This window comes from Gekko japonicus, unplaced genomic scaffold (genome assembly GCF_001447785.1).
Source record: "Gekko japonicus isolate JY-2015 unplaced genomic scaffold, Gekko_japonicus_V1.1 scaffold16, whole genome shotgun sequence".
NCBI classification, from domain to species: domain Eukaryota; kingdom Metazoa; phylum Chordata; class Lepidosauria; order Squamata; family Gekkonidae; genus Gekko; species Gekko japonicus.
Window position 1 is genome coordinate 1,892,887 of NW_015169777.1, and position 58,159 is coordinate 1,951,045.

Sequence of the window (58,159 nt, forward strand, 5' to 3'; positions counted from 1 at the left end):
CTCTTGTGCTGTTGAAGGAAAGCAGCAACCACTGCCAGCACTTTGTGAAGACCCGTGGTGCCGTCGAGAGACCAAAAGGGTGTACTCAGTATTGGTAATGGTTGGCTTGCTTAGTGGCCGGTGGAGAATCAGCCTCCGTCTCTCTCCCCCTTTTGGAGCTTCATTCCCAGTTGACTCAAGGTAAGTTTGTTGCTATATTGTCATATAAGCCGGGCAGCAGAAGACCAGAAAAGACCAGAAAATTGCAATAAGAGCTCACAATTCATAAAATATGCTGTAGTAATTGCACTCAAAGAACAGAAACACCTGGCACACACAAAGGGTTGAAGACTTTCAAAGAAAAGCTTCCCAAGGCTAGGACTTCTCCATGCATCCTTCAACTTATCACTGATACTGGGACTGACCTGTGAGGTAAGGGTCTCATCCGTGGAGGCATGGAACAGGCCTTCCCCATCAAAAGGTAGATCTTCGGGGGTGTGGTGATGCTACGAAACATAGTGCTCACCTAAACTTCTCCCTCACTCACCACACAACATAGCAGCCAACAGAAAAGAGATTCAACTAATGGGAACATCAGGCGGAACAAAAGCACAATCCCCAAAGGGTAAAAATAAGACAATTCAACACTATTTTACAGCCGAAAATAATAAAACATGAAAAGACCCAGAGGCTTTAACGGAAAACAAAATGGCGACTGGAGCTCTTCCTGCACCTAATGAAGTGTCCTTAAATGACCCAGTGAATAAAACTGTACAAGCTTTCCTACAAGCATCCTTCCAATCGATGGAAATAACTATTTAAAACTCTTTAACTGAAAAAATGGCAGGAAAGCCTAACACGTTAAATGATAAGCTAACAGAAATAGTGGAAATGCTGACACAGACAGGGGAAAAAACTGAAATAGCATTCACACTAGCACAGACAGTTCAAGAGGAAACTCACATGCTTCAAGGAGAGACCCAGACACTAAGAGATCGTGTTACTTACCTTGAAATGTCCCAGCGCCAAAATAACCTCAAATTTCGTGGTCTCCCAAAAGGAATTGAAGAGAATACCGACCTCATATGCTTTATGGGAAACCTGATCACTGGGAGCTGAGGAAGGAGTCTTTCCTGTAATTTCAAAAACCTTCAGAAGGGGGGCTTCCAAATGTCCCTAATAGGAAATTCCCCAGAGACATTGTAATAACCTTGGCAGATCTTCGTGTGCATAAAACGATCTTAAACCATGCTAAACAAAAGGGTCACCTCACATTTAGGGAAATCAACGTATCAGTCCTGCTTGATATACCACCAGAGGCTCTTCAACTCAGAAAAATTTTAAAACCAGTCACCTCAAGACTACAAGATGCTGGGTATAAATACAAGTGGACTGCACAAGGAAAGCTCTTAGTGATACATCATGGACACCAATTTATAGCTCAAGATGAAGATAGTTGCCAATTTCTGCTGCAAGCACTACACCTAGATGATCCCATGGACTTGGAAATGAAATCATACAAGATAAAATTCTCACCGGCTGAATCTCTTGAAAAACTGATAAAGATCCCAACATGTTAAAGTCTTTGTTTGTTAACAGGAAGATAAGATCTCTAATCTCATGCCAAGATTGTTCCACAGTTAAAACTAAATCTTAATTATATGGTTGTACCCCATTACATAATATTTAAATCTGACAATAGTAATGTATGGCTGCATTTCCTAAACTATTATTTTAATTCATTAAGGGGGAGAGTGGAGGGGAGGGAATGATAAGGTTTGAAGCTCCTTAATTAATAGAGTGATTGATTGATTGATTGGTTGATTGTGATTAATTGTACTATTAACCATATTATTAATTGTTAAATTAATTTAAATTGAACCAATATGAATAAATTCAATTTTAATCCCTTACCTTTACAGGAAAATAGCATTTAATATCCAGTAGTCTAACAAAATAATGGACTGCCTTTACAGGAAAATAGCATTTAATATCCAGTAGTCTAACAAAATAATAGACTGCTACCTACAAGATAATTTTGCTCTTAAATCAACAGTGAAAAGTGTATAATCCTGATAATTTGATAGACTAGCAAACGACAGTTGACAGTGTAATTTTTGTTTGTGCTATTATTACTAAGTTTTCCTTTGTTCACACACACACACACACACAAAAACAAAACAAAAATGCTTCCGGTTTATGGCAGCGCGTTAGCAGACTCACCTCCCGGACCTCCCAGAGGTGAAGCTGCGCTCCGGCTGAAGGAGGGGGTGCATAGGCTCGTCATCCCCCAGGGACCCGGCTGAAGGGGCTCTGGCCAGGGGACTTATGAGAGGTCGCCTCTTCGCCGGCGGAATGTCGGGGAATTGAGGTGCCTCTCTGTCCCGAAGGTTCTTTATGCTGCGAGCAAGCGTAGGTCAAACGGCAGAAATGACTTTTAAAAAAGGGGTCTGAGGACCAACTATGAACATGAGTCTAAAGTAAGCGGCGGTTAAAGAGAAAAGAAAGCTCCCTACCCCATTCTGTAAAACGGAAAGTGAGGCGGGCGGGGGAGGGACGCCTCCCAACCGCATGAACTTTTGAGTGAATCGAGGGGGGGAGCAGAAGAGAAAGCATGCAGAACTGTTAGGAAATACTCACCAAGGTGAGTTTAAGCGTTTGGGCGCATATTCAGAGACTTTCAAAATATTTGTCCAAGTAAACAATTGAGAAAGATGGCGGGGAAGAGGACGGAGAAAGAGAAACCTTTGAAACCAAAACTAATAGAGAGCCCCAAACCGGAAGGAACCAACGAGCTGGCAAAGATTTTGGCAGAATCCATGCACCCCCTACTGGACCAGATGAATAATCTCAAGGAGCCGATGTCGAAAATGACTCAGTGTATCACCACGCACCAAACACAGATAAGCAAGACACTTAAAATGATGAATGAAACAGCTGAGAAGGTGAAAGAAGTGGACGCTGTAAAAGAAGCAAGTTTCTACAGAAGATCAGCTGCTACAATTACAAATGGAAAAGGCTAATATGATTCTTCGCTTCCAGGGCTTGCCAGAGACTAAGGGAGAGAATCTGAAGGAACTAATGAGTGAATTATTGGCCCCAATGACAGATATGAAGGCGGAATTCCTGTTAAACCAATCCTGAAAGCAGTATCTGGAGCACCCCTGAAAGTGGGGGAGAATACCATCAGAACATTGAACGACATTCCATTTGAGATAAGACAAAGGAGAAAAAGATATAAAGAACTAATTCTTTTTCTACAGACAAATGTAATTGGATATAGATGGTTAACTCCAGAAGGCCTAACCTTCAAAATCAAGGATAAAAAAAGAAAAGATTGACTCTGTTCAGAAAGCACGGGAATTTTTAAGAGTCCAGTTGGGTGAGCCAGGGGAAGAAGGAAAAAAAGGGATGGACAGTAAGTCCGATGGCGAGCTGGACTCGGAATCTTCCGGGGAGGACTCTCTTTCAGAGAAAGGTGCGGCAGCCCCTAAAAGTCCTTATAAGCTTCGGAAGGCAAGGAGAAGTAAAGGCTGAAGGACTCTGAATTGTGCCTTTTAAAAAATGTTGAAATGAGATGCTTTGGGGTGTTTCTGTTTGACAGTTAAACTTTACATTTAAGACTTTAAAAAGTGAATGCTAAATTTGACTCAGTTGATAGCAAGATTAACGGGAGTAAGACTAAATGTATGTCTAAGATGGTGAGATGACCTCCCCTCTTGGGTTTTTAGTCAGTAGTGGGTATCTTTCTTTATCCCTTAAATGTAGTTCCCTTCCTTATTTTCTGTTGTAGTTTGTAGTGTTAAAAAATGCAATAAAAAAATCCCCTCCGGGGGTTTAAAAAAACAAAAACAAAAAAGCAACATAAAAACACCACAGAACGATACTGAAAGGTCTCTATTTAGCCACCTACATTAGTGTTCAATAGGACAGGAAATCTTTTTAGGAAAAGCTGATCAGTGATGAAAGTTTTAAAATTGCTAAATAATTAGATATTTAGGTGACATAGAACTCTTTAGATTAAATAATCTTAGATTTGAAAGTGCAGTTTAGTACATAGATTCTTTAGGTTAATAGGTCTTTAAGGAAAACAATTCTCATATAGATAATTCAATTCAAGAATTATAACAGTCTCTAAACTAACTTTACACTGATATTCACATTTTCAAAAACCAAAAACTTGCCAAATTGAGTCATACCACAGTAGACTCTCTTTTGACATAATAAATAAGAGTTACATTTTTAAACAACATGACTCCCATCAAAGTTATGTCATTCAATGTACGTGGTCTGAATAACAAAATCAAACAAAAATGAATCAAAACACAAATTCAAAAAACCAAACCAGAAATACTACATATTCAAGAAACACATATAAACTCACCAGACCTTCCACTCTGAAATTCATCCTGGTACAATAAACAGTACTGTGCACCTGGAAATTCAAAATCACGTGGAGTGGCTATTCTTCTGGCAAAATCTTTAAGATTTGAACATATAGACAATTTGCAGGACACCCACGAAAGATATATTTTCATAAAAGGAAAACTAGATGGACACGTGGTCACATTCGGATCTATATATGCTCCCAATTTAACTCAAATACAATCCCTGAAAAAATATTTGCAAGAATTGCAAACTTTTAAATCTGGTAAAATCATCCTGGGTGGTGACTTAAATTACATACTAAATAAATACATGGATAAATCGCACAGTAAGCCAATTAAATGAAATGCTTCTTCTTCTGACACAGAATTACATCAGTTACTCAGAAGCAATGGTCTTCATGATGTATGGAGGTCGCTGAATCAAAACACTCGTGATTACACTTATTACTCTCCAAGATTCAAATCATATTCAAGAATAGATTATATTATACTTTCTTAAGACTTATTATCACATGCAACTGAGGCTTTTATTGGGATAAAAATATGGTCGGACCATGCCACTGTCCACTGCACCTTTAAAAGACTTGAACAAACACCAATTGAAAAAAGATGGACATTTAATTCTGCTTTATTATTAAAGGAATGCCAAAAAGAAAAGATTCTTCAAGAAATTTAAAATTTCTTTATTAAAGATAATGGAAATTGTGATGTACCATCAACAATAAAATGGGATGCTCTAAAAGCAACGATCAGAGGCCAAATGATCTCTCTTGCTACATATTTAAAAAGAGACTAAAAACAAAAAAAGAAAATAGTATTGACTAACATAAAACACTTAGAGGAATTACACAAAAGTTCTGGTAGTCCCTGTGTTTACAAGAGACTACAAGCAGAACAAAAGATCTTAGAGGCAACTGAAACTACGGCTATAAAACTGAACCTACTATACCTAAAACAACAATTTTGTAAGAAATCAACCAAATCCTTAAAGCTTTTAGCCTGGAGAATATGAGAGAAAAAAACATCTAGACATATCAATAACCTAAAAGACTCCACCGGACAAATGCAGGAAGACTCTAAACCAGTACCAGAAACTATGGAACCGGGACTGTGAAAACAAAATAAAAGAAGACTGGGAATGCATATGGGCCTCACCAAATCTTTCCTCAGCAATTTTTAATATCTGTTTTCAGACTATCAAGACCCTTTTGAGATAGTATAAACCTCCAGCTTCTTTACACCATATGAAAAATGACATAGATCCACTTTGCAACAAAAAATGTGGCCAAAAAGCAGATTATATTCACTGCTGGTGGACATGCCCCTACATACAATCCTTCTGGTCACAAATCGGATATCACATACAATTAATAATACAGATAAACTTACCTTTTTCACCAGATATATTATTCTTGAAGAACTGGTCAAACCCATATGGAAACAAAAGTCAGACTAGCCTAATTCACACCCTATTAGCCATAGCACAAACCACAATAGCAGCAAAATGGATTGACAAATCCTCACCCACGATAGAAGCCTGGCAAAATCGTATATGGGATCATTTTATCATGGGAAATATTTCATTCCACACCTCAAACATACTCTCACACAAGTCAGAAAACAAGTTCATTGAGACATGGTACCCACTCATTGCTTATATGGCAGAAGCTGAAGTGATAAAAAAAAATCCTCTGTATAGACCCCTGATCTATTTTTGATCCTAATCTGAACAACAGTACATTTTGTTACTTTGACATGGGTAATATATTCATCAAAACAATGTTTAAGACTGCCTATTTAACAACATTTAGAAACTAAAGAACTAGACCTTAGACAAATTTGGTATTGTTATATGGTTTAAGACTCATTTTTCTGTCCTATATAAATTACTTTATGTTACATGCTCAAAATATGTTAACTCCAGAATAGTGAACTAAACTGCAGTTATATATTAACAAAATACTTATATGTATGTGATATAAATGTAAAAACTTTGATTGCTATGTAACTATTCAACTTTTTGACAATAAAAAATTATTATTTTTTTTAAAAAAGGTATTTTCCTCTTTAAATTTTATGTCAGGTTGCAGGGTGGTAGAGCGTAGCCAGACGTGTCTTCTAAGGGTAATTGAAGTAGCCCTGGCCTTTGATGAACAAGATACTTCATGCCGGACAGTATTAATTTGTTGTTTTGCTAATTTGGACAACTCATTGAGTAGAGTAGTTGCAGTCTTCTGGGAGGCCTTGAGTAGCTCTACAACCAAAGTGAAAAGTTGGTTTATCAGATGAAAGGAATAGGCCAAAAAGTATGCTAGGTAGTTGTGGATCTTGGCTGTGGTGGTAGTAACTGAGTACATTTTTCATCCTAGGGTATCTAATTTCCAGCCTTAACAATCTGGCGGCGCAGGATGTTGTGCTTGTTTGGACTTTGAGGCCAAGAGTACTATGACCGAATTTGCAGCTGGATGAGAAAAGAGGAATTTCAAGTCCAATGGCTGGACTCGGTAGAGAGAGTCAAAACACTTCAATGTTGGTGGGATAGAAGCGGGTTTGTCCCATGCCTCCCGAAGAACATCGAGGTGAACTGGGAGCATGGGGAATAAGGATGTTGTTGGAATGTCCAACAGTACTAGCTTGTGAACTAAATCCATAACCGTTGGAGCATCACTGGTGAGCTGAATGTTCAATATGATAGCCATGCGAGTCACCAGTTCGAGGTAAGCCTTGGACCCCTGATGGTGATAAAGAGCCCAGGCGAACTATGTCTGAATCTGAGGAGGTGTGAAGGGAATCATCTGCTTCTGAATCTGACCTCTTGGACCCGACATCTGATGGTTCCAAAGCAGAGGCCTGAAAACCGAGGTTGTCCAGTGGTGCGGCAGATGTCAGCATTGGTTGGGTGACCGGTGTGTTAACCAAGGGTCTGGGGGAGCAGCAATGGTAGATGTGAGAGGAGCTGCAGGTGACTTTATGATGATAGGAGCATCCAGTGAGCTGAACACCAGGGGTTACTGATCCCAAGAAAGGCGCACTAGTAGGTCTTCCGATAAAAAAAAATTCCGATCGGTGTGGTGAATAGGGGCATGAGTATCAGTCCTGATCTTGGTATGACGAGTGGGATGGAGATCTGTAATGCTCCCAATAAGATCGGGAAAAATGTTCCTGTGGGGAGGGAGATCGTGACTCCAATGAGTACCTTGGGTATCCCTCATAGGGAACTGCATAGGAGGCCAGAACATAGTGGAAATGGTGCTTGCTTTGGGATTGAGACTGACTTTGAGGGAATCGGCGCTGAGGGGACAGGTGTGGTAATTCGACAGGTTGTGAAGGAGGTCTATCCTAACGGGCAGGATAGGCTTCAAGGAAATCCAATGGCAGGTAGCTGCAGATGGACAGCGATCAAGATGGAACATGCACCACCTGTGTGAGGGGGGCAGCCACCATGGATGGGGTTGACGACAGTGTGAGTGCAGGGGGGGAGTCCTGCATGCCCATGGTTGCGGTTTCCGGAGGTTGCACCAAGGCCAGGACAGATTTCAGAACCGTTGTGGGTGTCGGTAGCGACCGGTCCTTTGATTTGTGCGATTTCTTTGGTTTCAGTGCATCCGAAGATGAGGCCAAGAGTCCTTTGGACTGTTTGTCAGTCTTACGCTTCAATGCCATCGAGGCCAAAGAGGTTGCCGACTTAGATGAATCTCCCCTTTGAGCTGGGGGAGGTGGCAAGGCTCTAGAGCTCAAGGACTAGGACATCACCGGGTGCAAGGAGGCCTCCAGGAGGTGGCTCTTCAGTCTCACAGCTCTATTCTTTCGAGCCTGTTTTGTGAAGTTGCTGCAATGGGCTCAGGAATCAGGTTTGTGAGTCTCGCCCAGGCAGAAAAGGCACAGTTAATGTCCATCGGTGGTAGGGATCTTCTCCTCACTATTTCAACAATGTTTGAAACAAGTCTTCCCTTCCATGTGCCACTAAGAAAGCCAAGGAGGGGGGGAGATGATGATGAGGAGAAACTCATGGGGAAATCCCTTTTTTTTTTTGTAGAAACAATGTTGAAGGAGATGAAAAAGCAACAACGAAGACAGTGAGAAGAATGGAGAAGAAGGCCTATGAGGCAGCTCAGTAGGAGGAACACAGCAAGGTAGGTCTGACCAGAGCGGCAGTTGAGAAGAAATTGAGTGCAATGGCATTTCCTTCCTTGCTCCCGGCATGCACAGTCGATGTCTGCTCCCCAGAGTGCGGGAAGAAAGCGTGCCAAAGCCAGAGGCTAGCTCTTGTAGTTCTCTGAGGTCGGGTTCGAGGGCAGGCATAAAACCCAGGTGAGGGACTGTACAGAGACCACAAAGAAGATCCTAAATTAATCAGAAGATGAAGAAGGGAGGAGGAGCAGATTGGATTTATACCTTGCCCTTCACTTGGAATATCAGAGCGGCTTACAAACTCCTTTCCCTTCCCCTCTCCACAACAGACACTCTGTGAGGTATGTGGGGCTGAGAGAGCTCTTTCAAGAACTCCTTTTTCAAGAACAGCTCTGACAGAAAAACAGGTTGCTTACCTGTAACTGGTGATCTTCGAGTGGTCATCTGTGCATTCACACCCATGGGATACAGTGTGCCTGCGCTGGATCGATCGGCATTGTAGCAAGCTCTTAACGGATTTTCGCGCCCAGACCTCAGGCATGCGCAGGAACCCCACCACGCATGCCCAGAGGGGTGGGCGCAGACATCCCGCCAGTTCCTTTAAACTACCACAAATCAACCCGTATGAAAAATGTAGAAGCTGACAGCAGCAGGGAAGGAGGGCGGGTGGTGTGAATGCACAGATGACCACTCGAAGATCACCAGTTACAGGTAAGCAACCTGTATCTTCGACGGACATATAGGGCATAGTGCCTTATGAACGTATTAGGCGTAGCCCACGTAGCGGCTCTGCAAATGTCCATTAAGGGAACTCCCTGGAGGAAGGCAGTTGAGGCTGCAACAGCCCGGGTTGAATGAGCCCTGATTGGGCCAGGCAATGGCTGCTTAGCGATAAGGTAGCAGAGGCGGATGAGACCTACAATCCACCTTGATAAACACTGAGCCGTGATGCACGTTCCTAGCCTTGCTGGTGCATAGGAGATTAACAGTTGACAGTCACGTCTCGTTGGGCGGGTTCTGTTTAGGTAGAACAGAAGCACGCATTTTGTGTCCAAAGTGTGTAACAGCCTCTCCTCTGGGGATGTCAGAGCAGGGAAGAAATCCGGGAGGAAAACCTCTGCCTGTAGGTGAAATTCAGACACTACCTTTGGCAGGAACGAGATGTCAGGTACAAGGCAGATGCCGTCTGGCAAAAATGACAAGTAAGGAGTGTCATGTCTGAAAGCCAGTATTTCTCCAACTCGCCTTGCTGAACTGACAGCCACCAGAAAGGCTGTTTTCCAGGACAGGAATTTCATGTCGCAAGTTGCGAGCGGCTCAAAGGGTTACCTGGTGAGTTCGCGAAGGACCAGGGGAAGATCCCAGGGGACGACAGAACTTTTGATGGGAGGGTAAAGGTGTAACAGTCCCTTCAAAAAACGCTTAGAAAGAGGATGCGAGAACAGTGTGCATCCTTCAACTTGCCCATGGTAGGCCGAAAGTGCGGCCAAATAAACCTTTAACGAGGAATGTGACAGTCCCGAGTCAGCGAGAGACAGGAGGAATTCGAAAACCTTCTCGAGACCTGCGGAGGTGGCTCGAGGGGCATCCACACCCAAGGAGGAGCAAAATCGTAGCCACTTGTAATGATACGACTTCCACGTAGTGGGCTTTCTGGAATTTAGCAAGACATTTGCTATGCGGGAGGAAAAGCTGTTGATGCCACTGTCCAGGCTGTCAACTTCATTCGTGGCACATCGTGGTATAGGAGAGGGGACTTGGTTAGGAACAGGAGGTCTTGTGCCTAAGGAAATTGGTGGTAGACCCCCGCTGACAGATCGAGGATGGTTGAAAACCATGGTTGCCTCGGCCACCACGGGGTTATGAGGACACAGTCCACTCTGTCGCTAATGATTTTGCGGACCACTCTCAGAAGCAGATGCAGTGGAGGGAAGAGATAGAGAAATCCTCTGGACCACGGGTAGAGGAGACGTCCCCTAGAGACTGTGGGTCCATGCCCCCTTGGCTACAGAACAGAGGGCACTTTTTGTTCGCCCTGGTGGCGAAAACATCTATCTGGGGGAACCCCCACTTGTGGAAGAGTGGAAGAAGGTAAGTTGGATTCATTTCCCACTCGTGCAGACTGAGTCCTGCCCGACTCAGGTGGTCCGCCTGCACATTCATGTGCCCTGGGATGTGCGTGGTGACTATGAAGACGTTGCGGGTGATACAGAGATCCCATAACCGGAGGGCGAGGTCGCAGAGGTGTTGGGAGACGGTGCTCCCCTGCTTGTTCACATAGCTGAGGGCAGTAGTATTGTCTGTGAGGACCGTGAGAGAGGCATCGGTAGTCAGGGTAATTTGGGGTGATGGAAGATGGAAGGGTGCTCCCTGGAAAAGGTTGGAAGGGGTGGTCCACCAAAGTAAAGAGTCCCGTACTTTGAGAGGCGGGGATAGGTGGGTTGAGTGTGTGTCTCGCTCTGGATTGAAATTGCAGATAAACCAGTTTGCAGGTGGCACATTATCAACTTGGCAAAAACCAGGACTGATGTAGTAGTGGCCATGAGGCCGAGTAGCCTTTGTATTTGGAAGGCCGTTACTGAAGGCCGGGTATGCATGGCAGTGGCTGTGCAAGTTGTGGAGTCCAGTAGCGCACCGATGTAGTGTATTTTCTGGACTGGTTGAAGTTGAGACTTTTCCAGATTTACTTGCAGACCCAGGTTTCCCAGGAGGGCTAGCGTCTCGATGTTTGAGACTAGGGCGTCCCTGGAAGTCGCCACCAAGAGCCAATTGTCGATGTATGGGTAGCTGGAGATACCCTTGAGACGGAGGAAGGCCGCGACCACCACCATCGTCTTTGTGAAGACTCTCGGTGCACTTGAAAGCCCGAATGGCAGGGATGCAAATTGGTAGTGATGTTGACCAATTGCGAAGCGTAGGTATTGGCGGTGGGACAGGTGGATGGTGAGGTGGAAGTACGCGTCTTGGAGGTCGAGGGCGGCCATCCAGACGTTCTTCTGGAGAAGTGGCAGAATCTGGACCAAGGACACCATGTGGAAGCGGTGGTAGCTCACAAAGCAGCTTAGCGCCCGTAGATCTAAGATTGGTCGAACGCCTCCATCCCGCTTTGGAACGGTGAGATAGTGGGAATAGAATCCCCTGCCCTGTAGATGCAGTGGCACCGGCTCAATGGCTCCCTGCTGCAGAAGGACGGACACTTCTTCCAGAAGGACTGGAGAAGGGTGTGTGGAGACGAAGACGGGTGTAACGGGGTTCTGAATGAATTCTATACGGTAATCCTGGGTCAAGTTGGACAGCACCCATTTGTCTGTGGTGATGAAGTGCCAAGTTTGGAGGAAAGGAGTTAGACAGGATGGATGTGACTGGAAGACATGGAAGTCAAAAACCCTGCTTGGTGGACTTTGCCTGCTTACTGTGGGAAGACTGTTGTCCCGATCCAAATCTAGGTTTCTGAAATGTGGGCTTCTGGCCTCCAGAGGATGTACATGGCCTCCATTGCCGGTCAGGAGATTGATGGTTTGGGGTGCGTTTTTGCCAGGGTCTAGACCAGGGACAAGGTCGGTATTGCTGCCTCGTGGATGAAGAAATGCCCAGAGCACGAGAAGCTTTTATGCTTTTATTCATATCTTGTAATATGGTGTCTGTAGTACTATTACAGACCAAGGCCATCAAAGGAGAGGTCCTCTACGTATGACCTAGTATCTGGCTGTAGATTGGTGTTACGTAGCCAGGAATGTCTTCGGAGAGCTATGGCTGAAGCCATTGTCCTTGAGCAGGTGTCTAGGGCATGTTTGAAGATATTAATTTGTCAGCGCCATGCCCTCCTTTTGGATGATGCGGGCTGCCTGACGCTTGTCTTCTGGAAGGTTTGCCAGAAGCTCTCCCACAAAGTGTATTGGTATCTACTCATACACGCTAAGTAGTTGGTGGTCTTCACCCCTAGCACTCCCGTAGAGTAGAAACGTCGTCCGAATGCATCTAACTTTCTGCTCTCCTTGTCTGAAGATGCAGAATGGGTTCTCTTCGAATTGGATGAGGAAGTGACTACCATGGAGTTTGGTTGAGGATGGGCAAATAAGAATTTCGCTCCTGTTTCCTGGACTCTATACATATGGTCCAAGCGACGTGTGGACACCAATGTTCCCTCTAAGCTGTGGAGTCTTGTGAGCAAAAATTCTACTTTCTGAGCAACTGGCATTAAAGTTGTGAGCGAGCGATTGGGCTGCTGCACAAATTAGTTTGCTCTGGAGCCCTCCTTCCTGAGCTAAAACAAAAATGTGTGAGCCGGAAGCTAAAAAACTGTGAGCTGGCTCACACTAACTCAGCTTAGAGGGAACAGTGGTGGACACTGGAGCCGATGATGGTTTATCCCATGGAGCTTTAGCTGCCTGTAACAGGACCGTAGACATGTGCTATAGCTATCGATGTATCAAGTTGTACCACATCGAACACGACATCTGTAACCTGTGGTTGTGCTTGTACGACTGAAAGGCCAAGGGAGTGGGCCATTCTTTTTACAAGGTCTCTGTAGGAAGTTAAATTGTCAGATGGAGATATAGGTTGGTCATTGGCTACTGCCTGGTTAGGAGATGGCTGGTCAGGGGAGTTGTGCACATTTGAAGCCTCTGTATCAGAATCCTCATCTACAGAGTCAGAGGAATCGGGCTCTGGTAATTGTACCGGAGTGGTTTTGATCTGACTGGTTGGATCCGTTGACGGTGGGATAGGGGGACTGGGAGGATGATATTGATCCGGTCGATGTCGAGGAGGGCCATCAGATGGATGATCCGGAGGACGGGAGAGAGATGCTGAGGGCCTCAATCTATGGGGTGACCATGATCTGTGGGTAGAGTAACAATCCCAATCAGAGTAACCTGCAGGAGTCAACCATGGCATGGATGCGGGTGGATAAGCCCCATAGAGATAACGCAGTTGGCAGTGATCCCAGGAGAGAGCAGGAGGTGGTGGGGGCAGGAAGACGCGTGGGGATCTACTCCTAGAGCGGGAGTGTCTGGGAGACAGTGTAGCATCTCGTCTCTGTGAGCGGCCCCTATTAGCCCGATCATTGGTATTGAAAGGTCGATCATCAGCAAACAGAGGGTGAGGATGACGTTGAGTGCTTTTAGGGATCTGTCAATGCCGACCCGCATCGATATCGGAATGGAACCCTGAGACTGTCAATGTCGATGACTGAGCAGAGGGAGAGCAATTTGTGCCCAGGGGACGGCTGAAGATCTCAACATTATCGATGTCGGAGAAAGGATGCATATCGACCAGCATGTAATGTTCTAGTTGGTGTATCGGAGAGTCCATTAGCTGGATGGTCAGTATTTTGGACTAGTCACATACTTTCAGCCTAACCAACCTCACAGGGTTGCTGTGCAGATAAAAAGGAGGAGGGAATAATGTAAGCTGCTTTGGTCCCCACTGTGGAGAAAGACTGTAATTTTCCTAGGTAGAGGCTGTGGAGTGGAGGGTAGATGTCAGACTTTTGAACAGACGTACTCTCAACAACACTCTTTCAAGAACTGATCTTTCAAGAACAGCTCTGACAGAACTATGGTAGGGGGAGAGGGGAATTACTGCTCATCTCGAGATTACAGAAATGTAAATATTATTTTTTTTAAAAAAAAAAGCTTAGCTAGTACCTGCAGCACCCAACTTCAGTATCCTCTTTGCCCATTTCCTGTTGCTGTTCTTGAGTAGGTTCTGATGGATTTTCCATTTGCATCTCCTTGAGATCCCTTTTACATCCTTCTAAAAAGTCTCTCGCCTTTTGAACTGGGTTCAATCTAAACCTCTGTTTCTTAAATGTAAGGATCACACCCTCCAGAGGATTTCCCATTTGCATCTCCTTGAGATCCTTATACCTTTCTAAAAAGTCTCTCGCCTTTTGAACTGAGTTCAATATAAATCTTAAATGTAAGGATCATATCCTCCAGAGTCAGTCAGGAAGTCATAATCTTTTCTCTTACATAAGATTCTAATAGGGATTTCTTTCAGAACAATTATATCTATATTGTCAGTTTTTAATCTTGTAGTAAAATGTTGTTGAAGGACTTGGTCCCATCTTCTTTCTCACAAAGTGGACCAGAATATCTCTCAGGACATTTCTTGCTTTGGCAAACCTAGAATTTATTCTATAAACTGTCAGTTTGTGTCTCCATGTCTTCCTCTTCCCGTGCTAAAAAATTTGCCACCAATGAAATGAAATGATCCTTTCCAGGGCTTTATTTGTAGAAAAAGACCAGCAGGAAATCTTTAGCATAATAGGCCACACCCAACAGCAGGAACTCATTAGCATATCAGGCCACACCCCCAACAGCACAGCTCATTAGCATATTAGGCAGCACCCCCATGTTATCAGAAGTGTGGCCGTCCAGCCACACCGACCTTTTGCTTATTGTGTTTACCTTGTTTGTTGTCAAAACCCAGGGCTTTTTTGTAGCAGGAACTCCTTTGCATATTAGGCCATACACCCCTAATGTAGCCAATCCTAATGAGTCTCTGCTGTTGGGTGTGGCCTATTATGCTAATGAGTTCCTGCTGGGCGTGGCAAACTTGGGAGCCAGCCGGAACTCCGTTCCAGCCCAAAAATAGCCCTGATCCTTTCTCTTGTATCTTCATCAGGAACTTCTGGTATAGCTCTCAGTCTCAAACAAAATTCTTCCTCTCTCAATTCCACTGAAGCCAGATTGTCTAGATGTCTCTCCAATTGTCTGTCTGTAGCTTTTTTTATTCTCTAAAATGACAGTCTTGTCACTGATTTGTTTCACCTCTTCAGATGTTTGCCCTATAGATCTAATTTTTAACTTCCTCTTTCATTTCATCTTTAACCTTATCAAGTCTTTCATCTATTTTGTTGCCAAGACTTTCCATTTTACTTCCCATTTGTTCAAATAGTTTTTGAATCAAATCTGATATAACTGTTTTCTCCACAGGTAGGTCTACTGAACCTTTCCTGTCTAGATTTTTTCTTTGAAACCCCCAAGAGGGTAATTTTATTATTTTTTCATAAGACTACATAACTACAATGGAAAGTAAAGGGAGGGACTACAACTAGGGATAAAGAAAAGATACCCACACTACCTAAAAAACCCAAGAGTAGGAGATCACATCCGTGTTAAACTATATGTAAGTAATATACGTGTTAGTATAACAATATACTTGTAAGTTCTTTTTTACTACTGCTTCAGTGTTAGTGAGTTAGTTATTTTGAGAACACTTCTTGAGCATCTTCTTTACTTCAAAGGGCTATTTCTAGAGTCCTTCTGCCCTTACTTCGGTTTTCTCTCTCTAAAAAGTTTTGCTTGCTCCCGCACCCGCTTCACCCACAGAGTCCTCATCCTGTCTGGATTTTTTCTAGTACCCATTGTAAAATAAAATCCAAAAAATAAGCAAATCTTACGAACTTAAGAGTCTTTATAAGTCAAGGACTTTCACTTTGACTCTTGACAGCTTTGTATCACATCACCATAGTAACTGGGGTTGCAATCTGCATTGTAAGCTTATCCTGTTATATAAAAACCCTCCAACTGCACAGAGTCTTTTAGAATTAACAATAAATCAGGCACTTTCACTTCTCACATCTTCATAGCAATGGAGGCTACCTTCTGAGTGATAAGTTTATCTTCTGTTTTGTAAAATTCTCCAATTGCACAGTCTTTTAGAGTAAAAAGGAAATCTCACAGCAGTCTGATCTCCTTAATTTTTTTTATCACATATGCATTTTTGTCAAAAAATAGTTAAAAATAAGGAATAAGAGAAAAATTAATTATCCCCTTGCCTTTCAAATTTCCTCTTTTTGTGAGAAAGTCCACAAATCCTTTAGATAATTTTATAATCTCCCCCCCCCCCAAAAGGTTATCTCACTGCAAAGCACTGTGCCTGTCTTCAAGAAAATCTTTCTCAGTTGTGATAGACCAGGTAGTGAGGTCTACCAAGGTACTGGGGCCTCATATTAACAGTACTAATACCATGACATGCTACACATTAGAAATTACAGTTTATGCTAGCTGTTGACTGAAATTGCTAACTGACCATGGTATCTCAAGCTATTTGCAGGTTTTCTACACAGCAAGTGTATGAAGAAATCAGGATATGCTAACCACAAGCTGCAACAAGGCTTGTGAGCTTGTAGCAAACCACAAGTCTGGTACCAACAATACAGATGCTTACTTAGAAGAAAAGATTTTGGGCACTGGAAATTTCTGAGAAGTGAAAGGTCAAAAGTGCATATATGCTTGCCATTGCATTTTCTTAGCAAAGGTAAATTTATAATTTGGTATAAAGGAAATCAAATTACTAATGATGTAATGGGACATCTGCACATGCCCAAGAACTAACTGTTCTTTAAGAACTAACTGTTAATACAAAGCAATAGACTCTTTGGGTCCTTTTGTACCCAGGGGGTCTCACTTCATTGCAATAAAGGTTTTGGTCTGCTTTTGGAAATCCGGACTGACTGTGTTCATTATTGGGCTTTGGCACACCAGGCGAAGGACCTATTTGGGTAACAGTTGGGCTTAATGTCCACATGAAGGCCTCATAAAAGCTTTTGCAACAACAAATTTCTTAGTTGTTAAGGTTACAAAAGATTTTTGTTGTTCTGGCTGTAACAGATGAACACAGCTGTTACCCAAATAGGCAGTTTCCTAATTAGTTGGGGTAATTAGCTTTAAGAAGACAGAGTGAGAGTGGTAACTGGGACTTTCCACCTACGTATACAAGTATTTTTCCTTCAGAGAACTCTCAAATAAACCAGGCAGATGTTCAGTTCAACTGGAAAGGTTTTTATTAAAAAGAGAAAGAATAAAACAAAATGCACAGAAACAACACACATACAGGAGTTAACTAATAGAAACACAGGGAGAAGAGGGGGACAGTGATTTTAGGGGAGGGTGATAATTACCAATCTTGAAAAGGTCAGCAGAAGCAGCAAAACAACCAGTGTTTTGAGAGAGAAGAAAGACCAACAAAGTGGGTATGTATGTGCAAGATCCAAGACACACATGCACACTGCTGGGAAGCAGGGTGCTCCAGATATAGGGCAAAACATACCCTCAAGCGGGTGACATGATGCCCGAAAAATAACTTAATGGGCTTTTCTGAGGTGGACAATAGTGTTGGAGAGATTTGATGACCCTGCAAATACCAGGCAAGAAGGGCTAATGGGTTAGGTGAATAGAATTAAGTGCTGATCACATTGCTGCTTAATCAAGGTAAACAGGTACAGCAGAAGTAAGGTTGGGTGTTGATGGGATCAGTACAAAAGTTTTGGGAGACCCATTGTCCTAAATTATGCATCTCTCCAAAGCATGGAGGGGGCAGTAGACAGTCAGCTGCTCTTACACTTCTAAACTACTTGCCTTGGCTTGTTCCTGACTTGCATCCATTTTGTTCATTTTGGGCCAGACAGTGTCATGCACTTATGAATTTTGGGGTGATATTTTAAGAAGGATGTTTACTGTTATTCTAGCTATAAACTGCCCCTCTGCAAGAGGAGGGGTCTGACTGCTAACACAACTAGAACTCTGTTCAATCGTCATAATAGATTAAGACATTACATATAAATGCAGTTACCATTCAGGTCCAAATTTAGCCATTTCCATGATTATGCATTACATTCTGAGTGTGGCCCAAACGATAAAACGTTCTCAGTGGTTTGAGAGCTGTTTCCCCATGCTGTAGTCCCATTCATAGAATACCAGAAAAACCAGGGGGGCTGTTTTGTGGGTCCTTCCCTACCATCACCAAGCAGTGCAATGAACTGGTGGGAGGTGCAAATTGGCTCCACCCATATGATTCTGGTACATACCTGCCCCCACACATAAGAATGGGAGCCTTTTATTGATGATACAGTCTCAAAGGGAAGAGAGATCTTGCCACCAAAAGTAATTCTAACATGAAAGAATATAAGAATGTTTACAAACACACACACTACCTAGAAGGGCAGATAAATCCTCCTAAGGTAGGCAGAATGTAAGTTACAGGGCAACAGTGACTTGATTCACACAGTGGGAAGGAACACTGAAGTGATATCCTATTGGTTCTTTATTATGGGGGTGGTTATTAGGAAATATGTACTAGAGACCTTTGCCTTTTTCATACGCAGCAAAGACTATGTTTAATACATAAAGGGGGCAAATGCCACAGAAGACTATTTTGCATAAAGCAAGAGAAACCTTGCGGGGTCTTCCTTGTAGCTCTCTTGCTGTCTTCAATAAACCTCTCCCTGCCTGCTTCTAGGCCTCGTGTTACCTCACACAGCTCTCCGTATGGCTGCTTTCTGTCCTGGCAATTGCCTCTTTACACTCTCTTCTGTTTATGTAGCATGTCCCTCTTTCTCCCAGGAGAGGACAGGCAAAGCTGTTTATAAGGAAGGACAGAACTTCTGCTCTCTATTGAAGCCCCTCCCCTGCAAGTACCGGGCCTGCCTGCAAGTGATCAAAATGCTGTTTCTCTTCCACATCTGAGGGGAATTCTGATGTTTTGAGGGGGATGGAGATAAATTGATTCCAGGTTGTCCTGTTATGAAATAAGTCAGAAAAAGGTTTTAAAATGTTACTAAAAATTTAGTTTAAGTTAGTGTTGAACTGAAACACTTCCCTAGTACCATATACAGTACTTTAAAAGCCATTTTCTAAAGCATATTGAACAGTGAGAAATGTGCAACATAAAAAATGTACCCAGAGAGATTTTACTGGGCACCAATTTTCCTAGTGTTTTGGTTTTTTGTTTTTGTTTTTTTAAAAACACCTTTGTTTTGATACTATGACACTTTTTGTGGAAACACTCTACTGGTTTTACGTACATGGGGAGGACGCAATTCTCTGTGATCATTAGTTTTCTTTATATTAGACACAATTTGGCTTTTAGAATGCATCAATGCTAAGGTTAACTGTATCAACCCAATCACAAATTTAAAAGCCTTGCTTATGCTATTATCAGTAAGAGTACACCTGATTTTAATTATGTATACAGAGATCTGTGAAAATAGGCTGAGCTTTCATTTGTTTATCCTTAACCTACCATCAGTACAATCCGTATTATTATTGGGCCAGGGTGTTGATTCATACTACTGCATTCAATTCAAGTGTGTGAATTAAGTAGCTAGAAATATTTTCTCCAGCAAGGCACAATAACTATCAGAACAACTCTGTCCAAGCTTGTGCCATGTTTCTGGTTTATTACTGACCCTAATCCAGAGCTCAACATGTCTTCTGGTGTGTCTGCATGAGTGACCACCCTCACTCAAGGGGGGGGGGCAGTTCAGAGCGTACAGGGAAGTCCTATATGGGTTTGTATGCAAAGGACAATACCAACATACTTCAAATATTCATATAATCATCCATGGAGATCCCCTAGCCTGATCTGTCAAATTCAAGATAAAGAATATCCCTTTTTTTCTTGGGTACAACTGCAGAAGCAGTTCTCAGAGGTGTATTACTAGGAGTTAGAAACTTCAGACAGAGGTTTGTATCCATATTAGAGAAAGTAACAGGTTTAAAAATAGGAGCTCTGATGAGGTAAGCACACATCTGAACCCACATTTTGTGCTAATGTTTTGAAAGAAACAAGAAGTTAGCCAAATATGGTTACATAAGTGGTTTTCAAAAATTGTACATAATTCTGGAGGCTTTGGTTCTGGTTTTCTGATTTTTGGAGACTGTGTTCTAGTTCCTTCAAGCATACTTCACGATGTTTTTCACTCTGAAAAAACAAAGAAAGATTGCATTAGACCCAAATGTTCTGTGACAACAAACTAGAGACAGCCAGAGTGAACCACCTCACAGGAACAACCTAATTTTTTGCCAATTTCATTCTGAAGTAACTGTAACATCCTCATACCACTGCAGTGTCAGAACTCCTGCAGATCTTTTTTTTACAGCTGCACCTGTAACCAATTTAAATTACATTTTTGGTACCGAAGGTGCTTGTTAAAACAAAGTGATGGATAGCAGGTTTATTAGAGCCATTCATAATTCACCATCCCTATAAAATATACACATTCTTAAGATTTACTTTTATGTTTATTAGAACATAATCTTAAAAATACATGTGGTTAAAATAAGTGTCAAAGCTGTCACAGAATTTTTAAGTACTGGCTATATTTTTCTTTGCAATATTAAACTCCTGGTTAAAAGTATTCAAATAAATGACTTCCTAGGGGCCTGTTTTCAAATCGTAACACCCTATAACATTAGTGCACTAAGGAGTCCTGAGTCTTGTTCATAAGTATTTACAGTTCATTGCCATTTCCAGCAACATCAGCTCACCAGGAGTAGAACAATATGTTCCATATTTCTGCCTTTTCATAATATATTCCCAGTTTGTGTGTTTATATGTATGTATAGAAAACCAACTGCAGGAGGAGAACAATGAATATGTTCTGGGTTGACTATGACACTCTACTCATGCATGAATAATATTAAATACTTATTTTTAACTGTCAGTTTAAGTAACACTGAAGTGGAAAATGCTTAAAATGTAATATAGCAGCAATGACACATGAAGGAGAAATAATTCTACTGAAGAATAAGTACAAAGGGAATTAATATCTAAAAGCAATGACTCTACAGCCATATGCTTAGTTTTACCCTCAGGTAGGATGCTTGGACCCCCTCATGGATCACTGCCTTGTCGTGGCGAGGGGGCTTGCGCAGTTCAATGAAGCTGTGGGCTATGCCGTGAAGGGCCACCCAAGACGGACAGGTCACAGCAGAGAACTCAGACCAAGCGTGATCCACCTGGAGAAGGAAATGGCAACCCACTCCAGTATTTTTGCCAAGAAAACCCCATGGACAGTATCAAAAGGCTAAAAGATATGACGCCGGAAGATGAGCCCCTCAGGTCGGAAGGTGTCCAATATGCTACTGAGGAAGAGCAGAGGGCAAGTACAAGTAACCCCAGAAAGAGTGAAGCGGCTGGGCCAAAGCCGAAAGGACCCTCAGTTGTGGATGTGTCTGATGGTGAAAGGAAAGTCCAATGCTGCAAAGAACAATACTACATAGGAACCTGGAATGTAAGATCTATGAATCAAGGTAAGCTTGACGTGGTCAAAAATGAGATGGCAAGACTGAACATCGATATCCTAGGAATCAGTGAACTAAAGTGGACAGGAATGGGCGAATTTAACTCAGAAGACCATTATATCTACTACTGTGGCCAGGAATCTCGTAGAAAAAATGGTGTGGCCTTTATAGTCAACAAGAGAGTGCAAAAGGCAGTACTGGGATACAATCTCAAAAATGACAGAATGATTTCTGTCCGATTCCAAGGCAAACCATTCAACATCACAGTAATTCAAGTGTATGCCCCAACCACTGATGCAGAAGAGGCTGAAGTAGACCGGTTCTATGAAGACCTACAACACCTCCTAGAACTAACACCAAAAAATGATGTCCTCATCATCATAGGGGACTGGAATGCTAAAGTAGGAAGTGAAAAGGTAACTGGAATAACAGACAAGTTTGGCCTTGGAAAGCAAAATGAAGCAGGGCAAAGGTTAACAGAGTTTTGTCAAGAGAACACACTGGTCATAGCGAACACCCTTTTCCAACAACCTAAGAGGCGACTCTACACATGGACATCACCAGATGGGCAACACCGAAATCAGATTGACTATATAATTTGCAGTCAAAGATGGAGAAGCTCTATCCAGTCAGTAAAAACAAGACCTGGAGCTGACTGTGGTTCAGATCATGAGCTACTCATTGCAAAATTCAGACTTAAACTGAAGAAAATCGGGAAAACCATGAGGCCATTCAGGTTTGACCTAGATCACATCCCTGATGAATATACAGTAGAGGTGAAGAATAGATTCAAGGGTCTGGATTTGATAGATAGAGTGCCTGAAGAACTATGGACAGAGGTTCGTGACATCGTACAGGAGGCAGCAATCACCACCATACCAAAGAAAAAGAAATGCAAGAAAGCAAAATGGCTTTCTGATGAGGCTTTACAAATAGCAGAGGAAAGAAGGAAAGCGAAAGGCAAAGGCGAAAAGGAAAGATTTACCCAACTGAACGCAGATTTCCAGAGAACAGCAAGGAGAGATAAGGAGGCCTTCCTGAATGAACAGTGCAAAGTAATAGAAGAAAACAATAGAATGGGAAGGACTAGAGATCTCTTCAAGAAAATTGGAGAAATCAAGGGAGCGTTCCATGCAAAGCTGGCCATGATAAAGGACAAAAACGGTAGGGACCTAACAGAAGCAGAAGAGATTAGGAAAAGATGGCAAGAATACACAGAAGAACTATACAAGAAAGACCTCAATGTCCTTGACAAACACGACGGTATAATCACTGACCTTGAGCCAGACATCCTGGAATGTGAAGTTAAATGGGCCTTAGAAAGCATTACTAACAACAAAGCTAGTGGAGGTGATGGTATTCCAGCTGAGCTATTCAAAGTCTTAGAAGATGATGCTGTTAAAGTTCTGCACTCCATTTGCCAGCAAATTTGGAAAACGCAACAGTGGCCACAGGATTGGAAAAGATCAGTATACATTCCAATCCCAAAGAAGGGCAATGCCAAGGAATGTTCAAACTATCGCACAATTGCACTCATATCACACGCTAGCAAGGTCATGCTCAAGATCCTACAAGCTAGGCTTCAACAGTACGTGGATAGAGAACTACCAGAAGTACAAGCTGGGTTTCGAAGAGGTAGAGGAACTAGAGATCAAATTGCCAACATTCGCTGGATTATGGAGAAAGCAAGAGAGTACCAGAAAAATATCTACTTCTGCTTCATTGACTATGCTAAAGCTTTTGACTGTGTGGATCACAACAAACTATGGCAGGTCCTTAAAGAGATGGGAGTACCAGACCACCTCACATGTCTCTTGAGAAACCTGTATAAGGGCCAAGAAGCGACAGTTAGAACCGGATACGGAACAACTGATTGGTTCAGCATAGGAAAAGGAGTACGACAAGGATGTATACTGTCACCTTGCTTATTTAATATATATGCAGAGTACATCATGCGAAATGCTGGCCTGGATGAATCACAAGCGGGAATTAAGATTGCTGGGGAAAAGATCAACAACCTCAGATATGCAGATGATACCACTCTAATGGCTGAAAGTGAAAAGGATCTAAAGAGCCTCTTGCTCAGAGTAAAAGAGGAGAGCGCAAAAGTGGGCTTGAAGCTCAACATCAAAAAAACTAAGATCATGGCATCCGGCCCCATCACTCCTTGGCAAATAGAAGGGGAAGTCGTGGAAGTAGTGACAGACTTCACGTTCCTGGGATCCCAGATCACCGCAGACTGTGCCTGCAGCCATGAAATTAAAAGACGCCTGCTCCTTGGGAGGAAAGCGATGGCGAACCTAAACAGCATGATAAAAAGTAGAGACATCACCCTGCCAACAAAAGTCCGCATGGTCAAAGCAATGGTATTCCCAGTAGTCATGTATGGCTGTGAGAGTTGGACTATAAGGAAGGCCGAGCGCCGAAGAATAGATTCTTTTGAACTATGGTGCTGGAGAAGACTCTTGAGAGTCCCTTGGACTGCAAGAAGAACAAATCAGTCAATCCTCAAAGAAATCAACCCTGACTGTTCCCTGGAAGGCCAGATAATGAAACTGAAGCTCAAATACTTTGGCCACCAAATGAGAAGGGAGCACTCACTGGAAAAGACCCTGATGCTGGGAAAGATTGAAGGTCAAAGAAGACGGGGACGGCAAAGGATGAGATGGTTAGACAGTGTCAGCGATGCAACGAACATGAAATTGAGCCAACTTCGGAGGACGGCGGAAGACAGGAGAGCCTGGCGGGAGATTGTCCATGGGGTCGCGAAGAGTCGGACTCGACTGTGCGACTGAACAACAACAGGATGCTTGGAAATGGTTGAAGCTTAAAGTAATTTAAGATATATGGGAAAAGTTACAGATCATTTTAGAAGCAGTGAAATCAGAATTAGATTCCAAAGGATAAGAAGTCAAAAAGCTAAAGACATATTAGTGGAAAAATATGGTTAAGTGCACAGCTGTTGAAACTTGCAGAAGCATGAATTAAACTGAAAACAGTTTTGCTTTCACCAAACTGAATGAGCCATTTTAGTGCAAAATATATATACACAAACTCAGGACTTTAAGTTTTCTATTCGGTATCCTCTGCTATTGCGGTATAATCATAATTAGACATGCACAGCAAGATAGAGAGACAAGTACCACTCATCAGTCCCTATAAAATTAAAATGGATGACCCACACTAGATCACTAGAGTAACTAAACATGGTTGCCAACAAATAAAAAGGTTTCTCAATAAGCAAGAGACACCCCCCAGATATATATGAAAATATAACCCTTTCTTCAGCCAAAAAAATGCACCCCCCCAAAACAAAAAAACAAAAAAACAACAGCCAGAATGAGGACTATATATGAGTTTGTACTTCCCACTGCTATGGAACCCATGTGGCAGAGAATAACTGAAGCAAGTAGTTTGTCACTGCTTTTCATCCAACCAACAGCCTGATGTGGCAGGGAAACTGCCAGGTGAAGAGATACAAGGGGAACTAGCTGTTAACCTTCCCCTCCAATCCCAGTACTATACAACAGATTCCTTATGAGGCTAAATTTCCCCCATTTTAAAGGAGGAGGGGGCTGTTTCCAGAGTGGAGAAACAACAATCCGACTCTTAAAGAAGTTCAAACTGTTTGTTGCAAGTCTCTATTCCCCCCCCCCCCCCCCCCCTTCCAACCAAGAACACAAGGAACAAATATTAACCCAAAGATCTGGAAAAGGAGTGGAACAGGAAACAGACTCCAGTGTGAGTATAGTCTTTAACATGCAGCTTAAAAAAAAAAAAATCACACTTTTATCCGAACCTGAAGAATTTAGAAAAGGCAATTTATACAGTGTTACCCCACTACATCCTTATGAAAACTGAAGTAAGTGAGAGAAAGGGACTTTCAAGGCTTTGGTGGGATTTTACTTCAGGTGCCCGGATCCGAATCCACCACTCTCCACACTTGGCACTACCAACTGTAAGTAGCTTGCAGTGCTTGGAGAGATAGTAAGGGATACAGCCTGCTACTCTGGAGATTTCTCCTTCACCCAAAAGATTAAGATTCCCAACTGGAGATTAAATAATATGCCAGTACATTGAAGAACATGCATGGAAGCCGTTGCAAGCCCTTTGGTAGTCTTCCTCTACTACAGACTACCTCTGCTACACGTGGTAATAATAGTTCTGATTCTTTGAGTTCAGATTTGGAGATTTCAAAGCCAATTCTGAGAGATACAAACATCAAATGAAGTATATTTATTTAGCTTATTTATAGCCCACTGTTCTCACTGAGACTTGAGGTGGATTGCAGAGTAAAGAAAAAAGAGATCATATGGCATAAGACATTCCAACCAGGTCTCTGCCATACAAGCTGGTCATTTTATCCTCCTCCACTAACCTCAACAGGAGTACAGTTTTATGTCTTACAATGGGGTGGGGGGGGGGATGGGAGACCTACCCACTTCTCTTGGAATGAGGCAATCAGCTAAATTGCTGCCAAAGCTTTGGAATTCTACAACACACGCATACACTTGGTAGGTGTTCAGACGCAAAAGAACAGCACAATGATCTGGGAGAAGCAAGGCCAGCTAGCATTGTACTGAGAACCAGAGGGTGTTGGCTTGAATTTAGAAGGTGGTATGCACTAGAAATCACATTGAGTGTGTTGCACCATATATGCATATTTTAATCTGGCTAACAAAGAAAAGGGAGGACATGGGGGGGCTTACAGGCTATAGGTCAAATGTCCATTGGCTAGATGGCCTGCAATCACAAAGCAATACCCCCCTCCCCAAATATCTACTCACATTATTCAATTTTCTAGCTAGTTGTTTATGTTCTTCTTTTTTCTGTCTTAGTTCATTTTCTAGATCCAATATTTTCAACTGGAGGACCTGCTCTTTAGATGAAATTTTTTCTACCTCTTCTGCTAGCTGTGGAAGAGAGATTAACCCTAGATCATACACTCAAACAGATAGATCAGTGGATAAAAATAATGGCTTAATAGTGTTATTTTATTATGACTACTTCAGCTATTTTGTGAGAATTACAAAACACCAGCAAATCTTTCTACTAGTAATCTGTCCCTACAGTATCATAGATCTGACTTGTTCTGTGGTAGATTTTCAACACAAAACTAAAAACACACACAACCCCCCCCCCAACGACTGTTTTTTCCTCGACTACCATTCTCCTAGTGAATTGTACTGGTCATGTAATGATATGTATCTACCAGTCCTTCAGGACACACTACTTCCATATGGCTACCTAATATTGTGTGTAGGGACAGAGATCTCTCTTTAACACAAGGACTATTCAGATAAGTGTCTACAACTCATCTGACAGCTAGGTCAAATGCATGCCTCAGACTTTGTGGAAAAGGCAGACATGTTACATTTTCTGTGGCCATTTTCTGTCTGCTTCCTTATACATATTTGCCAAACATAAGCATTCAAATTAGCACACAAAGCAACCGTGTATAATCATCATAGCAAAGGGGAAAGTTCTTATTTGGATTAATCATGTTGACTCAAATTGCTCGGTCATGCTTCCTTTCTCACTAGCAGTTCTTGGTGAAATGCTATTAGTTTATGTTAAGAAAATAAATATGCAAATTACTTGTAGGTAAAGTGGCTTCTGAAGTGAGATGCAACAAAATACGAGTGGCTCACGCTTCCTCTTACCATGCTTCCATGTCTTGTCCAAACCCTGGATATGCACATAACTTCTTGGTGTGGTGCAACTTTTCTAATTATGTCATAAGAAGAGCCCTGCTGGATCCCACCAAGGGTACATCTAATCCACGGTGGTCAACTAGTTGCCACTGGAAAGCCCACCAACACTGCATGGAAGCAACAGCCTTCTTCTGCTATTTGTCCCCCAGCAACTGATACTAAGCAGCACACTGACCCTGAACATGGAGGTTCCATTTAGCCATCATGGCCAGTAACTGTTGATAGACCTATCCTGTTGTCCAAGACCAGTGGGGTCGTTGGATAATTTGAAAAACGAACCTATCCTCTGTGAATCTGACAAGTTTCCTTTTAAAGCTGGCAGGTTTTCTTTTAAAGCTATCTAAGCTAGCAGGCAACAAACCTTGTGGTAGTGAATTCCATAACTAATTATGTGTTGTATGAATCTGCTACTCATCATTTTCATTGGGTGATTCTGACATCCAGTATTATAGGAGAGGGAGAAAACATTCTTGTCATGTCTTTTAAATGGTGATTTTATAAACCTGTACAGATGAGTTTCACTTTATATGAGAGCTTTTTATCTAAAACTGTCTCCATTCAGTTCAGGTAATTTTGACTGCACCACTGTAAGAATGCTTTATCCTAACAGTTTCCCACATGGAGCAAGTCCCTACATATTTGCAAGCTGCTGCCACACCATCAATCAAAGTATGACTCCAGCCTAAGATATATATCAGCTCAAGGTACTCCTTTCTGGTGCTTAATCAGAGCCAGAACTAGCCCAGGAACGAATTTTCAATACCAGCCTCTCCCTCACCTCCAAATATATAATCAGTGAGTAATCAGTACTTTGGGGAAAGCATTTCCAGGAGAAATGGTATGATTGAACCAGGGAATGTTTCACCTTGCTCTTCCCCATTAACAAAAGACGTGTGCTGCATGCTGAGAACCATGCAGATTGCCTCTTGCATGAGTCCATAGACACATGAACTTGCCAGATCAACAGACTGAATATTGTATATCTGAATCAAAAATTCAAAACGCTACCCTTTTCCGTCCATCTTCCAAGGCAGCTTCTAGTTGTCTGGTCAAAGCACTGTAACTCGCAAGCTTCTGCTTGAACTGCAATTCAGTTTTCTGAAGATTCTCTTCCTGGTTCGCCAGCTGATTTTCAAGTCCTTTGTTTTGTAATTCCATTTCACCTAATTTTCTTTTAAGTCAGACAGATATATAACATCACCACAGAATAGGACGGAAAAGGAAATACTGAACGGTGAGAGGAGGAATCATGTTTACCTTTGAACTTCTTCATATTTCATCTGAATGGTGTAGTTTTCATCTTCCAAAGAATGGTGTTTCAAGAAATCATCACTGTTGTCTACCTGTGAAAACAGTGGTTCTAACATATCTAACAAAGCAGCATACAGAAAACTGAATTTCTATCAAACCCAGTCCCGTGTACTCCCTTTGGAGCAACATCAGCAAGGCGAACCCATCATCCAGACCAACTGAATTTGGTCGGTTTGATTGATCACATGGAGGGAGAGTTATTAGGGGAGGTGATCTGCACTGTTCCTCCACAATAATATGGCAGATTTTGTCCCTGATGAATATGTGACTTATGTCTCTGAGTTACTCTTTCACAGGTAAAAATATAACTATAATAGGAGTAAGGAACGCAAGACCAAAACCTGGATGGCATGAAAAATTAAGCTCTTACAAAAATGATCATTTGACATCTTAATTTGCTAATGCTGCATTATTTCTAGAAGCTTTACTACATAGCGAACAAGAATGCCTTGCAAACCAAAATAACAACAGACAGTTTTAACTGGGTTCCTACCTTTTATAGATGCTATTTAGAGAGAAGATATACAGGGTATTTTAGAACAAATGACTAAAGGGGATGGGGCGAGCTTTTCTTTAAAAAATACATCAGAGCTTGTAGTCTAACCACATTCAACAAAAGTTGACGAAGCTTCCATTCTGAAATAGCTGTATTTAAGGAGAAAGTGTCTGTACTCAAGCACACTCCTTACTTGCAACTAGAGTTCTTTGGAAACAATAACATTCATGAAAGCTGCCTTAAGCTACACCAGTTCCCCTTTAAAGCCAATTTGGCCCTGGTTAATATATTAACTGCAGGCCAGTGATAAGTATAGTCCCTCAAAAAGTATAGTCCCTCCCTTTCCCCATGCAGATAAGTTCTTGTGTGAACGGTGCAACCAATGTCAATGTCCAGTCACATAGCGACTGGTTCGCTAAACTTTACAAATGCAATGCAAGGTATGCAGCCCAATACCATGCAAGTTTAGACCGGATTAAGATGCACTGTATTCAGTTATACTTATTGACTTCACTCAAATGTTGCAAACAAACCTGTTTGTTCATACCAAGCCTGAGTCACGCTTGTTGCTATGTTGGCACACCAGGATCTGCTCACTGCCCAAGCAACGCAACGGGCAGAGGGATGGCACCCTTGAGGCTTGTATCTGTCATTGCCTCCAGATCCATGGTGTTCCTGCCTTGGCCAAGGTACCTGCAGAGACTGCAACCTACTTTACAGCCAGCCTTCCCTGCTATACTCAGGCAGAGCTGGTCTTCTTCTAACCAGCCATGCAAAGAAATCGCTGTGCCAAAAGGAATACGGAAAGAAATTCCTATGTGAACCCCTCTCTTTGGCACACATCCCAGCCCTGTATGGAAAGGGCTCACAGTGTCTCGGGCACACGATGTGAACACCCTAATGCTCTGCCCACTCTCTTGTTGCATGGTGTAATGTATTCAGCCTGACATGCCCGGACTTGCCCGGGCTGGCCAGGCACAACTCTTCAATAGCTTCATGTCCAAAGACAATGGGTCCGTAGGATCCTAGCCGGCCCAATCAAAGGGCCAGCTTCTCAGCCGGGAGACCAATGGTCGCCCGGTTACTGTAAATAGCCTATCGGGAGTAGGGGGTGTGTTTAGGTGTACTTGGTGGCGGGTTTTCTGAACCTATATAACCAGCCTGCGAGCTGGTCCCTTCGTCTTTGTCCTGAACTAAATAAAGGTATGCTTAGCTGAAATCACTCTCCGTCTGCATACTTTTCACTGGCGACGAAGGTGGGATCCACGACCCCATGAACAAAGACCCGGACGCCAACGCGAGCACCGCACCGAGCCCCGACGCCGAGACCTCCGGGAACCGCGCCGCTTCGCTTCCCAGCTCTCCGGCAACCGCTCATCGCGCAGCTCCCGGCTCCGCTTCGCTCCCTGCTGACCCCGAGAGCAGCAGCGGCCTCCACAACGCTCCCGACGCCATCGCCGTTCCAGAGGCCACCCCACCACGTGGCGACAGTACAATGGCGACCGCGACCGCAACAGAAAGCCTGCCCGCTTTCGATCTCTCCCAGCCCTCGCTGTGGGACACCTGGCTGGACACGCTGGAGAGCCGCTTCACCATCCACAAGGTGGTGGATGACGCGATGAAGAAGGCTTACCTGCTGAGCCACTGCGGAATCCAGACCCATCGGCTCCTCAAGGACTTAATCTCGCCCAAACTAACGAAGGACGAGTCATACAGCTCCTTAGTCCAGGCCCTGACCGACCACCTGGCTCCCAAACCCACGAAGTACGTGGAGCGGTTGGACTTCTTCGCAAGAGTTCAGGCCTCCGGCGAAACCACCTCCGATTTTCTGGCGGCGCTGCGGAGCCTGGCGACCCGGTGCTCCTTCCCCAGCCTCGACGATACCCTCCTGAACCAGTTCCTCGTCGGACTCCGGGAGCCGAAGCTGCAGAGGAAACTGGTGAGCCAGAACGATCTGAGCCTGGACAAGGCCATCCGGGAGGCCTCAGCATACGAACAAGCGCGACAAGACCGCCGCGCCAAGGCGGTCCACCGTACCCAAGTGAGCAGCGGCTCCGACGTCTCGGACCAAGAGGAAGTCCTACAACTCCGACAGCGGACTCAGCAGCGATCAAAACACGTATCCTCCAGGACCTCCAAGGCCCCGTCTCCAAGTCAGTGCGCCAGCTGCGGGGAGGATCACGAACGCAGGTCGTGCCGTTTCCGGAATGCGGTCTGCCGTTCCTGCAACAAGGCAGGACACATCGCCAAGGTCTGCCGGTCCAAGGGACAACGACCGAGATCGGCCACCCACCAGACCACCGCGGAACTGCCCCTGGAGCTCCACACCGTGTCGTCCCACTTTCCACAGCACCAGGTCTGTAACCTGCCCCCCGACGGCCCAAATAAAATGCATGTGACGGTCCTCATAGAGGGAGCCCCCTGCACCATGGAGATCGACACCGGGTCGACCTACTCCATAATATCCGCGGACACGCTCCGTGCACTGTGTCCTCGGGGGGGGCCACCACTACAGAAGTCACGGGGTTTCCGGTTACGGGACTTTAACAAAAACCCCGTGGCGGTGGTGGGCTGGGGCAAGTTCCGGGTCCAGTTTCAGGGTTTCAAGGGCCAACTGGACCTACTGGTTGTGGACCGGCCCCTCTCCAGCTTGTTGGGACTGGCCTGGTTCAAGGCCCTGGGGCTCTCCGTTACGGGCATCAACCAGGTTGGAGCGCAGGATTTCGGGGCGGTGTGCGCAGAATTTCCCCGCATCTTCGATGGGACCCTGGGGCGGTACACGGGCCCTGCCATTTCCCTGGACCTAGACCCCGCGATACGCCCCATCCGCATCAGGGCCCGGCTGCCCCCGATCTCCATGAGGCCGAAGGTGGAGGCCGAGCTCGATCGCCTAGTTGAGCAAGGCGTGCTAGAACCGGTGGCGTCGGCCCGGTGGGAGACCCCCATTGTCACACCACTCAAGCCGAACGGGGACGTCCGCATCTGCGCGGACTATAAATGCACCATAAACAAAGCCCTGCAGCCCCACGCGTACCCGGTGCCGGTAGTAAGCCAAGTGCTGGCAGCCCTGGCAGGGGCTCGGGTGTTCGGCAAACTGGACTTGGCCCAGGCGTACCAGCAGCTACCGGTGGACGCCGCCACGGCCGAGGCACAGACCATTGCGACCCACAAAGGGGCCTTCAAGGTGCACCGCCTCCAGTTCGGGGTCTCAGTCGCGCCGGGGATCTTTCAATCTTTTATGGATTCCCTCCTTAAAGGCATCCCCGGAGTTCAGCCGTTTCTAGACGACGTGCTGATCGCCGCGCCAGACCCCTCGTCCTTCGCAGACCGTCTGAGGGCCGTTTTACAACGCTTCGACGCGGCGGGCCTCAAGGTGAAACGGGAGAAGTGCCTACTGGGGGTGCCGCGGGTGGAGTTTCTGGGCTTCGCGGTGGACGCCGCCGGCCTGCACCCCTCCCAGGACAAGGTAGAAGCCATCACACACGCCCCGGCCCCGAAGTCCAAAACGGAGCTACAGGCGTTCCTAGGCCTGGTGAACTTCTACCACTCCTTTTTGCCCCTGAAGGCGGCCGTCGCGGAGCCGCTCCACCGCCTCCTCGACAAGTCGGCGCAATGGGCCTGGGGGCCACCACACGACGCAGCTTTCCAAACAATAAAGGACCTCCTGGTCTCTAATGCGGTCCTCGCCCATTTTGACGAGGCCCTTCCCGTGGTACTGGCGTGCGACGCTTCCCCCTATGGGGTCGGGGCGGTCCTGGGGCACAGACTACCGGATGGTCGCGAGGTCCCGGTGGCCTACTACTCGCGGACACTGTCGTCGGCCGAGCGCAACTACGCGCAGATCGACAAGGAGGCGTTGGCAATCGTGGCAGGGGTGAAAAAATTTCACCACTACTTGTACGGCCCCTGCTGGGCCTCCTCGCACCCGACCGGCAGACACCGCAGATAACCTCGCCCAGGGTGCTACGCTGGTCCATCTTCCTGGCGGGGTATGCGTACGACCTCGTCCATCGGCCCGGAAAGGCGATGGGCCACGCCGACGCACTGAGCCGCCTGCCCCTTGGGAAGGGTCTTGGACTGGGTGGTGAGGGGGTGGCCCGAGGCCAAAGGAGACCAGGACATCGCCCCGTTCGCCACCCGGAAACACGAACTCTCAACCCACAAGGGGTGCTTGCTGTGGGGAAGCCGGGTGGTCATCCCCTCGCCTTTAAGGGAACGGGTACTCACCGCCCTGCACGAGACACACCCCGGGGTGGTGCGGATGAAAGCCCTGGCCAGGAGCTATGTGTGGTGGCCAGGACTGGACGCGGACATTGAAGGGGTGGTCAAGAGGTGCCAGCCCTGCCAAGCCTCGCGGCCGGAACCACCCCGAGCGCCCGAGAGGGCCTGGGAATCCTCCCACCGTCCCTGGTCCCGCCTCCATCTGGACTTTGCTGGACCCTTCCAGGGCAAGCTGTTCTTCATCCTGGTGGACGCATACAGCAAGTGGCTGGAAGTGGTCCCCGTGCCCTCCACATCCTCGCAGGCCGCAATCCGGGCCATGTGGAGGATCTTCAGCGGCCAAGGGATCCCCGACACGCTGGTCACGGACAATGGAACCGCGTTCACCTCGGCCGAGTTCCAGGCTTTCACCAGGTACTACGGGATCCGCCACGTCCGATCCGCCCCGTTCCACCCTGCCACGAATGGCCAGGCGGAGCGCATGGTGCGCACCACAAAGGACGCACTTCGCCGACTGGACTCCACCGATTGGGACTATAAACTAGCAGCCTTTCTCTTCGGACAGCGTACCACGCCACACACCACGACCGGCCGCTCCCCGGCCGAACTACTGCTGGGCCGCCGCCTGGCCTCCCGACTGGATCGGTTACACCCAGACCGAGCAACCCCGGAGGCCCCGGGCACCGAGACGTACGAGTCGGCCAGAGGGTTCTTTCCAGAGGACCCGGTGTACGCACGAAACTACGGCCAGGGGCCCCGATGGATCCCGGCCCGAGTTGTACGGGTCAAGGGCCCCCGTTCGTACGAGGTCTCCAGCGAGGATGGCCAGATCCTCCACCGGCACATAGATCAGCTGCGCCGTCGCACGCTACAGCTGGACCCTGAGGATCCGGACGAGGACCCAGAGCCTGCCACATCGGCCCCACTCCCGGCACCGGATCCACAGCCGCCTCTCCGTGAGGAACCCGAGGCACCTCCCACCGTGGTGCCAGACTGTCCTGCCTCCTCGGCGCCCTCGCCGCCTCCGAGCCCCTTGGCTCCCAGGGCCCCCGAGACCGAACCCATCGCTACCCCGGAGCCCCGACGCTCGACGCGCCCCAAGAAGCCACCCGCCTACTTGAAGGACTTCGTCTGTGGGTGCCTTCTGAACCAAGGGGGGAGGGGTGTAATGTATTCAGCCTGACATGCCCGGACTTGCCCGGGCTGGCCAGGCACAACTCTTCAATAGCTTCATGTCCAAAGACAATGGGTCCGTAGGATCCTAGCCGGCCCAATCAAAGGGCCAGCTTCTCAGCCGGGAGACCAATGGTCGCCCGGTTACTGTAAATAGCCTATCGGGAGTAGGGGGTGTGTTTAGGTGTACTTGGTGGCGGGTTTTCTGAACCTATATAACCAGCCTGCGAGCTGGTCCCTTCGTCTTTGTCCTGAACTAAATAAAGGTATGCTTAGCTGAAATCACTCTCCGTCTGCATACTTTTCACATGTGAAGTGCGACTGAAGACTTCCTGGTTTTGAAGCCTTCAAGCTCCAATTTGGCATCACATCCAAGCACAGGCAGCTGGGCAACTTGGGACAATGTTTTCTCCTGACAAACTGGGAGGCTAAATCAGAGTTTGATCTGGTTAAATCCATTTGGATGCCATGGCAAACTGGATTTTGACTGAAGGCTTTCCAAACCAGGAAGACTTCAATCACATTCCAAATGCAAAGGGAGGTGGGGAGGAATAAGGCAAGGAGAGCAACAAGCCCATCACAAACAAACAGCAGAAGTCTGAACTCAGCCACTACCAACTAAGAGTACAGAGGACTGAAGTCTTAAACAAAAGAACAGCATTTCTCAGTAATCTTCATCATTTACTGTAACTTCCCGGGCATCTTCTGTAAGCAACATTGCACTGTCCTATTAAAGAAATGCAACACTTTCATTAAAATGATGAAAATCTGGAGCTTGAGCTTCTTTTAATCATGCAACATTACCCAACAGGAATTACATGTTTCATTGCATCTTTTCGGGGAGGGAGATTTGTACATCTCACATTTAGACAGGGTGAAGGAGCAGGTTATCCCAAGACAACTAATGCTGCAGAGGTACAATATCTAATAGTCAAGGTTCACTAGCAGAAATTCAAACACATAAAGTACTAGTAACACCACTTCGTCTGAAAGCAATTCCACAGATCAGTTTCATTGCGGAGCACCAAATCCAGTACAAAATGAACATTTATTCTACTAGGGAGCCACAGCAGGCAGAGAGATGACATGAGTGCCCTCAGCTGGCAAACACTGTTTTCCCTCCTTTACAATACTTAAAACAATCCAAAAGGGAGGGAAAAAAACTCCTTTTCTTAGACTTCCTTCCGTATTTCTTTAGATGCTTTAACCAACAATTACTGTTCCCCAAGCACCTGAAACTGCAGCTCCCTAAAGGCTTTGGATTTATCTACACAGCTCTTTTGGCAAGACAGCAGGCTTTCTTGACACTTCTGCAGTTTCCCTTCAGCTGAGTTCTGTAAATCACGGACATGTTCTAACTCCTTCAAACGAGCCTCCTTCTGGCCCCTCATCTGTGCAGCAGTATTGGTGATTGGGGGGGGGGAATGTAAACAAACAAAAAAAGGACTGTTAGTGTTTACAGACACTTTACACAGCCCAGTAAGTGCGAGCTTCTGTCTAGTACTAATTGCATAAAAAATACACTGTACTTACCTTATGCATTTCTAAATCTTTGGCTTCCATTAACTTTCCCCTTTCCTGGACGACCTTTTCATACCTGGCTTTTAATTCTTTGGCTTCCATTTCTAATTTCTGCACCTAAAACAGCATTTCACATAAACACCAAAATGATTATTTCTCATAGAATGCTGATGTTTGTTTCCAGCATAAAAGTCTGCATTTGTGTTTCAAATAGTTTTAGTTCCAGTTTTGAAAAGATACACATAATTTTGGCTTTGATCCACAGAACTACAAAGAGTGTGTGCAAAGGTGGGGTGGGGAGTACATTAGGTGAAGAAGTTTGATTAAGACATTAACTTTCTTGGTACAGGATTCTACATAGTTTCAGGTAAGGGCCCTTTTGGACCCCTCAAACGCTATGAAGTTAGAATGGGGGAGGGTATCCAGTGTTTTACAAATAGCGTTACATGTAAAATTAACTGTCCTTGGCACAGAAATTATAAGTGCATGCTGGATGCATGGAGCTCCTGGCTCTTAGAAAACAGGTTCATTCCCTTGAAGCTAGGGTTGATGACCTGGAGAAGCTGACACAAACAGAAAGGTATATGGGCGAGACCCTTAGGGATTAGGGGGAGGCAGGCTTTTGGTAGTGAAAGACTAGATCATTAGGAATATAGAAAGCAGGGTCTGTGATGGACGTTTCAAACTGCCTGTCTGGTGCAAAGGTTTCAGACCTCATGCACTGCCTGGATAGGCTAACAGACAGTATAGAGGAGGAGTTGGTGTTCATGTGCATGCTTGCACCAATGACACTGGGAAACGGAAGTCATGCAAGTGATATCCCAGATAAAAGCAGACACTGATCACAAAGCCTAGGCTTATGCACACTGTGTTTTACACATTAATGCTCTATTCAAACCTTATGCCAAAACGAGGGCATTCACTGACCTTGGAAGTAGGACAGATGAACCAGAAGTGCAGGAAGGTAGGGAGGTCTATTGCTTCCCCATTTTGCACACAGGAGATATCAGTGGAAAGTACTGTCTGAACACGGCACCAAAAAGTATTTCCAGTTGAATGGCTCACCTCAGTCTTATATTGGTTAACCAGGTTCTCTTGCTGCTTTGCTTCTTCATGCAAGTCCAAGAGTTCAGCTTCTGCAGATTTAATACCCGCTTCCAAAGCAGCAGAGGATGCCTAACATTTAGAATGCAGCCTTAATGAATACTACTAAAAAAGTATCATTAGGTAATGAAAAAACTGGGTTTGATTAGTGTGGCAAATATATAAAACACTGAAGTTATTACGAAGTGTTTTGATTTATTAAATATTTATATCCCTGCTTCACATTCCAGATTGGCTAACAACCAATAATGTAAAAAAAATCTTAGAAATTAACCATAAAACCCCTCATTAACGTTGTATGCAGGTTGTAGGTCTGGAACGGTAACCCTATGCAAACGTTTTTGCAAGTCAGTCTTAATGTACTCTGTGAGAGCTACTACTCAATAAACAAACACAGGACTGAGATGGAATTGTTGTAAGAGAAATAAAGGAAACTGAATGTATGCCCTGTAAGAAAATAAATCTTTTTCATGTGTAACCATGTGGAAAGCTGCTGCAACAAAACAACTTGAAATGCATGGCTAAGATAGAATCAAGATGATCTTCAACAGAGGAGCTCTTAACACAAACAGGAGGCCTACACTTTGTACAAATGAAGATGACATTACCTTTAGTTTTGCATTTTCAAGAGAAACATTTTCTTTTTCAGAGAGGACAGATTTAAGTTTTCCAAGAATCTCTCCCTTGGACTTCCTCCCATCATCCAGTAGTCTTTGTAGTTCCAGCAAATGGTCTTCCACCTGCCTTTAACATTTCAAACACAGCTTCTGTAGCAATCAGCTCTATGCGCCTGCGCTGCTTAGTTGTAAGTTAACTTACTTCCTCATTTTTCATTTTTTAGAAGCTATTTCAGAAAAGCATCTCCACAGTCACCATATGGAAAAAAACATTATTTAGGAAAAATTGAAATTAGATTTCCCAGTTAATGATGCTAAAGGAAACTATATGAGAGATAGCACAAGAGCAGGATGATTGTGGTGTGCCACAGAGAGGATGGTGTCTCTTTTGCAGCAACAGGAAGTGGACTGCACCGGAACTTACATCATCCTACAATGGAGGACCTTCAGACTGAACAGCCCATATAAAGGAGGCACAGAGCAGCACGGGGGCAGTTCTGGAATGGCTAGTATGTGAAGGATTACTTTGGCTGCTGGTGATAAGAACTACGTAGGTCCCAATTGTTTCCTCTCCCATGGTGGACTCAGAGGAGGATGGAGTGGCATACTAGGCATCCCCCCAGAACTCTGGTGTTCAGGAATACAAGGCATCTGGGCTTTCCTTAGTCAGGACACCCCTCCATCCCCTCTTCAGGCTTCTTCCCAGGAGGTGTAAGGAGCGAGGTATTGCATCTGACTCCACCTACTGTGGCAGGCACCACCCCCTCTCAAAATTCCAAAGGTGCCCAACTCAAAAAAGTTTGGGACCTCTGGTCGATCTAACAGAAATATTCAAAAAAACTTAGGAAAATCCTCATAAACTATAAGGACTTGAGAATATTCCAGAAATAAGTGGCAATTTAGACATAGAGGATGGTCAGCCATTTTACTTTTACTTTCTGGAACATCTTTGTGTATTGTAATTGCCCCCAAATACCAGCAGATATATTCAGTGTTTTAGTCTCCAGGGTATGAACTTTAAAAATAAATAAATAAAGGAAACATCTTATGCGAATCCTATTTCAATGCCGTAAGCATTCTTTCATCCATTTAAGGTTTATATTTCCAGCCTCAAAAATGCAAGATGTCAATTCTTATATTGGCTGCTTTTAAAAAAGTCCTCATTAATGACATGTGTACATTATTGTTCTAGTTGACATTATTATGAAGACTGAGGGGGGAAATGCATATGCAACACTACCGATTTGACAGGGAACATAGACCTCCTATCGAAGCACTTTAAGAGCCCGACAAGCCATAACACTTGTACTGGGCTCTCCATCTAGTCCTTCTTGTTTCCCTGCATGGAAGAAAAAGAGCTAACAGGCATGGAGGCTGTATGATCACCAAGCACTGCCTGCTTAATACAATCAGCAACTCAGCAATTCCGTAGTTAGGAGCCACACAACAAACAGGATATCTCCCACAATAAATGTGTTTTATTCATAAAGTTTTTTGGATGCTATGGGAGAAAGAATGCCTGTGTTTAGCTATCATAACCTTTGTACTAAATTCTAAAGTCTGCTTGAGATTTGCAGAGTAAAAATCCAGGAAAGCAAGAAACCTGTTAATAAGGCTACATTAAGTTTTAATCAAGAGATTATTTGCAAAGTTGTACAACATACAAACTTACTTTTTCAGAGTTATAACTTGAACTTCTAACCTGGTTTTTTCATCTACCACTGTCTGATGATGACTTTTCCAGACATTAGAAGCTGTAAGTGCTTCAGTCAATTGGATTTCCTAAAGAATGTACAAAATACAGACCATGTAATACAAGAACTCTTTTTAAAAATCTTTTCAATTCCCTAAATGCAGGAGGCATTTTCACTCAAAGACATTGTCAGGACTATTGCAGTAGCATGGGATAATATAAACATGAATCTCAATATAAGCATACACAAAAAGTCTGAAAAGCTGTAAACCATTATCATCAAGTGGGACCTAAGTAGTCTTGCAAACTTTCCAATGTACTAGAAATTTTAATCTTCCTGAATAAAATATCTTAACAGTTTGTACAGACTTTTCTTTTGGGGAGTGGGGCCAATGCTTCCACAACTTCTTCGTCACCAAAATCACATACACTGGGATTAGCAGTTGCTGTTTGAATATGGTGCCCTTCCCACAGACAAAGAGAACAAATATATGGTGAGCCCACTATGAGGACTTTCACCCAGTTTTCCTAAACCCGTAACAAATACTATCAGAGAGCATATATGTTAGTTTGAAACAATACATTCTACATTTTAAAAAACTTAGAATAGATGAGGAAGAAGGATATCTGAGAAGACCTTTTGAAAAAAAACCATCTGCTCTTTTCTAAACAGTATAGGACGTTACAGAATGGCTCCCTACTACTATGCCTGAATGAAATTACTGGAAAGCCACAGCCAGTTCAGATGGGTTTCTGATTAGATTTGTCAAAGTACCTGAATAAAAGGAGCTCACCTTTTCAGACACTTCTCTGCTTAACTATCACACACATGCTGGTAAACTGATGCATAGATACCAGAAGGTCACTTCATAAACTCATGTGAAGTATAATATTTCTGATGAAGAGAGCTTTGCCTCTTGAAACCTTTTACCCCAAAAATCTTGCTGGTCTCAAAGGTGCTACTGGACTCAAATTTACTGCAGACCGACACAGTTACCCTCTGAAACTATTTACCTTTTAATAAGTGGTCAAAGAAAATGAAACATGTCCACAAAATGAAGCTGCTACTTTCAGTCAGCTGTTAGTATTAATCACAAGGATTAATGGGCAACTTTGTTATTTTGAAACAATGCAGTCTCCTAATCAACCACTCACCTTCTCCTTAATTTTGGAAATTAAGTTTTCCACAGAAGCTTCCAAATGTTCAGCTCTATGTTTCTGAACACTGGCTGCTTTTTTCAGTGCAGCCTTCCTTTCCCTTCTCCTTTCCTTTTCAGCCAAAATCTGCTGCTTCTGCTCTCCAATTTGTAGCTTCCATTCAGTAATGTTCTTTTCTATAGCCTGCAAGAGAATTAAGAGAACAAATTAGACATTCTGAATGGGAGGGGGATTGCGCATGAACACAGGGGTCTATTTACCCACATATTGGGTTAAATGACAGATCAAAAAAGTAATTGTTCAGACTTGATCCAGTGAATGTTTATCTGGATTTTCTCAATTACTTCACGAAGGCAACTTAAACTTACAGCTAAACATTTTTTGAATGGTTTGAGGAACTTGTCCAGAGTCTACTTAGCATTGAAATGTGACCCAACACAGCAGGTTGACCTGAGCTGCAGCAAGACAAGTTAAGGCCATCACCTCTGCAGCTGAAATATGATCCTACGCCTTGGAAAATTCCAGTCTTGCTCTATCTTCACTTACAACTGATGAATTTTCACTCTCCAGGGCAGCTTCTAAGGACAGATTAGACCTCAGGGTGTCACGTAAGCTTAACAGAGGGGGCTCCATCCAGCCCCCAAATTTTATCAGCATGTTTCAGCTGAAGTACAAGAATATCATAGAAATGCTGAATTGTCACACCTGCACTAGGAAGCTTTTACACCAGCAACAATGTAATGAATCAGTGAGAATTTCCATAACAGAGTCCAAGGACTACAGCATCTCCCATACAGACTTGAATAACACTGGTTATAACAGTGAGATCCCGAAACAGATGCCAATTAACATAATGGTTTTCCACACAAAGAAGATAAAAAGTAAGGCCAAGGCCGATGGTACAAAATAAGGTAAAATATATATTTTAAAACTTTTATTACTCAGTTAAAACCTCCAAAATTCCCTACATATTTCGCCAACAGTCTTCATCAGGAGAATCTGCTGGTCTTGCAGTAATTCTGCAAAAACAGTACAAGATCAGTATTGGGAATTTTACCTGAGTAATAAAACATATTTTTACCTTATTTTGCACCATTGGCCCTGGCCTTATTTTTTATCTCCTAGTGACTGGTGCAGCCCTTTTATTTTCTCTTTCCAAAGACAAAAAAAGCACTTCTGATAACAATGCTATGGTATAGACAAGCTGAGGATCTACTTACTTTAATGAAGATATTCTGCAAACGTAATGATTTGTGTGGCAGCTTTAAGCAATAATGCAAGTGTGGGAAATGGGGACGAGAACAAGGAGAAAACTGTAGTGATTCCATACTTTTTTCCTTGGGGAGTTAACATGGACACCAACAACTCAGTCTATAAAGCACACCTCCACAGTAAACACCTGAGTAAGATAACCTGCAAGGTGGTTCTTGAGGAATGAAATATTTTTGCTGTCTACCTAGGACTGCAGGAGCAGTGGCAGTGTCAAACAACCACCTGGCAAGATACAATACATGGCTGGTGGGAAGTGTTCAATTTGGTGACCCAGAAGTAAAAGGCCATAACTCGAAAAGTTTCTATTTGTTGACAAAAGATAATAATCCTTAGGCAGAAAATACAGCTGCTATTTCACCAGCTATCACAAGATGTCGCCATCATAACACTACAAGATCTTAGCAACAACACACACACACACACACCCATGCAGAATCACCAACAAGGCTACAAAACAGTTTTTCCCCCAGTATGCAGTTCTAGGTTTCAGAAATACAGGCAAGTCAGGTTTAATATGTTGTATAAGTAGATCTGAATGAATGCTTTCTTTCTGTTCTGTGTCAGCATCATACCAGCAGTTTTAACTGCTTTTAAGATATATGTGGATATATAGACTATGCTAGACAGATATCAATGTACACAAACAAACTGACTCATTTGTATAAGAACAAGAAAGCAATTCAATTGTTTTTCAATCTCTACAAATAAAAACAAGCTTGAAAATAAGTACCGTATTTTCCTGCGTATAAGACTACTTTTTAACCCAGGGAAATCTTCTCAGAAGTGGGGGGTCGTCTTATACGCCGGTACGCCAGAAGCATCAGCACAGCTCTATATTTTAACGGGAAAACTCTATATTTTAACTGGAAAAGTTGGGGGTCGTCTTATACGCCCAGTCGTCTTATACGCCGGAAAATACGGTAATACAAGCCATGGGACCACAAGGACTTGTGGGGGGGGGCATCTCATTTTCCTCTCCTCCGCTATTTCCTCCTTCCCTTCCCTGGGAGCCCCCATAACCTCTTCCTGCATCCAACCTATCTTTTATCTGCCCCTATCTCTTACTTCATTTATATCCCACCTTTATCCACAATGGGGACCTAAAGCAGATGACATCTCACCTCCATTTTATCTTCACAACAAGCCTATGAGGTAGGTTAGGCTGAGTGTGAGTGACTAGCCCAAAGTCACCCAGTGAGCTTCCACAGCAGGGTGGGGATTTGAACCTGGGTCTTCCAGATCCTAGTCTGAAACTCTTATCTACTACACCACACTGGCTTTCATAGGGTGGTTGCTGTTGAACAGTTGCAAACAACTGGGCCTGTGTCAGTCATACAAGTCAGGTACAGTATACTGCTGTTGTTGACTAGCAAATACCACTGAGGGTATTAACAATGCTACAGGTATGCCCCTATTATTTTAGAGGGTTTTAACCCCTCTTTTTAAATGTATTTATAAGTTTCAGATTTTTCTGCAAACCTGGGGCTTCTGTGCAAGCTTGTAGAAAGGTGTATCTTGTCTGTTCACGGTTCTAATCTCTGGACTTAAGAAGACACAGATTTGGCCATATTGAGAATTAGATACATTGATGAGGAAAAAAGTAGTCCTGCTTAGGACTGCTCACTTGTTTACTATAATCTACTGTACATAAGTATAACCAGGCTGTATTTAAATATATTAAGTGAAAATATACTATCATTTTTTTTTAATAAAGCCATCTGGTGGCCTGGGGAGAGTAGAAATGTTGGATGGGGAAACTGGAGCAAAGAAAAAAAAGTCAGAAATATGAATGGGACCTAAAAATCCACACTTCCCCATCCACAGTGTTCCAAACATGTTTCCTCTGTGATCTTTCCAAGACGACTAGCCCAAAGCAGGTTTGGAAAAAGATTAAAGTAAAACATGGGAAAAGACCAGTCCTGTCTGGAAGTCACAGCAGAGCAAAACAGCCATGTAGAAGCAGCCATACATGAGCTCAGAAACAAACAGAGTCGTTCTATGTTTTTACCAACTGTGGTGAAGATAGACATCTGAATTGCAGCCCTTGTCTTCTACACTACCGGCCAATATGGGTGAATGTGATTTGATCTGAAGGTAAACTACTGTGAGCAGAATCCAAGTCCCTCTTTTTATTATATTTACAGCCTTCCTTGTTAAAAAAACCAATTAAGAACATTTACCCATGGAAACCATTTTAGGACGACACAAGCAACCACTAGTAATTCAACCATCTGTATATTAAAGAACTTCTCAAAAAAGTGAAATCAGCCACACACAAAAAAACAGAACCTGAATTTTTGTTCTCAGTTGGTTATTCTCAGCCTCCTTTTTCTCTATCTGGCATTGCAAGTGATTTTGTACTACTTGTACCAATTCTACCTGGTGTGATGCTTTTCGTACATCAGCCTAAAATATAAAGAAAAAAAACAAAGCATAAAATAAATTGTAAATTCTACAACTGTAAAGCCTACATGGCTGGATCTAAAATGAGCATTTCTATTCTGCAGCTTGTTTAATGTTATATGGATACAGCTGCTGAGACTCAAGGTAAGTTATCCATTCAAGGACGAGTATTAACTTACTCTCTCTTGCTGAAGTTGAGCAGAATGCTCTAAAATGATCCTCTCTTTTTGAAGAACTTCATTTTTAAGATCCTTCAGAGGAGAAAAAGAAGTCAAATATGGTTTTCCAAAGAAATATTAAACAGTGTACTCCTGTAAATGTACAGGAACAGGACAAGATTTTTTTTCTTTTACTTTTATCATCCAGCTCATATGTTCAGAAGCCCACAAACAGCCAACACATATATAATAAACCAAGGTATGGCAAGCATGCTTAAGAATGCAAATTTTCATTCAGTTTTGAGGAACCTTAGACTTTCTCAAAAAATGAGTTGTAGAAAAACTGCATGTGGGTTGTGCTGTTGGAAGAGCAAAGGGGGTGATTTAACTTTGTTCTCAGGGCAACCCCCTTGGGTACTAGCCCATGCAGGTCCACTGAATCTCCAAATGAACTTTCCCGAAACTGGAAAGGAGTGCGGGGGCAAGTGGGCAAGGAAAATCCAGGATCCTTGCACCCACAGATCACTGGATCCAAATAGGGTTGCTAAATGGGCCCGGGGGGTGGGGAATCCCCCGCTTCGGAGCCCCGATTTCCGCCCTGGCGGAAGGTGGTGACGCAGCCACGTTGGAGGCGTGGCTGAGCTCGTCGGGGGGGAAACCATATGGACACCAGCAAGGCTCCCCCGCTCTGAGGGGGAGTGGACTTGGCACCCCTAGATCCAAACCCTAGCCTTGTGCCTCAGTTTCCTATTGTCTAAACAAGAATGGATCTATTTGCTGAGCTTTGTACATTTTAAGAACTCACCTTGGTAATCAGTGTTCCCTCTAAGCTGAGTTAGTGTGAGATAGCTCACAGTTTTTTAGCCTCCGGCTCACACATGTTTGTCTTAGCTCAGGAAGGATGGCTCCAGAGCAAACTAATTTATGCAGTAGCCAAATTGCTCGCTCACAACTTTAATGCCAGTAGCTCACAAAGTAGAATTTTTGCTCACAGGACTCCACAACTTAGAGGAAGCATTGCTGGTAATATCTTGATGTAGAGGGGTTGATGCATGTACCAGTTATCACAACTTGGATCTTAAATTTGTCTTACTTTTCTGTAATTAGTTGTAAATATTTATAAGTAATCAAGAAAACAATTACATCTTCTCTTGAGATTCCTTACACAGAATTTTCTTCCTTAGACAGGTCTTTTTTATTTTCATTCCTTTGATTCACTGAATTTAGTTTAGTATTAAGGAGACCTGGTTCCTAAATCTTGATTTGTAGCTGCACACTTGGTGCTCAGCTGTGGCCCAAAGAGACAAAGTTTGTAGCAGGCAGACAGGAAGGCAGGCATGGTGTTGTTGCCCCACCCTTCCTCCTTTAATAACAACGCTCACTTAGCCCTTTGGCTGAAGCCCTTCTTTGTACTGGCAATTTTAATCCACTATAACTGGAATCCTGAGGAGGTCGAAGAATATGACTAGACTGCTCAATAAAGACTGGGAGGGGAAAATAGCACCACAATGGCCCTATTCAGACAGAGAACTGTAGCAAACACAAGCCTTGACAGAAAGCAGAACTTACTAAAGCTTCACTTTCACTTTCCGTTAACGTCTGTGTCAATTCTCGAAGCCGTTTACTGGTTATCTACAAAATCAGAAATGTGACAAATCTAACTGAATACCACTTAATATTGCACACAATGTAATAATTAAACACACTTTCTGTGACATCAGCTTTCCCCACAAAATGTCCTGAATAAGCATACGACTGATCTACGGTTGTGGGCAAAGAGGGAAAAACTCTGTCCTGACAAATGCCAATTAAGTATCAGAAAATGGAGTGCTCATTACTATAGAGACCACACAAACAAGTGAAGACTAACTACAGTCATTCTATTAATAGATTTTTTTCCCAGGGAAACTGCATCCCTATTTAATTTTTTTATCTGCATAATAGGATACAAGCCTTTTCTATATGTTATTTTTGCTAAAAGGATAGCAGCAGCAAGTTAGATCCAATACGCACTCAGAACATTCCTAATTCCCACCTCTTGCTGCAGCCCAATGAGCTTCCTGAAATGTTGCTCAGGGGGAACACATACTCTCGGAAACAGCATGAGGGATAAAGTGGGAGAGGAGGCCTTATACTGGCGGAATACAAGATTAAACCCAGAGTCTCCAGGAGGAGCTGGACTCCAAACATTACACAGAAGAGTTAAGGCTTTTTTTTCTCTACAAGCTGAATATTCCCAACTGTTAATTAGGCAAATTCCCAAGTAGAAGAACTGCAGCATAGTGGGTCAGGTCCTAGGCTGCAGTTATTTATGATGCTCCAGCCCACTGCTAGACACAGTGTCTGCATGGATTTTGCCAATGGATCTCACACGGGAGGGGAAAAAAACATTCCTCCCTGGGGATTCTGATGGTGGAGGTGGGAGAGTTCCAGCTTGCTGCTTCCCCCAGCATGTTGGATCCCTTCTTGGCAAATAGATCCACTACAGAAAAAAGGCTTGTGCCTGCTCTGCTCAATTATTTGTCATATTATATTTGTGAGGAAGGCCTGCAGCCTGCCACAAAGACCAGGAAGCTAGAGTGCTCACATGTAAACCAATTTATGAACAATTCCTGTGCTGCCTTTAGTGCTCTCACAGCACAGCACAGGACTGTGGGGAGGGGGGAAAGATACAAGAGAACAAACTTTGAGAACTTGCCTTTCCTTGACCCAGAAAGAAGCAGGCTAGTACATATACAGGCTTCTTACACTATTCTGTGGGTGATCACTTTTGCCTGGAAGTAGGATTGTCAAAGAATTAAAGATAGCATTTTTCAGCGCTATTCTTGGTCCTGGTTTCTATTACATTGTTATTTTGCCCTTTCTCTAAGGAGCTCAGGGCATTGTACAAATATCCCCTCTCTTCCATTTTATCCTCATAAGCACCTGCAAGGCAGGTTAAACTAAAAATGAAGGGCTCGACCGAAGAAGCATGGTGAACAGGATTTTGTTTTGTGCATCCACTTACTTCTTTTTCCTTGCTTGCTCTAAGTAGTTGTTGTAACCATCCCTTCATATTTTTCAACGCTTCTAGCTCCTTTACCAGTAAATCTGCTTGCATAGAAATCTTTACCATATCTGATGCAGAAACGTAACAAGCCTGGCAAAATATTAAATTACAGTTAAATCATTTTGCATACACCATTTCTTCACTAAGCCAGTGTCACTTTTAAGGCTAAAATATTTTGAAAGCAAACTATAGCGGTCACTTATATATGCAGAAATGCAAAAATCATACAAAACTTTGTTAATACAATGAAGCACACAGTTTGGGCACCATCACATATAAAGGATGCCCAACTGGCTTTTCTTCATGGCTGTTTCTACCTGGGGATTTCCCCCTCTGATGGAACACAGCATGCCCCTGCTTTTATTTTTCAGGAACTTATGTATGACATGCCCTCTCTGGACCTTTCTCTGTTAAGCCAGACCAAAGAAAAACCTCTTTTACTCTAATTTAAAAAAGAAATAGTGCTATGGCAGCAGGCAGAGTCTCTAGGTGAAAGTGCTGCCCACAGCTAATCGCTAAGCTCTGTTTTCCCCTTCAGCTCTTTGGCATGATTTTTATTCTACAACACGTGAGGAATGACTCACCTGTGAGCTACCTCTCAGCTACTGGAGGGGGAAGCGAGATTGCTGGGCTACAGGAGAGCCTGGCAAGATCCTTTTTTGGGTCAGCACTTTTGTGCTGATACAATGAGTGGGGAGGGGTGAAGCAAGAAGGGAGCGGTGTGTGTGGGGGACACAGAAATGTATGAATGCTTGCTCTGCCTGCCTATAATCCAGTACCACTGTTTCCACTGCAGGACACAATTTCATGACCCCGTGTGGAACAGCCAGTATCAGAGTACCACTGCTGGTACTCTGCATTGCCCATAGCATCTCACACCATTTGAGGAAGTACAGACAAGCTATGTATTTTCATACTAGGGTATGACTGGCAGCCTAGCACTCCTTCTTGGAAATTATCTGAGCACTGTTAGTCAGGATTGAATTACACGCACACTAAAGGCAGTATATAGCCCTTAGGTCCCTATGTCCTTCCACAAATGAATGTACAACCTGAAGAATAACCTTTTTATCTTCAGGGAAACATTAAGAAGAAGAAGCTGCGGGGATGGAGGTGGGATAGCTATTACACACACACTGTAACACACAGTGCAAAAGACGCAAAACACAATGGCCCAGTTCAGGCAACATAAAGCCATTAATTAGTTAGTTGATTCAGTCCTTCCCAGTAATGAAAGAATGTTTACTTACCTGAAACTATGTCCTGAAAGTGGTTTATTCACAATTATTCTAAATACAGTTTTGCTTAACATACATATGAGGAACCCTGGCTTGCCATTTTTCATACTTCTCATGCTAGAGAAACTGGCTCAAAATCAAAACTGCCCTGCTTGAACCACCTGCCTCTAGCAGTCCCCCCACCCTCATCTCTGCCCTCTCTTAAAAAGTACAGGAATGCTGCCATTCTCCATCCTTACAAGCAGCAACCAAAGGAAACATTACTTGATTCAGTGTCACTAGGGAGCAGAAGATAATGAAACGGAAGTATGCACTGCCTCCCCCATCCGCTGTACTGCTGGGAGGATTTGGAAAATGCAATACTTCTCACGCTGTCCAAACTACACATACGACTTCCTGTAATAGCCTGGAAGGGGAGCTATTTGCCCCTTCTTGGAACTTCATGGGCACACACTGTTATCCCAGACTGGAACAGCCCTGAGTGGAAGGTAGTAGCCTCTCCTCCCCCATGCTATGGTCCCAAGCCAGATGGGGGCCCCATATACTTTTAAAACACCATTCCCCACAACTACTGTGTGGCTGCAGGGAAAGTAAGATGGGTCTGGTCCTATTAGTCAGAAATCATAGTGGGTTGCTTGGGCCCATGGCCTCGCCACTGGCAGACTGAAAGGTAAACTTCAGCTGCAGAACATGAAATAACAGTGCCAGCTGTGGAATGAATCTTGCGAAGCCGGGGGGGGCGGGGGGGGGGGGGGGTCTGCTGAACACCTCTGAGTATATGTGAGATGTATTTTTACAATCTGGAGTGAGGAAAAAGTTAATCTGAAAAGCTAGACAACTAAGGGAGCATGAAGCAGCGGTCGCTTTCTGTGTCAAGAGAGTTCACCTTCTGCTATGCTAACAATAGATGACACTTATACAGCAAAGCTTTGCCCTACCATGGGTGTTGCAATGGCTCCTGGGATAGCAGCCACGTGTTTGCATGGAAGGTAGAGAAAAGATACAACCAAGTTTTGTCAAGACAAACCATGATTGAATGATTGAATTCAATCCTTGTTTCACAGATTAGCCACATTTAAAATATGCCATGGCTTTGTTATATTTGAACTAATCCACTATTGAATAAGCTGTTTCCAGCAGTTGTATTAGCTGTGTGCAGTGGAACAAGTTGCTCACAAAGTTGCAAAAGAGCCAAGGTATTATAAGCTATGTTTTGTAAGGAGAAATGTACAATTGTAAATATTTAAAACAGAGAATACTGTATGCTTAACTGTATTCTTAACCCATTCTTAAAACATGTAAATTTGGTACACATAACTGAAAGCTAAATTGCAGCTATGTCTAATACACCATACAGAGAAATATTAAGCATACTGTTTCAAATCTTGTACACTACAATTGACAAGCATACCTGCATTTAAAACAGCTACCGATATTGGCTACATTACATATATTTATTAACAATTATTCATGTTACATAATTCAACTTACCAATGCTTTAAAAAACTTACTTTTGTAATTCTATCAAGAGTTTCCTTAAATGATGGCAAAAACATTTCAGCTGAACCAATTGCAAGCTCTGCTTCTTGAAGCTTTTTCCGAAAAGTTACATTTTCATTAATAGCACCTTCCTGCAACCTATTAATAGAAATGATACAAGGTTAATTATTCTTTTGGAATTGTGTAATGGCACTTTATTTTAAACTAAGGGATATACATATATGAAGCTGCCTCTGAACCATTACACCTTTTCACTCAGTGTGGTCTACTTTCACTGGAAGCAGCTTCCCAGCATTTTATATCTGCTATTCTATTATCCGCTGAACAATGTATGTTTCATTATAAACTGTGCTTTATGTTCAGAAAATGCACATTGTGTGGAGCAGTCCTTATGGACTAAAGGCGCATCTCAAAAGCAACAGAAAGGAAACTATTTCTTCTACAGCATTATAAATGACCTCTTCTCAATTCTTCCAATGTAATTAAACAAATACTGTTCTTCATATAGATCCATTCTTCTAACACTCATGACCTTGACTGCACAGACTATGCTGATAAAATGAACTAATCACCTTATGAATTAAGTTAATAAAGAAGGGCTAATTTTTAACTCTTTCTCAAATTCTGTTTTCACTTTCTTCTCAATGAGTGCTGAAGCGAACAAGGGTATCCTTTTCACTAAAGCAACCAAGAGCCTACTTGACTAGCCTCTTCACTACAGGACAGCAGAAGCGAAACCTATGCATTCTGGCTTCCAGCTGCTGTGAAGCATTAACTGCCCACAGGACAGAGCATTTGAAACACCACTAGAAACCTTTAAGCTTTTACAATGATATAGAAAAAGAAAACAAATCCTATGAATAACGGTGGTCCTACCCTGCACAACAGCCATGTTTTAAGCGCTTCTCTGAAAGCAAAGGTATGCTAAGTTTTCATCTAAATTAAGACAGTGGCATTAGATCCACAATTGTTCTCATCAATCGTTCCCACTAATATCTGAGAGAGATGTGGCTTGTTTTACTAAACTAAATTCTGAGGTCTGAGCAAGACTTGAGATTGGTTATAGATCTCTAAATATTACGTATAAATATTACATATAAATGTACTATTTATATGTATAAACGTATTGCCTCTAAATGTTACATATAAACATGTTTGCCTTTGATAAAAAATTAAGAACAATTAAAAAATTAAACTCATCTTTAAAAACAGCTTCAGTGCTTTGAGCTATGAGGGCACTATATTATGCATGTATATGGATATTAACAAACCATAAATCATTCTAGAGCAAAATACCCAACCCATTAATGTTCATTCTCCCCCCACCAATTGAACTTTAGGCATACCATTTTGTTTCCGTTTCATTCATGCTTTCTTCCAGAGTGTTATCCTGGGATTTTCTTTTAAGGCATGGCAACAGCTCTTTTATCTTGGCCCGGTGTTGATTCACAAGTCTGTTGTATGAACTCCAGTTTTCCTTCAAAGGTTCTTTCACTATGCATTCTGAAAGCTTATGGAATATTGATTTCATTTTATTCCTTATTCACCCCCAGAATCTTAACAAGCAGACTTTGCATCAAAATTATGCCATTCACAAAAGCAAACCTACACTTCATAGGTTCTCACATTTTCATCCATTCATCTCTCCCGATGGATGTGGGCGTTTAGTTTTTTCAGCCATTATAGACTCTTAATCTGCTATTTTTTCTAGCTAAGTATTGAGGAGTTGTCTAATGGCCTAACTATTTGTATCTATCATATATTCTTCAAATATCATACAATCAAATGGCCTGGGGATCAAGAAGAGACTGTGGACACTGTAATTATATCTATAAAAAATCAAGCAGCAACTTTAGTCACTTAATTCAAATTGCTTACATCACTGGCTTGTAAATAATATATAGACTCCCTTAACATCTTTCAGTACAATCTTATTGTCATGAGGTTGCATCACACAAACCTTGACACACACACCTCTTAAGCACATACTGCTTGTACAACAACTCTTCACCAAACTAGTGGCTTCCAAAGTTTCTACATTCAGGACACCTTTCCACATCAATCTATACAACGAACTCCTGAATATCAGCCAGAGCACTGCAGAGACATATCTTAGGGTTTATGCAGCATGCTGAGCAAGCCAGCTGTATGAATTGAGAATACACTGTGTACTCAAATGGCACACTGCAGCTGAAGATTAGTGGAATGCAAGCACACTTTAAAGGATGTGTGTCCACCATTAGTGACCTTCCCATTGAAGAAAACCTGATAAATTCCCAAGAAACCATGCAGCTCCCAGAACATATACTGAAAATCACTAGTAACTCCCTAAGCTAATTAACAAGGCCTTTATTATGCAAATTTGAATGAACTTGCTATAATCATTCAACTTTGGTGGTGGAAAGTATTGCCATGTTGGAAAGTGCTGTCAAGAGACTGCTAACTTACGGTGACCCCGTGGGATTTTCAAGGCAAGAGATGTTCAGAGGTGGTTTGCGATTGCCTGCCTCTGTGTCACGACCTTGGTACTCCTTGGATGTCTCCCATCCAACTACTAGCTATAACTGACCCTACTTAGCTTCTGAGATCTGATGAGATCGGGCTAGCCTGGGCTATCTAGGTTAGGGTTCATCCGACTTTACACAAATCTAAATGAATGGTTTGTGTCCCCATCTACCATGCAAATGGAAACGACTTTCTCTCCTGATAAGCAAAAGCTATTTAAGCAGTTACAGTTCATACTAATGCTTTGAGCTTCTAATGTATCTTACATGGTTATCTGAAGAGTCCACATCTTCATTTGGACAACTCAAATACTTTCTGTGTTGGTCAGCTGTAACTGATTTGTGCATCAGTTTTCTAACAGTGGCTGCCCATGTAACCCTGGCCAATATTTCATGACAACTTGCTTCTGAAACAGAGAAGTAATTCATGTCATGACATGGAGTGGGGTAGAGATGTACAATTTCCTAGTTTTCTTTTGGAGAGGGAAGCAAGTATTTGAGAAAAAAATGAAATATATGCAACACTTAACCTTCATGTAAAACCTAAACTTATATTATGGCTTCAATGACGTAAATGTATCACTTACGGCTTAGCTAGCCGATAGACAGCGTGGTGAGCGGTTAGAGTGTTGGACTAGGATATGGGGGACACAGGTTCAAATCCCCACTCTATATCATGGAAGCCTGCTCACAAGGAACTCAGGATGGTTCTCTCATTTTATCCTCACAACAACCCACGGTTGAGAGAGACTAGCTGGCCCAAGGTCATCTAGTAAGCTTGATGGCTCAGTAAGAGTTGAGACCCAGGTCTCCCGGATTCTAATCCAACACTCTAACCACCACACCACACTGGTTCACTAGACCTAGAAAACTGAAACTCAGATCATTGCACTGACACACAAGGCCACAAGCACAACATAGATAGAGGGTCCCTCCACAGTAACCACCGAAAGGGGCATTTTCTAAGCATTTAATTTTAATTTAATTTGACCAGCGTGGTTCAGTGGTTAGACGACGTTCTGGGAAATCCAGGTTTGAATCCCCGCTCTGCTACAGAAGCTTGCTGAGTGATATTGGGCCAGTCACAGAATCTCAGCCTAACCTACATCACAGGATTGTTGTGAGGATAAAATGGAGAACAGGAGAATGATGTAAGCCACTTTGGTTCTCCCTCTGGGGGAGAGGCGAGTTATGAATAAAGTAAATGAATACTATATGCCATATCTCTGTTAAGTATAAATGTCTGAGCCTTCTACAAACAAAACTGAAAATATGTAATCACAATAGTACTATCTCCATATTTGTATATCAAGCATTATAACACCAAAAATACTGAATGGTTTAATATAAAACTTGTTATAACATATTAATTGTTGCTGACATTATTCACATGTAAAACAACATATCATTGAAAATACATTGTATATCAACAATATGGGTAGAAGTTATCTTCTAGTGCTATCAATTGTCTTACATAAAACTTTTCATGCTACAAACTCTGAATATTATATCTTGAAACAGAAAAGATTCATAAAAAGAAGTTTCTAATTTTTCCACTAGAAAGAAAATTCCCAGGGGGTGGGGTGGGGTATTGAAAAGAAAAAGTCACAGATTGCAGCAGGCTCACACAAATCGTTTGTGTGAAATACAACAGCTCTCCAGATCATGATCATTCTCTTAAGGTGGCAAATCGGAAGGAACCCATTTATATAACATAACATCACTCAAACATTTAAAAAAATCTAGGTAAAACCAAGTCACCATGTGTATAGAATACTTTGGAGGGAAGGTGTAAAAAGGTGAAACATTTTGGTATCGCAGAAATGATATAAGAAATCATGATAACAGGTTATCTCCCTACAAAATTTGTCTTTGATTTTACTCTTTTGATTGACAAACAGGCATACATATGGAAGTTCAGTAGTTTAAGTTTTGTCATATGCTACACACACACCCGCATTAGCATTGTAGTAAACACTAAATTTTAATCCAATGATTCAGAGAGACATTGTTCAAAAATACAAACCCAACTACTTTCTTGATATATAGTTGTTAAAGTAATATATTACTACTCCCGCCAAACTATGTCCTTTGGTTTACAGATATTGCAGAAAGCATTGTATGATTAAGACAGCATACCTGTAACTTGCTGAAAACAAGTGAAAACTAAATGTGTTTGTTTACTGCATATAATTTATAACCCAAGTGTTCAGAACAGATGGGTGACCTGCCAGTCTGTAGCAGCAAAATAAAACAGGAATCCAGTGGTACCTTAGAGATGAAATAATTTATTTAAACATAAGCTGTCATGAGTCAGAGCTGATACATTCATGTGCATGGCCTGATGGATTTATATTCCAATGTAATAAAAGGGGCTCTGATTTACAAAAGCTTATGCTGGAATAAGTTTTGTTAGTTCTTAAAGTGCCACTGGACTCTTGATTTATTCAACTGAATTGTTAAAAGTTGTATACCTTGGTTCAATCCCAAACTTCATAAGGCACAACTATCCTAAACCAAACTTGCACTACTATCAGTTTAATGTATATATTCAGTCACTAGTAATAGTACTTCAACTCTCACCCCAGGCTATATTTGAAAATGAATACCAATAAAGGTTTCATTTATAATACAGCTATGCAGTCCGGTGAGACACAATCTTATAAATTATCTGAAAATCAGGAGCATGGAAGGGGACAGGTCTGCCATCAGCCACCAGTGTGTAAGAATCCCTTTGTTTTATTTTTAAAAATACATTTTACTTTGAAGTATCACACAGCAAACAAATTGCAGGATATTACCTCATTAAAATGTCCTAGTTTAAAGAATAATTGCCTCAATTATGTTGTTATACATCTGATAACCTTCCCTAATAATACACATTTAATAATATTGCATTTCCACTTCACTTTTTAAAATCCAAAACTTGGCTTCAAGATGAAATAGTACTGAGGGAACTACATAGATGAAAATCACCTATTATTTATTACATAGATGAAAATCACCTATTATTTATTACATAGATGAAAATCACCTATTATTTACTAACCATGGTTCTTCACACATTAGAAAGCTTGAAGCTCCTGATGCCTCTGACTAGGAATCTCTGCCTTCAAGACAGAGAGAGCCATTTATGTGTTAGTGAGGGGGAAAGTGCAAAAAGCACTTTGCACCAGCACTTTTACCTCTGAAACGGATCAGGGTGCCTTTGCACTGAAAATATGGTTGTCAAATTAACCCCAATTCAGATTAAATCCTGAACGAAGATAACACACCAGGACAAAAAAGTAAATGTTTTCCATCCAACCATACATATCTCAACAGGGCCAAGCATTATAACAGGGGGATTTCTACAGAGAAGCCAGCTGTTACCACCTCTCTATATTCACTCCACCGATATGATGTCTCAATTCTCTGATACTCCCTCAGAACACTGGACGGTTCATTCCTATCTTTTCCACAGGATTTAATTGGAGCCCAGAGGCTTAGCTCTATTTGCAGCGCAAAGCATAAGGCTAAGGCTTAAAAGTATTAAAGCAAATGCCTCCAATCCATCTTATTATCCTGTCCGCCCCCAAAAGAGCCCAGAGGAAGGAGGGGTGATTCTCTCCTCACTGTTTACCTTAGTCCAAGCTTATGAGTGAACATTACAACAATGCGGGAAGCAGGTCTCCCCAGCCCGTCAACCACCCTAATTGTTACACTACCTCGAACACATGAAATGGGCTCAACCGGTTAGACAAAAGTTGCTAGGGCTCACACATCCCTGGAAGCCCTTTACTCTAACACCCGATCCCGGAAAGCGCCTTGCGGGTGCTTAATAAAAAGCAACTCTGCACATGCTTGAACCCTCCCCATTTGCTAATATTCTTCAGACTCCAGCATTGTAGCAGGATATTTACAACAGATTCTGAGACTTAACGCATACGCACGTCTGAATGGAGTATTGAACACCCACAAACACTTCTGAGGCTTTGGGGGCCTGCTTTCTGCAGGGGGGTGGGGAGTAACTATAGGCAAGTCTGAGCGACAGCATCTATAGTTCCAGAAATTAAGCACCGCCCTACCCTCCCACACACCCTTCACGCTCGCCGCTATCCCGCCTCCGGTTCCTCTCTCCTTAGCATACCACTTCCTGTCATCCTTTCCAAAGAGACAATTAGCAACGTTACCCCGCTTTCCTCCATTACCGCCCTTCCGCCACACCGAGCGGGAAACGGACAAAGCGCCTGTGCAATGCCAAAGCGCCCTGCCGGGCAAGTGCAGAAGCACCGTTTGCAGCCTCCGAGACTCCAGTTCTCCTTTACTGAGCGTGCTCGCTTCATTGTCGAGCATGCTCAGTAGAAGCAAATGAAGCCTTCCTTCGCCCTTACTTTGCGCCTATTAAAAAAAATGGTGCTAAGATCAATGACTCACTGGGACATCAGATAAAGCGACACCGTATAGGGAAACAAAAATTCCGGGGGTGGGGGGAATCAAATTAGGAGAGAGCATGCTCAGAAGCTTCTGGTGTAGTCACTGTCTCTAGCCTTGGTCTCACTTTCACTCTGAAATCAGGCACTAGGAGGGGAATGTACTAAAAGGAAGGACCCTTTAGGTTCCTTCTCCTCAGCGGGGAGGTGTGCGGGACCGGTCTGGATGGGCTCCAGCAGGGCCGGGGAGGGGATAAACTTCCCCGCCTCCTCTCGGCTCCATGCGCCGCAGGACAAGCCGCGAGGAATGGTTTGGGCTCCAGCGAGGCCGGGAAGGGATCTGCCCGGTAGCGCTGTCGCCCCGCACCCGCGGCGCCGCGGGAAAACTTTCCCGCCTCCTCTCGGCTCCGCCCGGCTGCCCCTGAGTTCCTGCGGGCAGAATATGCTCCTCGCGCCTCGAGGCAAGAGGAGTGGTTTTGGCTCCAGCGAGGCCGGGGAGGGGATATTTAAAGAGATCTGCCCGGTGGCGCTGTCGCCCCGCACCCGCGGCGCCGCGGGAAAACTTTCCCGCCTCCTCTCGGCTCCGCCCGGCTGCCCCTGAGTTCCTGCGGGCAGAATATGCTCCTCGCGCCTCGAGGCAAGAGGAGTGGTTTTGGCTCCAGCGAGGCCGGGGAGGGGATATTTAAAGAGATCTGCCCGGTGGCGCTGTCGCCCCGCACCCGCGGCGCCGCGGGAAAACTTTCCCGCCTCCTCTCGGCTCCGCCCGGCTGCCCCTGAGTTCCTGCGGGCAGAATATGCTCCTCGCGCCTCGAGGCAAGAGGAGTGGTTTTGGCTCCAGCGAGGCCGGGGAGGGGATATTTAAAGAGATCTGCCCGGTGGCGCTGTCGCCCCGCACCCGCGGCGCCGCGGGAAAACTTTCCCGCCTCCTCTCGGCTCCGCCCGGCTGCCCCTGAGTTCCTGCGGGCAGAATATGCTCCTCGCGCCTCGAGGCAAGAGGAGTGGTTTTGGCTCCAGCGAGGCCGGGGAGGGGATATTTAAAGAGATCTGCCCGGTGGCGCTGTCGCCCCGCACCCGCGGCGCCGC

At 43.6% G+C, this 58,159-nt stretch overlaps 1 protein-coding gene across 2 annotated transcripts; it reads right to left on the bottom strand.

The window, feature by feature from the left end:
- Nucleotides 1-17,328: 17,328 nt before the first annotated feature.
- On the bottom strand, nucleotides 17,329-56,970 carry ODF2L (outer dense fiber of sperm tails 2-like). Of its 2 annotated transcripts, none has more exons than XM_015416730.1 (16): nucleotides 56,837-56,970; nucleotides 51,507-51,670; nucleotides 50,172-50,298; nucleotides 47,381-47,512; nucleotides 45,943-46,005; nucleotides 44,395-44,466; nucleotides 44,102-44,218; nucleotides 40,538-40,723; nucleotides 39,362-39,471; nucleotides 37,681-37,816; nucleotides 37,034-37,144; nucleotides 35,981-36,085; nucleotides 28,504-28,589; nucleotides 28,255-28,417; nucleotides 26,320-26,445; nucleotides 17,329-20,210 (listed from the first exon to the last, which is right to left on the bottom strand). In XM_015416730.1, the coding sequence occupies exons 1-16, from the start codon at nucleotides 56,849-56,851 to the stop codon at nucleotides 20,082-20,084; spliced, it is 1,842 nt and encodes a 613-aa protein (XP_015272216.1). In that variant the 5' UTR covers nucleotides 56,852-56,970; the 3' UTR covers nucleotides 17,329-20,081. The 2 variants fall into 2 exon arrangements, with proteins under 2 accessions (XP_015272216.1, XP_015272215.1); XM_015416729.1 differs by lacking the exon at nucleotides 56,837-56,970 and adding an exon at nucleotides 52,932-53,066.
- Between the last annotated feature and the right edge of the window lie 1,189 nt (nucleotides 56,971-58,159).

Excerpts from the sequence above, each read along its gene's own strand:
- ODF2L (XM_015416729.1), bottom strand. The coding sequence starts at position 53,012 with ATGCACAAATCAGTTACAGCTGACCAACACAGAAAGTATTTGAGTTGT. Across the intron at positions 44,467-45,942 it reads AAAGTGAAAGTGAAGCTTTA|GATCTTAAAAATGAAGTTCT; the intron begins GTAAGTTCTGCT and ends TCTCCTCTGAAG. Across the intron at positions 28,418-28,503 it reads AAATATGAAGAAGTTCAAAG|AAAATTAGGTGAAATGGAAT; the intron begins GTAAACATGATT and ends CTGACTTAAAAG.